The 72,089-nt window shown below is 39.0% G+C and overlaps 1 long non-coding RNA gene, 1 other non-coding gene and 1 pseudogene across 2 annotated transcripts; 1 reads left to right on the top strand and 2 right to left on the bottom strand.

Annotated features, from left to right (window-relative positions):
• Positions 1 to 35,838: 35,838 nt before the first annotated feature.
• Positions 35,839 to 42,053, bottom strand: LOC132650856 (uncharacterized). The gene is made up of 3 exons (XR_009588944.1): positions 41,767 to 42,053; positions 36,114 to 36,240; positions 35,839 to 35,901 (listed from the first exon to the last, which is right to left on the bottom strand). It is a non-coding gene; the product is annotated as an uncharacterized LOC132650856 (long non-coding RNA).
• On the top strand, positions 37,771 to 37,907 carry LOC132650930 (U4 spliceosomal RNA). Its single transcript, XR_009588961.1, has one exon. It is a non-coding gene; the product is annotated as a U4 spliceosomal RNA (small nuclear RNA).
• A 19,260-nt stretch (positions 42,054 to 61,313) lies between the features above and the next one.
• Positions 61,314 to 62,033, bottom strand: LOC132650836 (zinc finger protein 120-like; annotated as a pseudogene).
• Between the last annotated feature and the right edge of the window lie 10,056 nt (positions 62,034 to 72,089).

The following is a 72,089-nucleotide window of genomic DNA, read 5'->3' as shown; positions in this document are numbered from 1 at the left end:
GAAAGTCTTTAATTTATTTCTTTATTTCAGTTTTGATCCATTTTTTTTATTCAGTAGAGAGTTGTTCAATTCCTATGAGTTTGTAAGTTTTCTATTGTTTTTGTTATTGGTGATGTGCTGCTTTAAACCTTAGTGGTCTGATAGGATGCAGGAGGTTATTGCAAGTTTCTTATATCTTTTGAGATTTCCACTGTTCAAGCATATCATCAATTTTTGAGAACAATATATGAGTTGCTGAGAAGAGGGAACAATCTTTTGTGCTTTGGTGGATGTTCTGTAAACATCATTTGGGTATATTTAGTTTTTTGATGTTAGTTAACTGGAGCATTTCTCTGTTCAGTTTGGTCAGGAGAATCTGTTCATTGGTGAGAGTGATATATTGAAGTCTTCACCTGTCAGTTTAAGAGGACTAGGCTGTGATGCAACCTACAGAAGAGTTTCTTTTATAACTTGGGTGCTCTTATGTTTGGGACATCGATGTTAAGTATTGAAATGTTATACTGCTGGATGTTTTTTTTTTTAATATGCCATGTCCTTTGCCATCTTTTGATTAGTTGTTTTTGAAGTTTGTTTTGTTAGATATTAAAATTGCTATACGAGCTTGATACTCTAATCCATTTATTTGGAATATCTTTTCCAACCCTTTACCTTGAGATAATGTCTATCTTGATGTGAAGCCATGTTTGATGTATTTAGAAGAAGGGTGGATTCTGTTTAATCATCCATTTTGTGAGCCTGTGTCTTTTCATTGGTGAATTTGAGTCAATGGTATTAAGAGATATCAATGAACAGTGATTGTTAATCTTGGTATTTTGGTGGTAGTGGTGGTGGTGGTTTTAGCACTTGTGTGGGGCTGTATTTATAGATACATATTGTTTAAATTCGACCTTAACATGCAACATCTTATTTTCTCCATTTGCTGATTGAAACTTTCTGGGCATAGTTAGTAATTTTTCTTGGCTTCTGTAGTTTTTTAGAGTTAGAAGCACTCTGTCTAAGCCCTTCAACTTGTAGAATTTTTACTGAGAATACAAGATTACTTCAAATAGATCTGCCTTTTTTGTTTCTTGGTTGGTTTTTGTTTGTTTTGCTTTGTCTGTTTGATTGGTTAGTGTGTTCTGTTTGATTTTTTTCTGTTATATCTTTTCATATTCTTTCTTTGTACTCTATATTTAGTGTTTTGATTATTCTCCGGTAAGAGGACTTTCTTTTCTGTTCCAGTGTCTTTGGTATTTTTGTATGCTTTTCTTGCCTTGATGGACATCTTATTCTTTAGGTTAAGAAATTTTTCTTGTATGATTTTGTTAAAAATATCTTCCAAAACCTTGATCTCATCCTCCTTTTGCTAATCTGATTATCAGCATGTTTTGTCTTTTCATAATGTCTCAGAGTTCCTGGATGTTTTGTGATAGGGAACTTTTGGATTTAACATTTTCTTTGACATGTGTATCTATTTCATCTTTTTTCTGTGTTGTTGTTGTTGTTGTTGTTTATTTTCAGACAGGATTGCTTTTTATAGGCTTTGCTGTCCTGGAATCACTTTGTAGACCAGGCTAGCCTCAAACTCACAACAGTCTAGCTGTTTGTGCCTCCCTGAGTTCTGGCATTAAAGGAGTGTGTAATCACACCTGTCTTCCATTTCTTCTATTTTTTATTCAGAGCATAAATTGATCTCCTTGATCTCTGTTTTCTGTGTGAACCTTGCCTCTGTATTTCCTTGCTGTAGTCTTTAAATTTTTCATTTCCAGGATTCCCTAAATTTCTGCATTTAAAAAATAAATTTCTTTTGTTTTTTTTGAGCCTGGGATTCTCTGTGTAGCATATGATATCCTTGCTTTGCTTTGTAGACCAGGCTAGCCTCAAAGTCACAGAGATCTCTCTGCCTCTACATACCAAAGTGCTGGGATCACAGGTGTGCACTACCATGACCAGCTTGTTTTTGCTTTCTTTATTGATCATATTTCCATATTTCCCGAATGTGTTTCATTCTGTCATTCTCAATTCAGCAGAGGCCTGGAGCTCAGCTTCCAGATGTAGAACAGTGGTTCCTTTACTCTCAGGGGTACCTAGAACCCTTTGGGGCAAAACCCATGTTCACTAGGTGGAGGTGTGGAAAGACTTCTCTATTGACCGCTACAGGTAGCTCGCTCTTTTAGAATGAAATCACCAATGGTAGTGGAAATTCTGGTATTCCAGAGCCTATGGCCATACCAAAGTGTTACCATTCTCAGTTACACTGCTGTGCCTTGCTCTGAAGTCTTTCACCTCGGAGGTTCAAGTAAAAGTCCATGCCTGGTTGGCTTGCAACCAAGACATAGGCCTAGTGAGACACAGACCCAGTGAGGCCTAGGCCGAGTGGGTCAAAGAGCATGCCCAGAGGGGGATAAATGATGAATATCAGGGGCAATGATGGAAGGCTGATGGTATCAGGTGGCATATAAACCTGCCATCATGCATGCACCCCCAGCATGTTTGTTTTAGGTCAGAATTAATAAACTTTGGCCAGAGGGACAGATTTCGAGTATGAATGTTTGGTTTTCTGGTGTCTAGGGATCAAGGATACTTGGCTTAAATATTGGGCTATGATGCCTCATTTTCCATGCAGTAGCATGGTCCTATCACAAGAAGGAGATCACAGTACTCAATTATCCTATATATGTAGAGGGAAAAATCTCTGAGTACAGTTGATAGTCACTGCTGAAGACTATGATCCTTAGCAGGGTGATCCATTTCTATGAATTCCCAGATGCTTATTGGAGCAGTTTTCTTCTCAGGAAAGGCTTTGGATAATAATCTTCCCTGAGGACTATGTGAGACCTTTTATAAAAATTGGAGTCATACAGATCAGAAGGCAGATTTTTAGGCCCTTCACTGAGAAAAGAGAGTTCACCATCTTAGCCCGAGTAGAAATAAATGGTTATCCAGAGATGTCAGACTTCATCCTAATCAAACAAAGCCTCACATCCCTCAAATGTTTGTTTGTTGTTTCATGGCTTTATTTGAGGAATTTAATGGTTACCTCCAATTGTTTGATTATGTTTTGCCTGGATTTCTTTATGGAATTTCTTCATACCACATATCATAGCAAATCCTGAATATATAAACATAGCTGAAAGCACAGGAAAAAGATCTTGACACAAATTACATGAAGATGATATTGGTCATTAAAGCATTTGTTACAAAAGGGGGTATGTACGTGTATAATACAAACACACTGTTTCTTTGAAAATCTGCTTTCTTCTACTTGGCTTTTAAAAGGTTACATATTCTCACACTGATGCAGACATATACCCAATCATCAGCCAAAGAAAACAATATGGTTTCCAAGTGATCCTAGCAGACATCATTTTCTTTATCATAAGAGTATGAGATAATTTTAGTAGTCAAAAATAGTTTTTCTAATGTTGAAACATTTGTATGCTTTAATGGAATCTCTTCAATTGGAACATCCCTCCACCTCCAATGTATTTATATTGTTGGTAAAGGAATAAACAATCAAACAATGCACAAGTTGAGTGATGGCCAGTGAGTTCTTTGATTTTGGTTTTGACTATAATCCTATTATATTTTCTTATAGGACTGTGTTATATTTATAGGCCTATCTTTGTGTTTCCTTTTGGCAGGGCTGCTATGTATATTGTGTGATTTGATTAGTTATAATCTAACTATATTGTTTCTTTTGAAAGTGAAACCTTCACATATTTTTGCCTTCTGAAAATTTATTATATTATGTTATAATTCTTTGAATTTTGTTGCTTTGGAGACCTGATTTAGAGAAACAGTTTTACTTTACTCTCACTGATCTTTTTTTTTATTTTATTATTTTTTTATCAGTTACATTTTATTAACTCTGTATCCTAGCCGTGTCCCAATCCCTCATTCCCTCGCAGTCCCTCCCTCCCTCCCTCATCTCCACTGTGCCCCTTTCCAAGTCCACTGATAGGGGTGACCTCCTCCCCATTCATCTGATCCTGTTTTATCAGGTATCTTCAGGACTGGCTGCAAAGCCCTCCTCTGTGGCCTAACAGGACTGCTCCTCCCTTTGGGGGTGGGGAGACCAAAGAGCCAGTCATTGAGTTCCTGTTAGAAATAATCCTTGTTCCCCTCACTTTGGGAAACCAATTGGTTACTGAGCTACCACAGGCTACATCTGAGTGGAGGTTCTAGGTTATATCCATACATGGTCCTTGGTTGAATGTCAGTCTCAGAAAAGACCCTGTGCCCAGATATATTTGGTCCCTGTGGAGCTCCTATCCTTTCCCCATCAGACTAACTCCCCTTCTTTCTTATGATTCCCTGTACTCTGCCAAAGGTTTGGTCATGAGTCTTTGCTTTGAAAACACTGCTAGTTAGAGTCTTTTAGATGCGCTCAGTAGACTCCTGTCATACGTTCAATGCATATCCCATCTGTCTTTCTAAACGAGGATTGATCATCTTACCCCATGTCCGCTCTATTGATTATCTTTTTTAGGTGTATAGATTTCATTATGTTTATCATATCTTATAGGTCTATATAAGTGAGTATATCCCATGTTTGTCTAAAGGATACCATCATCAAAACAAAACGACTGCCTACAGATTGGGAAAGAATCTTCACTAACCCTTTATCTGACAGAGGACTAATATCCAGTATATACAAAGACCTAAAGAAGCTGAAAAGCAGCAAACCAAGTAATCCAATTAAAAAATGGGGAACAGAGCTAAACAGAGAATTCTCGACAGAGGAATATCGAATGGCAGAAAAACACTTAAAGAAATGCTCATCCTCATTAGCCATCAGGGAGATGCAAATCAAAACGACCCTGAGATATCACTCTTATTGATCTTAAAGACTTGCCTCTCCTCATTTCTTGGTGTATCTGTGTTTTTCATGTTGTTGCAATCATCAATGTCTCAGTTTTTGCTACTTAAGTGACTGATAGAATTAACACATTGGTTTGGGGGTTTTAAAACTTTCTCATATATTGTTGTCTCTTTGTCCTTATTAACTTCAGTTGTCAACATTTCAAAGCCTACAGTCATTTGAGAGAGCCTCAGTTAAGGGAATGCACTCATCAGAGAAGCTGGTTGTTATATCTGTGAGAGATTGTGTTGATGGATGATTGATGTGGAAAGGCTCTTCCACTGAGAGCCTAAGCAAGTGGGCCTGGACCGTGTTAGACAACTACCTAAGTATGAGACAGTGACGAAGCAAGAGACCAACCCAGGAAATGTTTGCCCATGGCTTTTGCCCTAATTTTCTTCAAGCTTGACTTTCTATGCCAAGCTCCCAAAATAATGGACTGTGATCTGAAGGTACCAAAATCAATGAATAAACCCATTCATGACCTGAGATTCTTTTGGTTAGGGGGATGTAGTCACAGAACAAAGTAGCAAATTAGAACTAGAGTGATTTAGCTGCTGGACAGAACCTTGGAATGTTCTTTTCATAAGAAATGTGGAAAACACCAGGATTTAAGATGGCAAAAGCTTTAGAAAGCTGTATTTAGAGCTTCATCAGCTGTTCTGGTAGTACCTAGCAGAGTGTTGAGAGAACTGCAGACAGAGTAAGCCCAGGTCATAGGATTTCAGTGAAAAATAGACTCATGGAAAATTAAGCTAGAGGTCATTTGTGTGATATTTTAGCTGCAAATCATATTTATTCTGCCTATGCCTTGAGAAATTGAGTAATGCAAAATTAAAAAATAATGGGCTGGGTTTCTTAGGAAGAACATTGAATCTGTTGAATGGTTATTATTAATGAGATGTTCAGGACCACAGTGAAAGAAAGAGTCAAGTGGAGCAGAAATAAATGTAGTCTTTGGTTTGTTGAGAAAAGCATCAGTAGGTAACTTCAGATGGCAGTCACGTGCTAAAACAGAGACAGTAATTTTCAAGGAGATTATCACCATCAAAGAGAAGGTCCTAGCTCTGTATTTGAAGCTTAAAATGGTGTCCATACAGTAATACTCCCCACTGCTAATTCTTCTGTTAATGGAAGGAGTAGGCAAAGTGATTCCTAGTGCCAGGAAGGAACTTCATATAAAACCTGCTCCAAAAGTGGTCCAAGTGTGGCACTGTCCATCCCAATTAGTCCACCCCAATGTAGAATCCAACTTGACAGTCTCACCCATGTTGTGCTGGTTCTAGAAACAAGAAAGATGAAAATTTTAAGGTAATAGATTCTTTCTTTGTAGCTTCAGTTCAGCCCGATGCCAGCCATCAGTGTTTAGCAGAGTCAGATTACCAGTGAAGATACTGTAAAGTTTCATTGCATGAAGCAGTGAGGGTGAAGACTGAGTTGTATCTTGACACTACAAGATGTTTAGATACCTAAGTTAGGAGACACCTACCATATATTGTTGCCTATAGGGAGTGGAAGTAAGCAATCTTGGGATTGTATGAGATGTTTCAGGGATAGGAACATCTATGCCTTTTCAAACAGCATCAGGATTTATTGTTTTCCTTGTAGATCTTCTTTCCTTGGTCCAGTCTTCCCTAAATATGTACACATTCCTCTCTATAAGAATGGGAAAGGGGTATTCTGTGCATCTATGTTGTAATTATGTAACTTGCTTCTGATGTTACAAGATGTGGCACCCAAGAGATTATCTTGTGTGTCAGAAGAGACTGTGAACATTTGAACAGTGTATGAGCTATGGCAGAATTTTAGGATCATTGAAGTTAGACTACCTTTGTATCATGGGATGACAATGAGCCTACAGTGAATTTGGTCAGAACATGATTTAATCAAAAAAGCTACCAGAGAAGAACATGTTTCTGTTTTTGACACTGAAGAAACAGTTTCTTTGTAGCCTTGGCTGTCCTGAAATTTGGTATGTAGACCAAAAAGGTTTTGAACTTTCAGCTGTAACTCCAGTCTAGTGTTGGGGTTAAATTTAGTCCAACACGCCTGGCGTCAACATCACCATCATTGGCTGCTGAGCCTGGAATATAGGGTTTTATATATTTTATTTTATATTGTTTTGTTTTGTATATGTAAGCATAGGTTGTTGTGCTGACCTTCATCCACATCTTGCATTTGAAATTTGGCAGAGAGTATATTTCATTTCTTAGGATGGCATGTATTCATGACACCAACAGTGTGTGAGCTTTCTGGGTTATTGAATTGCAGGTGTGTGACATTCTTTCTACCTGTTGTATTTGTTTTTGTTTTTTTTTTTACTTTATTTATCTATTTATTTTATTCAAACTTTATTTGTTTTAATTTAAATTTGTTTTTCTATAATTTATTCTCTGACATAAACTCAGCTCTTTGAACAGCTCCTCCTAGGGGGTGCAGCCTTGTGGGGCCGCAGAAGAATATGGTGCAGCTATCCTTAATGAGACCTGATAAGCTAGGGTCAGATAGAAGAGGATGAGTTCCTCTACTATCAGGAGAATATGGAAAGGGCATAGAGGGAGAAGAAGGAGAGTGGGTGGGACTGGGAGGAGATGGTAGAGGGGGCTACAGTGGGTATACAAAGTGAATAAATTCTAATAAATAAATAAATAAAATTTAAAAATAATTTATCCACTTATCCCAATTTTAACCTTCTCCCTTGTCTCTTCCTGGTTTCACCCCTCTGTTCCTCTTTCATCCTTATCCCATTTCCAATTCTCAGATAAGGAGAGCCCTCCTCTCCTACCATTGGAATCCAGCCTATCAAGGCTCACTAGGACTACCTGCATTTTCTTCCTTGTGGTGTGGCAATGCCCCCTCTACCAGGGGGAAGTGATCAAAGAGCAGGCAACAGAGTCCATGTCAGAGCCAGCCCCTACTCTTCTTACTATGGATCCCCCATGAGACTGAGCTGCCTATCAGCTACATCTGAGCAGGGGTCTGGTTCCTCTTCATGAATGGCCTTTGGTGGGTGCATCAATCTCTGCAAGTCCCCATAGGCCCAGATTTGTTGTCCTTGTTGGTCTTCTTATGGAGGTCCTGCCAGGTCTGGGTCTTTCTACTTTCTATCCCCCTACTCTTTCCTATGATTCTTTGTGCTCTACACAAAGTTTGGCTGTGAGTCTTAGCATCTGCTTTGAACTCCTGCTGGGTAGAATCTTTTGGAGGAAAGATTAGGCTTTCATCCTGTTCCCTCTCCTCAGTCACTTCTGGTGTCGATTCTATTTTCCCTTTTGCATAAGAATTGACCATCCTCCATAGGGTCTTCCTTTTTATTTAGCCCATTTAGATCTGTGGATTGTAGGATGTTTATCCTATATTACGGCCCTTATCCACTTACAAATGAGTATATACCATGCATGTCTTTCTGGTTTTGGAATAACTCACTTAGGATGATTATTTCTAGTTCCATCTACTTGCCTGAAAATTTTATAGTTTCCTTTATTTTTTAAATACCCGAGGTGCATTCCATTGTGTAAATGTACTACAATTTCTGTAAAACAATGGTTTGGTTGAGAGACATGTAGTTTGTTTCCCTGTTATGGCTATTATGAATAGAGATGCTATGAACACAGTTGAGCAAATATCTTTGTTGAATGGTGGATCATCTTTTTGATATATGCCCAGGAATGGTAGACCTGTGTCTTGAAGTAACACTATTTCCAATTGTCTGAGAAAGCATCGGATTGATTTTTATAGTGGTTGTATAAGTTTGCACTCTCACTAGCAATGGAGGAGTGTTCCTCTTTCTCCACATTCTCACTAGCTTGCTGTCACTTCAGGTTTTGACCTTAATCATGATGGGTTTAAGATGGAATGTCATTTGCATTTCCATGATGACTACAGATATTGAGCATTTAATGTCCACCATTTTATATTTCTCTGTGGAGAAATCTCTGTATAGTTCTGTACCCCAGTTTTAAATTGGATTATTTGGATTATTGGAGTTTAATTTCTTCAGCTCTTTATATATATTGTTTATTAGCTCTTTCTGTTGTATGTAGGGTTGGTGAAGATCTTTTGCCAGGCTGTAGGCTGTCATTTTGTTCTGTTGACAGAGTTCTTTGCTTCATAGAAGCTTTTTGTTTCATGAGATCCTATTCCTTAATTCTTGATCTTAGAGCCAGTGTTCTTGGTGTTCTGTTGAGGAATTTATTATCTATGCCAATGAGATCAAGACTCTTTCCCACTTTTTCTTCTAACAGATTTAGTGTATCTGGTTTTATGTTGAGGTCTTTGAACAACTTGGACTGTAGTTTGATGTGGGGTGATAAATATGGATCTATTTTCATTTTTCTGCATGTGAACATCCAGTTAGACCAGCACCATTTGTTGAAGATGCTGTCCTTTTTCCATTGCATGGTTTTGGCTTCTTTGTGAAAAATCAAGTGTCAATAGGTGTGTGGGTTTATTTATGACTCTTCACTTCAATTCCATTCATCCACCATTCTGATTTTATTTCAGTACCGTGCATTTATTTATTACTATTGATTTATAGTAGAGCTTGAGATTAGGGATGGTGATACCTACTGAAGATCTGCTATAGTACAGGAGTGTTTTAGCTATTCTGGGTTTTTTATTTATCCATATGAAGCTGAGAATTGTTTTTTTCAAGTTCGTTAAGGAATTGTGTTGATATTTTGATGGGAATATTATTTAATCTATAGATTGTTTTTGGTATGATAGCAATTTTTACTATGTTGATCCTACTGACCCATGAGCATGAGAGATATTTCTCTCTTCTGGTATCTTTTTCAATTTCTTTCTTCAGAGGCTTAAAGTTGTTTTTTTTTTTTTTTTTTCATGCAGGTTTTTCACTTGCTTGTTGAGGATAACTCCAAGATACATTATGTTGTTTTGTTTTTTTCCTACCTATTGTGAAGGGTGTTGTTCTCCTAATTCTTTCTCAGTCCATTTGTCTTTTGCATACAGGAGTGCTACTGATTTTTTTTTAGTTAACTTTATATCCAACCACTTTGATAAAGTGTTATTCAACTGTAGGAGTTTCCTACAGTAGAATATTTGGGGTCACTTTTATATACTGTCATATATGTGAATAGCAATACTTTGACTTCTTCCTTATCAATTTGTATCCCCTTGATCACCTTTAGTTGTCTTATTGCCCTAGATAGGACTTTGAGTACTGTACTGAAGAGATTTGGAGAAAGTGTGTGGCCTTGTCTTGTCCCTGAGTTCAGTGGAATTGATTTAACTTTCTTTTCATTTAGTTTGATGTTAGCTATAGGACTACTGTATATTGTTTTTACTATTTTTAGATCTGTGCCTCTGTCCCCAGTCACTCCAAGACTTTAAACAAGAATAACTGTTGGATATTGTCAAATGTTTTTTCAGCATCTAAGGAAATGATCCTGTTTTTTTTTTTCAATTTGTTTATATGACGGATTAAGATTCCCTATATTGAAATATCCCTGCATGCCTGGGATGAAGCCTACTTGGTAATGGTGGATGATATCTTTGATATGTTGTTGGATTTGGTTTGCAATTATTTTATTCAGTATTTTTGCATCATTGTTCATAAAAGAGATTGGTCTGAAGTTCTCTTTCTTTTTGGGGGTCTTTGAGGATTTATCAAGGTAACTGTGGTCTTACAAAAGGAGTTTGGTCATGTTGCGTCCATTTTTATTTTGTGGAATAATTTGAAGAATATCGATATTGACACTTCATTGACGGTCTTGTAGAATTCTGCTCTGAAATCATCTCACTCTTGGCTTTTTTTGGTTGCAAGTATTTAGATGGCTGCTTCTATTCCCTTAGGCAGTAAAAGACTATTTAATATCTTTACCTGATTTTGATTCAACTTTGGTAAGTGGAATCTAACAAGAGAATTGTATATTTCATTTAGATTTTTAAATTATGTGGCATATAGGTTTTTGACATAAGATCTAATGGTTCTTTGGATTTTCTCAGTGTCTGTTATCTCTCTCTCTCTTCCTTTCAGACTGTTGATTTGGATAGTGTCTTTCTGCCATTTACTTAGTTTGACTAAGAGTTTGTCTATGTATTTGATTTTCTCAAAGAACTAGCTCTTGGTTTTGTTGATTCTTTGAATTATTCTCTTTGTTTCTAATTTATTGATTTCAGCCCTGATTTGACTACTAGGAGACTACTAGGAGTAGTCCTAGTAGTCTACTCCTGTTGAGTGTGTCTGCTTCTTTTTTCTAAGACTTTCAAGTGTGCCATTCAGTTGCTTGTATGGGATGTCTCTAATAGCCTAAGAATGCCTTTAGTGCTATTAAAACTCCTCTTAGGACTGCTTTCATTGCAGTTTGGGTATGAGGTACCTTCATTTTCATTAAATTTCAGGAAGTTCTGTCTTTATTTCTTCCCTGACCTAGATTTCATTGAGTAGGGAGTTGTTCAGTTCCCACGTGTGTGTAGGCATTTTGTTATTTCTGTTATTGTTGAGGTTCATCTTTAGTCCATCATGGTCTGATAGGATACAAGATATTATTTCAATCTTATTGTATCTGTTGAGACCTGGTTTGTGACCTACTGTATGTTCAGTTTTGGAGAAGGGTCGTGAGGTGCTGAAAGAAGATAGATTCTTTTCTGTTTGGGTTAAAAAATTCTCTAGATATCTGTTAGGTTCATTTGATTCATGACATCAATTTGTGGTGTCATTATCTCTTAGTTTAAGTCCTTTTCCATTGCTCTGTCCATTGATGATAGTAACATGTTGACCTCTCCCACTATTAATGTGCGGTGATTGATATGTTCTTTAAGTTTTATTAATGTTTCTTTTACAAATGTGGGTGTCCTTGCATTTGGGGCATTGTTGCTCAGAATACAGATGCCATGTTGGTGGAATTTTCCTTTGATGAGTATGAAGTATCCTTCCTCATTTTTATTTATTTATTTATTTATATTTATTTATTTAGGAGCAATAACTGATATCAGGCAATATTTTCATAGTTTGAAACTATGTGTAACAGCATAGTTTTTAAAAAATCTTTCAACATTTTATTGTGGTCTTTTTAAATTTTTATTAATAACAGTTTATTCACTTTGTATCCCCCTTATACCTCCCTCCTTCCTCCCCTTCCGATCCCACCTTCCATCTTTCCCACCCCTGTCCCTTTCCCAGTTCACTGATAAGGGAGGTCCTCCTCCCCTTCATTCTGATCCTAGTCTATCAGGTCTCATTAGGAGTGGCTGCATTGTCTTCTTCTGTGGCCTAGCAAGGCTGATCCCCCCTCAATGGGAGATGATCAAAGAGCAGGCCAATGAGTTCTTGTCAGAGACAGTCCCTGTCCCCATTACTATGAAGCCCATTTGAATACTGAACTGCCATAGGCTACCTTTTGTGCAGAGGTTTCAGGCCATCTCCATGAGTGGTCCTTGGCTGGCGTATCAGTTTCTAAAAAGACCCCTGTGCCCAGAATTTTTGGAACTGTTACTGTCCTTGTGGAGCTCCTGTCCTCTCCAGGTTTACTATCTCCCAGTTCTTCCATAAGATTCCCTGCACTCTGCCCAAAGTTTGGCTATGAGTCTCAGCATCTGCCTTGACACCCTGCAGGGTAGGGCCTTTCAAAGGCCCTCTGTGGTAGGCTCCTGTCCTGTCCCTGTATTCTCCCTCATCTGATGTCCATCCTCTTTGCCTTTCTGCATGGGGTTTGAGCATCTTAGCCAGCATACTCCTTCCTGATTAACTTCCTTAGGTGTACAGATTTTAGTATCTTTATCCTATATTTTATATACTATATCCACTTATGAGTGAGTATATACCCTGTGAGTCTTTCTGCTTCTGGGATACCTCACTCAGGATGATCTTTTCCACTTCCCACCATTTACCTGCAAATTTCACATTTTCCTTGTTTTTCATTGCTGAGTAATATTCCATCATATAGATATACCACAATTTCTGTATCCATTGCTCAACTGAGGGGCATCTGTGCTGTTTCCAGCTTCTGGCTATTACAAATAAAGCTATTACAAACATAGTTGAGCAGATGTCCTTGTTGTATACTTGAGCGCCTTTTGGATATATGCTTAGGAGTGGCATAGCTGGATCTTGAGGTGGTGCTATTCCTAATTGTCTGAGAAAGTGTCAGGTTGATTTGTAAAGTCGTTGTATAATTTTACATTCCCACCAGCAATGAAGGAGGGTTCCCCTTTCTCCAAATCCTATCCAGCATGAGTTGTCACTTGAGTTATTTGTCTCCGTCATTTTGATGGGTGTAAAGTGAAATCTCAGGGTGGTTTTGTTTTGCATTTCCCTGATGACTAAGAATGTTGAATATTTCTTTAAGTGTTTCTCTGCCATTCTATATTCCTCTATTGAGAATTCTCTGTGTAGCTCTGTACCCCATTTTTTAATTTGGGTTACTTGATTTGTTGGTGTTTAACTTCTTGAAATCTTTATAAATACTGGATATTAACCTTCTGTCAGATATAGGGTTGGTGAAGATCCTTTCCCAATCTGCAGGCAGTCATTTTGTTTTGATAATAATTTCCTTTGACTCATAGAAGTTTTTGAGTTTCATGAGGTCCCATTTATTGATTGTTGCTCTTAGAGCCTATACTGTTGAAGATATGTTCAGGAAGTTGTCTCCTGTTCCAATGAGTTCAAGGCACTTCCTCACTTTTTCTTCTAACAGGGTTAGTATGTCTGGTTTTATACTGAAGTCTTTGATCCACCTGAACTTTAGTTTTGTGCAGAGTGATAAATATGGATCTATTTGCATTTTCCTACATGTAGACATCCATTTAGACCAGCACCTTTTGGTGAAGATGCTATCTTTTTTCCATTGTATGGTTTTGGCATCTTTGTCAAAAATCAGGAGTCCATAGTATGTGAATGTATTTCTGGGACTTCTATCTGATCCCGTTGATCCACTAGTTGGTGTCTATGCAAGTACCATGCAGTTCTTATTACTGTTGCTCTATAGTACAGCTTGAGATCAGGGATGGAGATACTGCCAGAAGATCTTTTATTATGGAAGATTGTTTTAGCAATTCTGGGTTTCTTGTTATTCCATATGAAGTCAGGAATTTTTCTTTCAATGTCTGTAAAGAATTGTGTTCGTAATTTGATGGGAATTACATTAAATCTGTAGATTGCATTTGGAAGAGGACCATTTTTACTATGTTAATCCTGCCAAGCTGTGAGCATGAGAGATCTATCCATCTTCTGATATCTTTTTCTATTTCTTTCTTTAGAGACTTGAATTTTTTTCATACAAGTCTTTGACTTGCGTGGTTAGGGTCACACCAAGGTACTTTATGTTCTTTTTGACTATTGCAAAGGGTGTTGTTTCCCTAATTTCTTTCTCAGCCCTTTTGTCTTTTGTATACAGGAGGGCTACTTATTTTTTGAGTTGATTTTGTATCCAGCCACATTGCTGAAAGTGTTTGTCAGCTTTAGGGTCTCCCTGGTAGAATTTTTGGGGTCACTCAGCTATACTATCGTATCATCTGCAAATAGGGATACTTTGACTTCTTCCTTTCCCATTTGTATCCCCTTGATCTTCTTTAATTGTCTTATTACTCTAGCAAGGACATTGAGAATTATGTTGAAGAGATATGGAGAGAGGGAGCAGCCTTGCCTTGTCCCTGAATTCAGTGGGATTGCTTTATGTTTCTCTCCATTTAGCTTGATGTTGGCTATAGGATTGCTGTATATCACCTTTACTATGTTTAGGTATGTGCCCTGTATCTCTGATCTTTCCAATACTTTAAACATGAATGGATGATGAATTTTTTTCAAATGCTTTTTCAGCAACTAAGGAGATTATCATGTGTTTATTTGTCTTTCAATTTGTTAATATGGTGGATCATATCGATGGATTTTTGCATATTGAACCACCCTGTATACCTGGCCTGAAGCCTACTTGGTTGTAGTGGATGATATCTTTGATGTGTTTTTGTATTGGGTTTGCAAAGTATTTTGTTGAGTATTTTTACATCAATGTTCATAAGGGATATTGGCCTGAAATTGTCTTTATGCTGGGGTATCCAGGGCTGCTTGCTCCTGAATAACTGGGTTCTGGAGATGCCATATTGCTTTGTCTTTTGTTGGTTGAGCTTTTCCGCTGGCCTCTACCCATTGGGATATATTAGGTGTTGAGTGGTAGTTTCTGGTACTTCTTGGAATCCTGTGGTGGGTTGAATCGCCTTGGCAGGAAGATGATTTTTTCCCAAAGGAGCTTTCCTCGTTTTTTAGGTATGGTCACTGAATGGCAGGTGTTTTTCAGGAATTGCCACAGCTCATCTCAGGCATACAGACCTGAGTAGTAATTGTTGCCTTTGCTAGTAAAAGGGGCTATTCTCTCACCCAGAGAAGTTCTGGAGACAGCTGCCCTGCTGCTGGGTTTCTTGCTGTAAATTTAGTGAGCTGCTGCTGTAACCTGGGTGCCCTGTGGCTTGGTCACTTTAGTTAGAGATAACTGGTTGTCCCTTGGAGCAGTATCTGGGGGTTGATCTCAGGATACCCAGACTTCTGTAGGTCTCAGTTTGGAGCTCTGTGCCCCAGTACCCAAGTGGTAATCAGTAGCAGGTGAGCACCACTCTCATGTGTACAGCAGGAGGCTAGAGTAGGAGCCTGTGGATAACCAGAAACTTTTCTGAAGCTAGGTGTCCTGAGGTAGGGCTAGATATTTCCCCCACCTTTGGGTTTTCTTTCAATAGGAAGACTCAGTCTGTGGTGTTTGACATAGTATGTAGAATGCGTAGGCACTTGCCAATGATGGCTCCAAGCCAGTGACTGGGAAAGAATCTGAGAACTTTTCCATGAATGTTCCTGTGTATGGTAGATGTAGTGTGTGTGTGGGGAGTTGGCTGAATTCTCTAATCTGGGACCTGCTGTTTCCCTGCCTGTGGGGTTTTGTCCAGACAGGGAAACCCAGCCTCTAGTGTCCTGGGGCACACAGTTCTGTGATGGAGAGTAGGGCATGCAGGGCTAGCACCTGGCGGCGTACTCAGGCCTGACGGCTGTGCACCCACCGGTCTGCAGGACTTTTCCAGGGATAGACTGGGTGACCTGAGGTCAGTCCTGCTTTCTTCTTCCCTATTTCTTTTCTAGACTGGGGCTCCCAGTCTCTGGTGCCCTGGAGAACATAATTTAGTTTGGAAAGGTTATCAGGACACAAAGGTGTATCCTGCGACCCAGGATATCTTCCAAGTTCTCGCTGAGTGACCTGAGAGTGGACCTGACTGACTCCCACACTTTGGAGTTTCCTCTCACCTGGGAAAAAGGATCTTTGTTGTTTTAGGGCCCAGAGTTCAGTCTTTTAGTTGATGTACCAACATTGCTGTCTTACTCCTTAGACACAATGTCCTCCTGGCACCGCCATCTTGGATTCCCCCCTTCCTCATCCCTTTCAAATAATTTTGGTTGAAAGTCTATTTTATTAGATATTAGAATAGCTACTCCTGATTGCTTCTTGGGTCCATTTGCTTGAAAAAATTATTCCTGCTGCAACATCCCAGGAACTTTCCCAGAGATTAGCTGGGTGCTCTGAGGTTGGATCCAATTGTTTCCCTCATCATTGCTTTTCTTCTTACATTTGAAACACAGTCAGTTGGGACCCACAGATCCAACTATTGGACACCATGCAGTCTCTGCTACCCAGCTTATCAGACACAGTATGTAATCAGCCCAACCATCTGGGATCTATTTTTAATTTTTACTGAATATGTGTATTTTGATTGTATGCATGAATATGCACCTCTTGTGTGCCTAATCCTCACAGTAGTCTGAAGATGTCTTCAGAACTCATGAACTTTTAGCAATTGATAGTAGTGTGTCCCAGGTAATCACTGACAATTGAGCCCAATTATTTGAAAGAGCAGCAAGAACTCCTCACTGCTGAGCCATCTGTCCTGTTTTATGTTGCTTATTTATGATCAGCATTTACATTGTTAATATTTTCATCTTTCTATTTTTAGCTGTTTAAACATGCATTCCCTTTTAATAAGATATCATTGAAGTTACAGTTTAAGCTGGGGCAGTGCAGATTTCTGGAAAATAAATATACAACAGGAGTGAATGTATAATACCTTGTAGAAGCTTCAGTAAAGACCTCTCAGTTCTTTCAATATTTTGTGTTTGTTTGATTGACTTTTAGGGGAGGCTCTGTCTTACTATATAGGTCTGGCTGTCCTAGAACTCTTTGAATAGATAATGCTGACATCTAGTTCAATAACATACACCTGTGTCTGCCTCCTGAGTGATGGAATTGAAGGCATGACAGAATACACCCAGCTTGTCCACCCTTTTTTGTAGTTAGTAACTGTTAATAAATTTCTCTGATCTGTACTTATTATAGTTCATCTGTTAATTTCTCTCTCTGTGTGTCTCTGTCTCTCTGTCTCTGTCTCTCTATTTCACACTCTTCTCTCTGTTTGTCTTTGTCCACATTAATTGCCATGTCTATTCCAAAGCTATATCCTCTTCAAAATTTTCAGATATGATACAGTTAAAACTTGTTATTCCGTTTTCTTCTAAAATGACTTAGTGATAACATTAACACTTCTTTTTAATAGAAAAGTTTTAATCTTTATTTTTAATCTATAGACTACATTATTTCATAAGGAGGATATACAAAACAATGATCAAAGAATAATCATGTGTTCTATTCCTTTTCTTTTGTCTGGTCACTCAGAAATATGGTATTATTGGCTATGATTGTTGTTGCTTGCCACTCACATTATTTTTATCCATGTATTCACTGTAGTCCACTTTCCCTTCCACAAATATATGAGCCCTCCTCTTTACATACTGATATGCCACATCCATGAGCCTTGGTCAAAACATAATATTCAGTACCATGTTGTCTTTTGACTGATGTTACCCATCTGTTCAGTGTCCCCTGATCAACACATCTCATTTGTTGCTATATAAAATATCATCACTGTGTTTTGTCCTTCCACTTGTCTCATTAAAGGGTCCTGACCTACTCACCCAAGTAACTGAACATGATTCATAGATTACTCAAGAACCCAACTAATGGCTACTTTATATTCATGTCTTACAAACTGATGAAACACAGGTTTTTGAAGCACATCTTTGGTTTTATTTTTTTTTTCAATCTAACCTTTAGGCTTTTTCATCTCCCCTAGTTCACATCACGCACAGCACCCAACTGTATATCATTCACACTTCTGTGTCAGAAAATAAATTGAAGAAGCAGTAGAATTATATGATTATATTGACAATGACATATAAATTATATTGTTGCCACTATTTCTGCTGTACAAACGCATGGCATATTTTAGAATTCTGTGACCTTCAATGATGTGCATGTGAAATTCAGCCAAGAAGATCTGGCCTTGCTGGAACCTTCCCAGAAGCAACTCTACAAAGATGTGATGCTAGAGACCTGTAAACCTCACTGCTATAGGTAAGACTGCAATTTTTCTTTCACTTTTAAAATAAAGATACAACTTTTACTTTTTTATTGATCCTCTTCTGTAATTCTAATTGAGAATGAGGAGGAATGGGGTAAATAAATCAGTCATGGTTCTAAGGGTCACAGAAGATAGTGATTTAAGTTTTGCCTTAATAATAACATGATATTTCCAATAATATATATTTTCTGGTACTATATTTTAGGCTATAATTGGGATGACCATAATATTGAAGAACATTTTCAAAGTTCTACAAGTAATAAAAGGTAACTTTATGTGTATGTTGATACAGATATAAATCTTAAATTTTAATGTGTCCTGGAAGTCTGGTGTTTTTTGTTTGTTTGTTTGATTGTTTATTGGCTGCTTTTTATTTTCTGTTTTTGAAATAGATTTTTTTTCTGGGTATCTGTGACTTTCTTAGACTTGCTTGTTAGACCAGCCTGACCTCAAAATCACACAGATCTGCCTGCTCTGCCTCCACAAGTACTGGAATTGAAGGCATGTACCAGCACACATGGCTGTGTCCTGGAAGTTTTAAAGAAAAGCAACAGTGTACAAACCGCACTGCTTTAAGTGTACTGATGATCATTAAAATCTCATAATTCCATGTACTTCAATATCAGGTATCTGATTTGTGTTTACAAGGCACTCCCCTAAGATAGAAGAAAATAAAATAATATTATAACAAAAATACCATTTGAATCATATGGACATTACAGCTACTGACTTGAACTGCCAATCTGTTTAGTCCCATTCTATCTACTCAGATATTGTAAGAGGTATACACACTGAAATGGTGATCAGTATGTGTCCAAAACCTTCTAATAAGCAAAAATTACATAGTAGAACCAGTGTTACTCATTTTCGTGCAGTAACATTGTAAAATTTAGTGAAAGGAGCAGCTTATGAGAATCAAGAATATTGTTGTGGAGAAACCTTAATCCCTATATGACATGTCTATGATGAACAAAACAAACTGTTAATTCAATGTGGGAATCTTTATTATTTTTGTAAATTAAACTGGTATATCATATGTCAAAATGATTCTAAGACACATGAGCATAGGGTTATTGAATGAAGCAGTGTCCCTGTCTTTCTCCAAGAACAATTGATTTGGTAGTAGTCCCCACTGTGAGTAAATTTTCTGAATGTGATAAATGGTTACTGTTAATTGGTTTTGCAACTTCACTGAGAATTCATCAGCAAACTCATATTGTTGAAAATACCGATGAATACTAGGAATTTGGAACTTCTGCTTGTCTTGGCCCACTTTGTAAATGAAGTATCATTCATACAGTACAAAAATTTGTGAATGGGATTGCTGTGGTAAAACTCTGAATTCTTACAATACTCTTCATATATAGGAGAAAACCTCTTATAGAAAAATGATGCTATAAAAGTGATCCACATAACAAATGCTCTTACCATCACAGGGATCTTCAAAAATACCCATAATGAAGGGGAATACTGGAACGTGAATAAAGTGATAAAATTTTAAAATTTGATTCTTCTTTACCATTAGACCAAATTATGAAATTAATTCATATAGATAAATATATTTATTAGTGTAATGAAATGACTGTGGTAAATCTTTCACATGTGCCAATTTTCTTTGCAGGCATGAAAGCAGTCATACTGGAGCGAAACCCTTTAAATGCACTCTATGTGGTAAAGCCTTCCCCTATATCACTGTTCTCCTATGGCATAAAATAAAACACACTGGAGAGAAGCCTTACAAATGTAATCAATGTGGTAAAGCCTTTGCAAAAAGCAGTCAGCTCATAAGGCATAAAATAACACATACTGGAGAGAAACCTCATGGATGTAACCAATGTGGTAAAGCCTTTGCACAAAACAGTCATCTCATAAGCCATAAAAGAACACACACTGGAGAGAAACCTTATGAATGTAATGAGTGTGGCAAAGCCTTTGCAGAAAACAGTACTCTCTTAAGCCATAAAAAAACACACACTGGAGATAAACCTTATGAATGTAATGAGTGTGGTAAAGCCTTTGCACAAAACAGTCATCTCATAAGTCATAAAAGAACACACACTGGAGAGAAACCTTATGAATGTAATGAGTGTGGTAAAGCCTTTGCAGAAAACAATACTCTCTTAAGCCATAAAAGAACACACACTGGAGAGAAACCTTATGAATGTAACGAGTGTGGCAAAGTCTTTGCAGAAAAACAGTACTCTCTTAAGACATAAAAGAACACACACTGGAGAGAAACCTTATGAATGTAACCAGTGTGGTAAATCCTTTGCACAAAACAGTCATCTCATAAGACATAAAATAATTCACACTGGAGAGAAACCTTATGAATGTGACAAGTGTGGTAAAGCCTTTACACAAAACAGTACTCTCTTAAGCCATAAAAGAACACACACTGGAGAGAAACCTTGTGAATGTAACCAGTGTGGTAAAGCCTTTGCACGATACAGTCATCTCAGAAGACATAAAAGAACACATACTGGAAAGAAACCTTATGAATATACCCAACGTGATAAATCCTTTGCAAAGCAGAGTAGTCTCTGAAAACATGAAAAACGCACAGTGGAGAGAAGCCTGGTGAGGATAATTAGTGTGATTAAGCCTTTGCATGTAACAGTCATCTCCTAAGACAACAACACATTCTGGAGGGAAACCATATGAATTAACTGTGTGGCAAAGCCTTTGCATATAACATCTCCTAATACATAAAAGAACACATACTGGAAAGAAGCTGTCTGACTGCATCCAATGTGAATAAACTTTTGCACTTCAGAATCATCTTCACACTCATGAAAGAAATCCTAATGGACAGAAAGCCTACGAGTGCTTTTAACATGGTGAAACCATTTCATATTTGTATAATCTTCATCATCTTGAAAGGATTCATACCGGAGAGAACTTATGAATGTGTTAAACTGGTGAGGCCTTGCACATATCTAGAGTCATCATCATCATCATCATCATCATCATCATCATCATCATCATCATGAAAGTATCCTTACTGGAGAGGAATTCTGTGACTAAAAGCAATATGGAAAGGCCTCTGTGTTCTTTGGTCCAATGAGATCCAACAGAACTGAAAAACTAGCTCAATGGAAATGACCTCCCTTTTCTGAATGGGAAGAGGAAAGGGAATAGGGGCAAAAGGAATGGAGGGTATTAATGGGGGTAAAGGGAGGGGAGATTATGATTGGAATGTAAAGTAAATAATCTTATTTTTAGAAAGAATACAATGAATGGTCAATATCAATTACATTCAAAAGTATTATAAATTTTTTTTAGGAAAGACTTATTGATAAACCTGATTCTCAACATTTACTGTTTTCAATTGCCTCACTTTAGACAAGAAAAGTTTAGTTCAGTGGGTGAATATGTAGGGAATGGAGAATAACACCAGCCAAGAAGTTCTCTGAGAGTAACACAACAGTGGTAGCCTGTAGAAGTTTCTTTGTTTACACATACCTATTGTTCCAGTGGTACTACTGAAAAACATCACAACCCAGACTGAATTTTGAGGTATGAGGAAGGAGGCTTTCTTTTCCATGTATGACCCTGTTTCTGGATTAGATGTGTAACCATGTAAAGGGTGAGTTTTCTCTGCCTGACTTCATATGGACAGTATCTTTAGACATAGACACCACCAATCAAATTTGATAGATGGCCTTTGACACAGATCCCTCATAACTCTCCCCTCCCTTCAAATATAGGATAATTAGGTTCTGTGTTCTTGTTCATATGATAAGGATGTGCTGTTTAATGAAAATCAAACATCCTTGAAGTGCCTAGTTTTAAACAATTATTGACATCTATCCTTGGAGCATCCCAGTGACTACCCAAGGTGTAGATAGCCTTTGTTTTCTGGAATTAAAGTTGAACTTATTTTCTGAGGTGGTTCCCAGAGTGTGTGATCACTGTCATGCTTGCTGGTCTTCCAAGATTTACACCTCATCTTCTGCCCCTCCTGCCTTCCTGGGCTGGTTGGAAACAGCCCTCCAGGCAGGAGGAGAACCACTTTCTCTGAAACACTTGTGATCAAGTGTTTCGCATTCCAAAGCATTTCATATTTCACATGTTTCTAGATGTGAGGTGGCCATTCAACCAGTGCCTTGAGGGTGGGACTCTATAAAATGAGTTATACCTAGTGTTTATTTCACAGTAATGTTGCAGACAAGTTTCAGTGTATGGAATCTTCTGAGGTGAGCACAGTGGCCTATGGAGAAGAAATAAGAGCAGAAATTTTATTTCCTTGTTTTTAATAGCTGAGTAGTATTCCGATAAGATATGGGTGGATGGCAGAGGAGGGTAACTCCTCTTTTCAGTGGACTAGGAAAAAGGGATTGGGGGAAAGAGGGAAGGAGGGTGGGTGAGGGAGTAGCATTTAATAGAGATATATAATGAATAAATTGTGAAAAAATAACAATGATTAATAAAATAAAAATGAATTAGAAAAACATTTTTTTTTCTTCTCAATATAGTTTATTCAGGAACCTTGAACAATCTTCTGAGCCTGGGGAAAGCCAGCCCACAGCTTAAATAGCCTCTGGGTAGCCAACTCCAGCGTGCCATGTGGGCAATGCAGATTTTTCCACATACACGGAAGCAAGCCAGATCCTCAGCCTTAGCCAAATATGGAGTTGTTTGTGATAGAGAGCACTCACCATTGGGAAGGTGGAAGGCAGAAACCAGCTCCATCTTTAAGGCGCGGCATTATGCAGCTCTCTACAGTTCCCCCTTTTTGTTTTGGAGGCATCAGGCAAGAGTAGAGGTCTGATCTCTGATATTAGATATAAATTGGGACGTTGTACCGATGTTCATTTAGGTGTCATCCACCCAAAGAGCATCAGACCCGTCCGATACCTTTTTCTCAGAGGCGGGACCTGGGGCATCAAACTGCATGCAATCAGACATGCTCTTCTCTGGGTCCAAAGCGGCTGACCCTGAGTGCAGTGCTTAGCCTCGCATTCTGAGCGTAACATTTTGGCTTTTTATGGTATCCAACCATGCTTGGGGAGACAGTCCTGCTTCAATGGCTGTAAAGGCCTGAATGATCATGGCTGCATCACACTGTTGTGAGACTCTAATCTTGCATATATATCACAGGCAAACCAAGGAGACCAACACCAGAAGGCCTGCTAACGCTCCCATGCCCGCCCATTCCTTCAGATGATTCATGGCTGCAGCAATCCATGATGATAATCCTGTGGCTAGTCCTGCGTCCACTCTGGTAGAATTTACCATGACAATGGCCACTCTCAGCTGCTCCATCGTAGTATCGAATTCTCCAGTCCAATTACCTAAAATATAGCTCAACAATTGTTTAGACAGATTTGTAGCACAGGAAAAATTCTCATGTTATATGCTAGTGACTCAAAGTCCAGCATATTTTCATTGACAGCCAAGTTGAGCGATTTGCCATAAGGTATCAATTTGCTCCTGCACGAGGTCAATCCTCTGATTGAACACCATCAAGCTTCCTTTTAGTTGAGCATTAATTCTTTTATGTACAACTAAGGCATGAGCTACATTGGCTAAATGATTATTCAGGGTCTGAGCAGTCTGCCCAGTATGACTCATGGCTAATGCCCCGGTGGTAGCTCCAACAGCCGACAATGATATGGTAGTAACAATGGTGGCTGTAGTTCCAAGATCCCTTTTCTGTCTGAAGAGAGTCATAGCGTGAGGGGCATCAACGGGCACAGTCACCCAGTGAGGCATGCGAGTAACCAGGGCATACCTAAATTTACTAGCATTCCAGCATTGGGCAAAAAAGCAAGTATCATTACCACAATTACTTGGCTCTATCTGTCTAATAATGAATAAAAATGGGGGATATAGACAAACAGGTGTGGGCTTATAGGAAATATTATGAGAAGCCTTAACCCCTTGTTGTAACATCCTGCGTCAGTTCTAGAACTAGCAGTGGTGGTGTCTGAGGTCTGAGTAGGTTCAGGAGACCATTGCCCCCAGGGGCGAGACTTGCTCCATGCCAATTGACTAACTCCATGTTTTCCTCCAATTTTGAAAGTCATTTAAGGTTCTTAAATTATTTTTTTCCCTTTTTTCTTAAATTTTTCATCAATTACACTTTATTCATTCTGCATCCCCCCATAAGCCCCTCCCTCCCCTCCCAATCCCACCCTCCCTCCTCCCTCTGCTTGCATGCCACTCCCCAAGTCCACTAATAGGGGAGGTTCTCCTCTCCTTTCTGATCTTAGTCTGTCAGTTCACATCAAAAGTGGTTGTATTTTCCTCTACTGTGGCCTGGTAAGGCTGCTCCCCCCCCCAGAGGGAGGTGATCAAAGAGCAGGCCAATCAGATTATGTCAGAGGCAGTCCCTCTTCACATTACTATGTAACGCAATTGGACTCTGAACTGCCCTGGGTATATCTGTGCAGGGGTTCTAGGTTATCTCCATGAATAGTCCTTGGTTGGAGTATGAGTCTCTGGGAAGTTCCCTATGTTCAAATTTTCTTGTTCTGTTGCTCTCCTTGTGGAGAATAAAGTCCTTTTCAATTTACAATATAAGAATACTGTAAGTATCTTGTACCTGCTTAGAGGTTTTGCCCTAGATTTTTATATGTAGCTATGTATAGCATTTTTTTATATGTAGCTATGTGTCCTATCCCTTTTTTATATGCAAGCGGTAGTTATGCCTTTATAGCCAAACTTTATATAAACTCCCTCTTACCTTTAGCATTTAAGCATACCCTAGGCATCTTGTACCTGGGCTTTACATTGATCATGGCTATTTTTTGGCTTGCCCCTTTTTTATACAGAGTGGACAGTTAAGCCTTTAGAGCCATACTTTATATAAACTTTCTTAGCATTAAGCATATAAACTCTCTTACCCTTAGCATTTAAGTATATCCCAAGCATCTTGTACCTGGGTTTTGACATTGGTTTGGGCTATTCTTTGGCTTGCCCTTTTTTGATATGGGATGGACAGTTTTGTTTTTTCAACATATGAATATAATTTTTGAGTGTTTCTGACTAAACTAAGATGGCATGTATTTTGCCATGTTTAAGCCTCTTGTGTCTTTTTTACATAGGCATGGCCAGCATTTTCCCCTGTGAAAATGTTTCACATTTAAAAGGATAAGGCAGTTTCTAGAGCAGTGTGACATTATCTCTCTTTACATAAACCTAAAATATATGTGAATCCAACCTTTAGAGCAGTAAGGACATAACATCTATTATTTAGACAAAAAGAATTTACATGGCAACCTTAAAGAAAATTTTGTCATTTTGAATCTTAGAGTATCCCTGCAAGTGGCTAAACAGCTGGAGTTGCCATCTTGGCTTTTATTATGTAAATTAGCTTGATCCAGAACTCAGAGACTTGCCTTTTTCTTTTTACTTTGTGTTGGGAGGAAAGGCATGTGCCTTCACTAGCCTGTTAAAATACATATATATATATATATATGTATTTGAACATATCTATCTATCTATCTATCTATCTATCTATCTATCTATCTATATGTATAGATATATATGTTCCTTTGCTATCTTTTGCTCCTCGGCGGGTTGAAGAGTCTTTCTTAAAGAGACAGTAATTGACCTGGGAGTTTTCAGGTTTTAAGTTTGGGTTTCATCACTGGGAGCTCATTACCCCCACAAAGTTATGATAAAGTATGATTTAAAGAATTGGGATACTTAGATTAGTTGGGTGTCATTTCTTGTAAGTTGCTGTTAAAATTTACTATTAATTATCTTTTAGTAATGCTTGCTGTTAATCTTAAACATCTGTGCAACCAAATCACCACACAGACACAGGGATCTCTTGAGTTAACCTAGAGCAGAATGCTGGGCAATAGGTACTCCATCCTAAACCTCCAAGTCCTCACAGTTTCCTAACATTTAGATTTCCAAATTTTTCTTGCTTTCAGTGATATCTTTGGTCCAGTCCATCTCTCCACATAGTTCCAAGATCTCTCCCCAGCTCTCCTCTCACCCTTTCTCCTCCCACTCATTTCCTGTCCTCTAGCTCTTCCCCTCTTTCCTGCCCAATGGCTCCTCCCATTGCTCAACATTGTGTCTAATTGCTTTATTTTGGCCTGTTTACACAAAGTTGAGACAGGATTCTTAGAGTAAGTATCACAATGCAATATCTGAAGTGAAGCCACAGAGTGGGGAGGGGAGAAGAGAAATCAGCATTTGAATGAACAAGGGTAAGGTGTATACATTTCAAAGGAACATTAAAAAAGAGAACACACTAGCACTCCATGTGACTGGGTCTGTGTCCAGCCCTAGGATGATGTATGTGTTAAGGGTATGTAAGTGAACCCAGTCTGTGTGTATATACCACTAAGATGAATGGGGAGGGTTGGTCTATGGGGGATGGGATTCAGCGTCAAATTTGGGAAGTTTCTTCAGGAAGCTGGGATCTAGAAGGGTCAAGATCAGCAACAGTGTATGATCCCCTCAGAAGACTGTAAGTGATGTGTTTGGTGGTGCCCTTGACCAGAAGTCAAGGTGCCAAGGAGCAGGTTGATCTGATGTCTGTGGATTCAATTGGTAATTTTCACACTGACGAGGCAAGGCACTAGTTTCTGGAGAAGGAAAGAGTACAAGGCTCTGTCTTGGTGTCCTTGGAGAGAGTTGAAGGTACAGGGTAGACACAGAGGACAGGCGATTAAGTGAGGGGTTTAGGGGGAGAATTACAAGGGATTTTGTGCCAGACTTTGTGTCTCTGTTACTGAGACTCATTTGGGCTGGGCCATCCTGGATCCATGATCCAGGTGCTTCCACTGTTTGTGTGGTCTGGGTGACCAGTGAACTGTGGCTTCAGTGTTAGGAACTCATCCCCAGGAACCCCAATACTGCTTTCAGGGGACCAGGAGGGATCCAATATCTGGGTGCTGGAGAGGAAAGTGCCTGGACCTGGTGATCTCCATTCACTGGTATATCTGTCAAGTGCTGGGGGTCCAGGTTTCCTGACTGTCAGACCGGGGAAACACCAGTAGGGGTACCAGATCTATTGATACCCAAATGTCCCAAGAATCCTGAAGATGCCTGAAGGGGAGCAGGAGTTATCATATATGTGGCTCTAAGAATGGAGGTTCCCTAGGCCTGGGAGTCCACAGTCACTGGCATAAGCCTAAAGTTTAGGGCCCCCATGGTTTATTACTCTCAGACCTGGGAGACAGCCATGGAGGGGCCTGGATGCAATTGACCATAACTGTCCCAGGAATACTAAAGCTCCCTTGAGGGGAGCATGGACCATCTGATGTCTGGTTGCTGGAGTGGAGGTTCCTGGACCTGGGGCTACTCACTGGCTGGATGTGCAGAAAGTTCAGTCACTCCAATGTTTGTGCCTTTCAAACTAAGGAGATGGCCCTGGAGGCCTGGGTCCAATTTGCCTCAACCAAATGCTATGCCCCTCTAATACAGTGCAGATTGGTCACCACCATCTTGGAATCCCCCCCCCACAGACCACACTTAGAACAATTTCAGTAGAAATTGAAGACTGCAAGTCTAGCTCCAAAAGCAGGTAGAGATATACTGAGCAAAACTACCTTAAGTTCATCCTGTATGATATAAACGGTACATTAACAAGATTCATCAAAGCCACAATTCTCTCACATACCAAGGGGAGAGATCACAAACACAGAAATCAGTGTAATGACACCTATCACCACTGTTTGCAATTCTTAGATGGACAGCTATGCAGAGCTAGTCTAACCGCGGAATAAGGCTGCCTTTGACTTTAGGTAGATTGACTCAATAAAGGAAAAGGAGTTCATTGGAGCTACCCAAGTCTACTTTCTTTCTCAGAACTGTGACATCAATCTAGAGAATTCCATTTCCAAACTTTGTTTTTTATTTCATGTGCATTGATGTATTGTGAAAGTGATGGACCCTGGAGTTTTAGGCAGCTGTAAGATGCCATGTGGTTGTTGGGATAAAACTCAGGTCATCTGGAAGACCAGTTACTGCTTCAAACCACTGAGCACTCTGACCCTGAGAAACCACTTTTTAAAGCTTTAAATGTCTTTCAGATATACGGATGATTTGAGTTCATGTGTCTGTGCACCCTAATTGAAATGGGTAAAGTGGGCACCAGCTCCCATGGGAACACATTTACAGGGTACTTGCTGGCTAGCAAGTGATATCTGAAATGGAATTTGTCTTCTGTAACAACACCCAGTGCTGTTAACTTCCATGCTATCTCCAGCCACCATTTAGTTAAAACTTTTTCTACAGATGTTAATTAAAATATATTACACCATTTCCCCTTTCCTTCTGCTTTCTCCATGCCTTTCTGAATTCCCTCCTTCCAATGTCTTAAAAAATAATGTGTGAATATGTATGGACCTGTATATATATAAAACCTACTAAGTCTATTCCTATTGGTTGTGTGGATAAGGTTTCTGTGCTGAAACCTTTGTATAGGATATATAATTAAGGAGTGCATCCCTGCCTGAGGCAAATCCCCCTACTTGGAGGGTGTTCTAGTCTTCAATGCCCACAGGAGTCTAACCCTGAAGTGACCTAAGCTGTCTTGGACAGGAAACATTAGAAAGCACAGGATGACAAATTCCTTAGATAACACATGGTGCTGGAATGGCCCTGTTGTTCTGGAGCTGTGGGGAGGACTATGGACATTGGTCTTAGGCAGTCAGTCTCCCTTTGTTCTGTGGACCTCCCATTACATCATTGACCTTGGATATTTCCTTTGATTTCTTTGAAATCTTGTGAAGTTCCTGCCTCTTCTTTATGAACACCATGACTTTAGACCTGTGTTACCATGCCTGGCTTCATGATAACACAGGTGGTTTCATCCTCAGTGATTTAGGAGAATGTTGGGATGAGTGTAATGAGTACTTACACTTAACTATATTGAGAATCTCCTTATGTCTGTGAGGCTGCTTTTCGCTCTCTGTTGAATAATGGAAGAACTCCAACCTACTATGATGAGTGATAAAAAAATCATGTTAAAAATTAATTTTCTTAATAATTAAAGTTGAGGATTTTAAGCCAAACAACTGCAATTGAACAGTGCTTTTTTTCTATTAGTGTAGTTATGAGCCTGGACACAGAGCCTGTGTCCTGCCTACCATGACCATTTGCACTCAGTGACTTATTCTCAATAAGCACATTAAAAGAACTGAGTTATTGAGGTAGACCATGCCCAACTATATTGCAGGCATTAGGGAGGCAAGGTAAGCAGATATAGTATGTACACTAAGTTCAAGGTCAGCCTGAAATTCATACTAAGAATATTCTTTGGAAGAAAAAAGAAAACAATGGTTGAAAATGAAATTCATTTTAATTATTTATTACAATTTATTCATTTTGTACCTGGACTGTATCCACTTCCAAATCCACCCATCCCCTCCCACCATCCCCATCTCCCGCTGTGCTCCTTCCCTAGTCCACTGATAACGGGGTAGGGAAAAAAGAAAAAAGATAGTTAAAACACAAATTATTAGTAAAAACTGGAAACAAATTAACATATGTAGTCAGTGAATAATTTTGACCAGTGATTAATATATAAGGTTATACTTAATCTTTCTTCCCACAGGTGAAATTTGCTAAGTGAAGACATGATAAAGCATATAAATGCAGGCTTATTACAAATAGTTCTAAAACGGTTCCCAGCTCCTAAGGAATATGGCCATGGAGGCTCCCATGTAGGAGACATAAACATTGGTGAAGATAAGTATGTGAAGAGAGAGAAAGAGTGACAGAGAGAGAGAGAGAGATAAAAGAGGGATAGTAGAAAAATATAGACAAGAAAACAAAATATCTGGCTACATAGGGAAGAGCCTCTGGGAGAGGGCAAGCACATTCTACTAGACTGGAAAGTTAAGGGTATAGGTGGCGAATGCCAATCATGCCATTGAGAAGGTAGGGACTGAGGGATGCTGGGAGAATCCACTTCTGTCAAAAAGGTACCTCAGCAGCTTGTCTCAGGTGTGAAGCACAAAATATGATAAGTAAAACATCCATTAGGTTTAATAGCTTTAGACAGCAGAGAAGACATAAACAACTAAGTAATCTCACCAAGCTATATATTAAAAATTTCCTGCCTGTAAACTCCTTCCCCATTCTCAGCTATTTCTCTCCTGCAAAGTATTCAAAGAATGACATTATCTTATTGAGCAGAATATATCTCATTTAAGGGGATAGGTCTTTTCAACAATGTCATTCCAGACCAGATTAGAATTTCATGGAATCCATTGATTTACTAGATGATCACCTAAGGGAGATATAGGAATGTTTATTCAGAATATCCTTATTCCAGCCAAGCAGAGAGGTTACAGCGATAACAGAGTGGAAACTGAGGAGATTTAAAACCCAATTTGAGACCACGAAGTGGCGGCCTGCATGGCATTCTGACTAACACACGTATCTGCGAAGAGAAGGAAAGCATTGAAGAACTGGAGAATAGACACACTATAGCTGTGTAGATACAGAGAATACAGGAGGAGGCAGCTTGTCCTCAGGTACAGCCCAAAAATTAATTGCACTCTGGGACTTTCTTTAACATCCAAATCTCCTTCCTTTATAGTTCCTCTATGCTCCACAGGAATCTGTAAATGCCTGAATTCTCCAGCCTTCTATTGACAACTGTTTTAACCTCAGGCTTCCCTGACAACAACCTGCACAGCATCTGGAGTCTTCACCACTCAGGGCTCCTAACTCAATGTTTGCATGCATCAGGGGAACAGAATACAATCCACTTCAGAAAAGTTGGTCTTCATGCCTTCAAGTTCATTTTCTCTCTTTGCACTAGGCATAATTTCCAGAAAGAATATACCCGACATATGTCTTGGTGGGCTCCCATTGATACCTATTTACCACCTGTGAGATTAACTCAGTCTGGTGGGTTTGGTTCAGTGATCAGGCACTTTTAAAACACTTGTATTGTCAGTTGCTCTCCTGGCCATTTTTTGGATACTTCCATATTTTTGTGAAGATATTGGCTCAGAAACTTCTTTAAGCACCAAGCCTAAGTTACTTTCTTATGTTCTCAATCTTCTCATCCTTCTGGGTCATCAGGGCTGAGTTAAAGATGTAGTTAGGATCAACCATTCACATCTAAATGCTATTCATCACACTTTCATGGGGCTAAACATGTGGCTCAGCACCTATGAGAACTGCCTGCACATTTTCATTTTCAAAGAAATTTTATCATTGAAATTGCCATGAATTCATCAATTATTACATAACAATATGTTTATAATGTGAAAAAAGACAATGTTTTATCGATGTAATATCTCAACTAATCTTATTGGAGCATCAGGGAAACAGAGCTGTAGGAAAGAATTTTGGTGTCCAAAGCTGGAAACCAGACCTCAATGCTCATATTGAGATGACGAAATGATATGTGAAAAAGTTGTCTCCCACTCTTTACATATATGACATGGATTAAAACCACATAATCCTGTCACATGCACACACCAGAAGTGTTTCTTTTTAAGTAAAATCCTTGCTGTTACATTATCTAGAATATTTATACTATATATTTCGTATAGAATGCAATATTTCAAGATGAAATGAAAAATGGATGATTTGGAGGAACATACAGAATCAGAACGTCCAATCATATATACATGTTCATATCACATGAAGCTATGCAGTGAGTTGCAGTTGATTCCTGATTAAACCACTTCATTACACCTCTATGAAACATGAAAACAAAGCCTTGAGTTACCATATGAAACACATTCCTAGGGCTTCTCTTCAGTATCATTCATTCATAAACGTGAAGCCTATAGAAATGTACAAAGGATTCATTATACTAAAAACATTCACAAGGTTTTCTCTCCAATATGATTTCTTTCAAGGCTTTGAAAAAATGTGACAAGGGTTTGCTGGTTATATTCATAGGGTTTCACTCCAGTATGAAATCTTTCATCCATTTGGAGATCACAGCAATGTGCAAAGGCCTTACAACATTGAGTATGTTCATTGGGTTTCACTCCAGTATGGAATCTTTCATGCCTTTGGAGATCACTGCAATGTGTGAAGGCTTTACCACCATGATTAGGTTCTCCAGTATATGTTCTTTTATTAATTTGGAGTTTTCCGTATCGTGAAAAGGCTTTCCCCCACAGATTACATTTTTATGGATTTCCCTCCAGTATGTGTTCTTTTATGCACATTGAGACAACTGGGTTGTGAAAAGCATTTAACACAATGATTACATTCATAAGGTTTCTTTGCAATGTGAATTTTTTCATGTCTCTGAAAACCACTACTACACACAATGGCTTTACCGTTTTGATTACATTCATAGGATATCTCTCCATTATGTGTTCCTTTATGCCTTTGAAGACTATTGGTTTTGAAAAGGCTTTCCCCACATTGATTATATTCCTAAGGTTTGTCTCCAGTATGTGTCCTTTTGTGCACTTGGAAATTACTGGACTGTGCAAAGGCTTTACCACAGTGATTACATTCATAGGGTTTCTCTCCAGTATGTGTTCTTTTATGCACTTGGAGTGTAAAGAGGTGTGAAAAAGCTTTACCACATTGAGTACATTCATAAGGTTTCTCTCCAGTATGTGTCCTTTTATGCACTTGGAGAATAGTGGAGCTTGCAAAGGCTTTACCACAGTGATTACATTCGTAGGTTTTCTCCCCAGTATGTGTCCTTTTGTGCGCTTGGAGAGCATTGGACTGTGTAAAGGCTTTACCACACTGATTACATTCATAGGGTTTCTCTCCAGTATGAATTCTTTCATGTTTCTGGAGACCACTACAACAAGCAAAGGCTTTACCACACTGATTACATTTATAGGGTTTCTCTCCAGTATGTGTTTTTTTATGAATCTGGAGACTAATCAATTGTGAAAATGTTTTCCCACACTGATAACATTCATAGGGCTTCTCTCCAGTATGTGTTCTTTTATGCTTTTCGAGATTTCCGAGTAGTGAAAAGGCTTTCCCACACTGATTACATGTGTAGGGCTTCTCTCCAGTATGTGTTCTTTTATGCATTTCGAGATTTCCATGCTGTGAAAAGGCTTTCCCACACTGATTACATTCATAGGGTTTTTCTCCAGTATGTGTTCTTTTGTGCATTAGGATACCACTGGTTTGGGAAAAGGCTTTACCATACTGCTTACATTCATGCTTCTCAAAAATAGGTCTTCTTTCATTCCTGTAAAGATAATTGGGTATCTGTAAGATTTACCATAGTCATTACACTGATGAATCTATTTGTTGGTGTAAATTAAGTTTGCAATTTCATCTAATTGTAAAATGAAGTTGCATCTTAACGTTTTATCACTTTGTTTACATTCATAGCTACTCCCTTGACTGTGAGTGTTTTGTACTTTCCAAGATACCTTTGGTGGTAAGGAACTTTATTACATGGCTCACTTATAGGTTCATTTTTATGTAAGTGCGTATTCACATATTTAAAAAAGAACTAGGAGTCAGCTTTACCACAGTGACTGAATTCATAAACTTTCCTGTTGTTGGAGTCATACTACATTTGTAAATGAACCATCATAGACACAACAGTTTTCATAGGGCCAGAAATTATACAGATTTTCTGTAGTGAGAGGTTTTTTGGCTGTATTCCCAATGAGTTTAGAAAACTAATTAAGTATATTAGTATAATTTATTAAGAGTCCCCTGCTTTGCCTAGATTTTCTGAATGTGATACAAATTTATGATTTTTTTATTAATACTGAATGAATGAACACATGAGCAAATATAAACTTATAGTGTTGTCACCATCATGCTTTCTGTTGTATACATGTATAGGATAGTTTAGAATGCAATAGGATAGTTTAGAAGCACATGATGATGTGCTTCTGGAAAAAGCCTACTCAGGAAAAGCAGGTTTTGCTGGATCCTTCCCAAAAGTATCTCAACAAAGATGTAATGATGGAGATGTACAAGAACATCATAGCTATGGAGGACATGATGAATATCCTTTAACAATTAAATGATTATTTCATTATGAATAATTATTAATAAATTCAATGAAAACTTGCAGCACATTCAAAAAATCTACTCAAGTAAGGACTACAACGTCTTCTAATTGTTCTGGGAGAACAGGTATGTTTCTTCATTCCGCATCCTTACTCTCACATGGCTTGTATGAATTATGACAAAGCATACACCTATTAAAAGAGCAATAATAAATGAAAGATTCCAAATTCACAGAGTTTGACTCTTTGTTCTCCAAAGACATGTGCTATAGGGATTGTGGTACCTCCACAACAATATTCTTGACTCTCATACATTCTGTCTAACTTAGCTTAGCAACTTCAAGGATTTGAGTAACATCACCTTTGCTATGGAATATTTTCTCACAAGGAGGTTTTGCACATAAAATTATCACCTATTCAATGAATTTGCCTTTTGCAGTATGAACAGTAGGATACTCAACAGATAGGAATTTCTACAGAGTATCTAAAATGTGGATGTAAGTAATAATTTATCATTTATATAGAGGAATTTAAATTTAGAACATGGATGCTGTGGTAAAAAGATCCCATCCAAAGTCGTTCGATGTCTATGTGGTCTGGCTGGAATATAAATACACCTTTAATCCAGGAGACAGAGGCCAGCAGATCTGACTTCAATGCCAGCCTGGTATACACCAATGTCTAGTAAAGTAATGCTATGGTTCAGGCATGGTGGTACATGCCTGTAATCTCAAACAAAGGATGTAAAATATTGCTAGAATGAAGCACCCATATTTGAAAGGGATGTCTAGTTAAGTGGCACAAAAGGGGACAATATCTGAAAAATAACTGATAGAATAGAAAAGATGTATCTCTCATGAGAAGAGAGAGGAAAGGAAGCTCATTAAGGGGCACTGCATGAATAGAGTATGCAGGTTTACTGGCACAGTTATACAAAGACAGTTTGCAGGGAAAGAATTAAGGCTAACATCAAATGATCCAGAAAATTTGAAAGACTCTGATGATTAGAAAAAAATGCTTGAGTTATATGAAGCCAAACAATGCAATTCAGAGGGTGGGAGAAAAGCCAGATGTAATAACTTAGCTAGGAGAGTTGTTGGGCCAGAACTCAAAAGAACAAGATAGGGTGTGCATATGAAACAGTAATGCACACACGCTGAAAATGTTCTACACCTAAGATAGATCATATGGAACTTAGAAGCTGCCCTGCTCAGGCCGAGAATAGCAGACAAAGGAGCAGTAATCCTTAGAGACAGGAATTAAGAGAGGTGACTTATTATACAGTAATATCTGTTTCACAAGGGTTTCACCATCTTCTGTTGTTTCAAAATGCCTTGCGAACATAAATAATATACCTGACAGTGAGGAACATGGGATTGTGAGAATTTAATATTCCTTAATACTCTTAGAGTGGTGTTTGTTTTCACACTGTCGCTTTTCTTTAAAACCTCTGGGACACATTATTATTTTTTACAGTTGCTGGGGATATGACCTGGAGGTTAATAGCACTAGTGGTTCCTCCAGAGGTCCTGAGTTCAATTCCCAGCAACCACAAGGTGGCTCACAACCATCTAAAATGAGATCTTATGTCCTCTTCTGGTGTGCAGGTAGAATAACATATAAATAATGAATAAATAAATCATCTTTGAAAATTATTTTCACAAGAATATTTATATCAGCTTTCATGAAATAATTACCTTCCATATCTTCTAGAAGGTTGATAATGTTCTTCCATATTATGGTCTTCCCAATTGTAGCCTAAAATATGTACCAGAAAGGGTATAATATATTATTGAAAAATACCTAAATTTTCTGTTACTATGTTCAGTAAATCTCAGAAACATGCCTGATTTTTAACCTCAATCATCCCGATTCCAATTAAAATTATATAAGAGTATCAATAAAAACAAACAAAAGTAACAACAGATGTCCCCTTTATCTTAATAGTGAAAAAAAATTTACTGTCTTACCTATAGCTGTAAGGTGCTTGTAGGTCTCTATCATCACATCTTTGTAGAGACTCTTCTGGGAAGGATCCAACAGAGCCCACTCTTCCTGAGTGAAGTTTATATCCACATCAGCATAGGTAATTGAATTCTAAATGATCCCATACATGAGGATAGCAGAAAGGACAATGGTGACAACAGTGTAAATGCATACTTCATTGACAATATGTTCATACAATTCTGGTGCTTCCCTGACATCTCCTGACACAGAAGTTTCAATGTACTCAGCAAGTCATTTTAGAAGGAAACTAAATGAGGAGGTTCACCTCATTTCTGCAACCTTTGAATAGAATATAGCCTTCCAAGAGAAATGTCAATTAACAGACATAAAGTAAGCAAGTCAAGGATGCTGATGAACAGAACAGACCGCAGATCACAGAAATTGTATGCACAATTACTAACTACAAAAATTAGGAGCAAGCAGGATGTACTGGTTCAAAACTTTAATTCCCGCACTCAGGAGGGAGAGGTATGTGTATCTCATTGAGTCAGAGGCCAGCCCAGCCTCTGAAACTAGTTTCATGACATGCAGAGGTACATTTAAGACCTGAATCCACCACAATCATTCAAATAAGAAAGATATAATGAACTCCATGGTATTTCTGAAGTTCCTACAAAGAATTATATATTCACAACATTTCTGTATCTATCTTAGAGAAACATGAACTGTCCCAGTTTAAACTCTAATATGAATGAGAGTTTACTAAAATGGAATCCGTGTTCAAACAGGCACAAATGGACAGATGAAAACATTAGTACTGGAATAGCTGGTCATAAATGAGCAACATAAGACGATTGAAGTGGATCATCAATGAAAAGCTCTTGTTTGTCTGGATATAACTGGGCTCAATTGCCAGAGCTTACATTCAGGCTCACAACTACCCATTACCCCAAATTCTGAAGTTCTGAGGCCATTGGCTGACTATTGTGAGGACCAGGTACACAAGAGGTGCATGGTCACACATACAGGAAAAATACTACTCGTATTACCTCATTTAAAAACTCAAAACAAACACAAGAGGTAGGAAGAATGTTACAGACTTGCAATTCAATGACACAGAAGTCTCAGGAAGTATTAATGTCATGAGTACATGACATCCCGAGACAAAGAATATACTCTCTGGCAAATATTAAAATATAAGGGTGGATTTGGATCAGCACAATAGCATATGCTTGCATGGAGTCTAAGGTGGTATACTGGGGATCTTCCCCAATATCTTTGTTAATTGAAACCCAATTCTCAGGATCTTCCCTAGTGCTCTAACTAAACACATGTGGCTCCTTCCTCTCCATAACATCCAGCAAACAGAACACCATGAATACAGTAGTCAAGCAAGCCATTAAAATAGCAACACTCATCCCACACTTTCTGAAACTTCAGAGTGCTAACAGAACCCCAAGAACAAAACTCCCACACATCAAATCAGCACTTGGCCTATAATTGCCCCAAACCCAGATGCATAGACACCAGTTTAGGGATAGATTAAAGAACAGTCAGGTAATATGTCACCACCTGAGCTCAGCTATATTACCACAGCAGGGACTAACTATCTGAAATTTACAAAACTTTTTACAGAAACATAAAGAAATACATCTTCTCATCATTTCATGATATATCCATAGCTTTGCGTAGTGGCAGTATCATAGCCAATGAGGTTTATCCGAGGCACGATTATTGCTAATTGAAATATCCTCTATAATTGACCAAATACTCAAACAGAATATAAGTTTTTAGAGCACATTGAAATAACATCATGTATCCTATCAGACCACCCTGGCTTAAGGCTGGATATATATAGCATCAGAAAGAACACAAAGCTTACAAACTCATGGAAAGTGAATAACCTTCAAACAAGTGAAAAAAAATAGTTTCAAACAGAAATAAAACAGTTGAAAAGCATAAAATTCATAGAAAATAAATACATATCACATGCAAACTCATGGAAAATAATGAGGAATGAAAAGTGATACTAAGAGGAAACTTCATAGCACAAAGTGCCTACATAAAGATACTGGAGAACATTCATACTATCCATGTAACAGCAGACCTGAAATGTCTAGAAGAAAAATATATAAGCACACAAAAGGAGTAGAGATCAAGAAATTATCAAATTGAGAGCAGAAATTTAAAAAAATATATAAAGAGATGATAAAGAATCCAAAAAATAAAGGTTTGGGTTTGGGAGAAAATAAAACATATGGACACACTCTAATCAAAACTAACTAAAAGAGAGAGAAGATATTAAATTATAAAATCAGAAACTGTGTTAAGAATTTTTGTTTCTTTAAAATCCCACTCATGTTATGTGAATGTGTTTTTCTTTTAACCCCAGGTGTGGTGCGCAAGGCTGCTTCAGTTTGTTCACAGCTGTTAGTTTTGATTGTCTCGTGCTCTAGCAGGCCTGTGGTTTTGTCACCTGCACATAGTTATTTCTGAGTCTTCTGGAGAAAGTTCACATGACAGAGCCATGGAAGGGGCCCGGGTTTTTGAAGAAGGAAGAAGCTGCTGCTCTTCCTGATGCTGTTCACCCACCGTGCTACTCCATTTGTCACTGCTGGTTTGTTGGACTGCTGGATATCCTGGTGACTAACAGGTATTGCCCCAAAGAACCTGGCCACCCTAAACCTCACAGAGTAGCTTTAAGGGACTTATAACTCTTTCCCTTCTAGCTTTTGTTCTCTTTTACCTAGTCAGGGTGTTGGAAGGAATAAAGTTTTGAAGGGAGGTAGACATTAAGAAATGGACAAAGAAAAGAGATTCAAGAAAACAGTTCCATTTGCTGTTTGAGTGGACTTCTAGAATCCAGATGACATAGACTGGTAATGCCCTAAAGAAGTCAATTGCCGTAACTCATTTTGTGTTCTCTTTCAATAGCTTAAATTGTGGCATTCCGGCTCATTTCATTCCAAAGCAAAATGTTTGCTTCTTAAAAAACAAAAACAAAAACAAAAAATACTAAACAACCTGTGACCTGTCCCTTCAAGGCATCTGTTCCCATGTTTCATCCTTTAGGTCACCTGTGCCTGTGTCCTTACATCAAAGCACCCACTACTGTGTGGCTACATCTGAAAGCCAACACCCATTTGTGTTCTCCTGGACATATTTTTTCAGACAAAGATTACTTCAGCCTAGAATGATGAACTTCTGGTAGTATCTCCATACGTGTCTTCAAGATATACTAATAGCAATAGTAATAAAAACTACCTGGGGCTGGCATAGAAATAAGCTGAGTGATCAATGGAAACAAATAAAAGACACAGATAAATAAATAAATACAATGGAAAAGACAGTATCTTCAACAAATAGTGTTGCTCCAAATACATGTCCACATGTAGAAAAATGCAAACAGATCCATATTTCTCACCCTGCAGAAAACTCAAATCCAAGTAGATCAAAAACTTAAACATAAAGCCAGATTCCCAAAATGTGCAAGAGGAGAAAGTAGGTAACACTCTTGAACTCATTGGTCCAGGAGAGACAACTTCCTGAACAGAATATCTGCAATGCAGGCGATAAGATCTACAATTAATAAATGGAGCATCTTGAATCTCAAAAGCTTTGTAAAGCAATGGACACTATCAAGACGAGAAGATGGTTGTCTACAGATTGAGAAAAGGTCTTCACCACCCTACATCTGAAAAAGGGCTAATATCCAGAATTATGTTAAAGATATCAAGAAATTAAGCACCAACAGACCAAATAATACAATTAGTAATAGGACACAGGGATAGAGAATTCTCAACAGTGCATAAATACTTAAAAAAGTGCTCAACATCCTCACTCATCAGGGAAATGCAAATCAAAACTGTCTGTGAGACTCCATCTTACACTTGTCAGAATGTGTAACCATGAGACTATGGCCAAAACCTCAAGTAGCAACATATGCTGGCAAGAATGTGCAGAAAGGGGAACACTCCTCCATTGCTGGAGGGGGAGCAAATTTATATAACCACTTTGGAAATCAATCTGGCAATTTCTCAGAAAACTGGGAAAAGTCACACCTAAAGACCCAGCTATACCACTCCTGGGCACACACTTGAAAGTTGCTCCACCATCCAACAAGGACATTCCGTCAAAAATGCTCATAGCAGCATTATTTCTACTAACCAGAAACTGGAAACAATCTATATGCCTCTCAACGGAAGAATGGGTAAAGAAACTGATATTTACACAATAGAATACTACCCAGCAATTAAACACAAGGAAATCATGAAATTTGCAGGCAAATGGATGCAACTAGAAAAGATCTTCCTTGGTGACATACACAGACCTCAAAAGATAGTACTAAGCCTCAAGGACAAATATGAGAGGAGAATAATGAAAATCCCTTTTACACGACAGAGCTGTAGAATCTCCTCCTCCCCAGGGAATCCACACTCAGAAAGGCTGACAGGACAAGGGACTCTGTCCAGAGCACCACATACATACTGGCTCACAGTCCATCCCACTTCTAACACATCAGACTCTCCTAGCTCAGCAGACCAGCTTTTCTGGGACTGTCAACAATGAATCCCATGGTCTCCATGGCATAGCTAGCTTATTTTCCAGGATATTGATCACTATATAAGCACCAGAGAAGAATCTTGGAAAGACTCTGCAAGGTACTTTGTACTGTTCCTCCTTCCAGGATGTGAACTTTCCCCAGAATCCATCATAATATGCTTACTCCAAGCATTTGGTCCTCAGGACTCTGGCAGATCCTCTACTGGAGGATGAGAGATCAGGTGTCTCAGACAACACAAACTATCTCAGCTCTGCGCTTCCATTCTAGGGGCAGACAGAGCCTCAGCATAGTAAATTAGTAGTTTAATAAATGTTTCCACTCTCCCAGGGTACATGTTTATTTTACAAGTCACAGGGTGCTGCATGTACACATTTCATTACCCTCTCACTGTCCAATGCAGCCATCTCTACCTCACAGCTGAGAATTCCTGCATCATCCCTCAGTCAAATGCAAACAGTAACAAAAACTGAAGCCTAAGGGAGTTTTGCATTTGAAAGAAAGGAGTAGCAAATGGGAGGTGAATGAAAAAAATAAAAATTAAGTGACATGACTCTTCCTTGGTATTTTGGGGAGAAAGTTTATTATATATAGAAAGGCATCTGTGAGCCATGTGAGGAGAGGGAGGAGAGGAGAGGGAGGAGAGGAGAGGGGCACGCCAAACCATGAGACTACTGTAAATAATAGATGAAATAGAGCAGGTAAGCAAATTGGGTAGATAACAGAAAGAAGTGCAGCTGGGTTAAGGGCCCGAGCCCTGGGCTAGAGGGCAGTGTATGCCAGCTATAGCCTGTAAACAGGTAGGGACTCAGCGATGCTGGGCAAACCTGGTAGCTAATTCTGCTCTGAACTGTTAAATAGGCAACTCAGCCATTTGTCCCAGGATTTCATTCTTAACAGTGCCCAGGTCCCCACATGCAGTCTGCTCACAGTCCATCCCACTTCCAACACGTGGGACTCAGATAGCTCAGCATTCCTAAGGCCAGGACAAAGGACCTCACAAGCAGCTGATGACTGCCCTTTTCTGTCCAGCACAGGAAGGACAAACCACACCAGCTCCGGCTCTTCAGCCTCCTACTCCACCACCACGTTGGCGGCTGCAGCCGCACACTCACCATGTCGCCACTTTGAAGTCGCCTGAAATCCCCTCAGAGGACCCAGCAGCTGAGCTCAAATCACTGGATGCGAAACACTCCGGAAAGCTCAGCTTCCAAAGCGAACCTGCCACAAACCACCAGGAAAAACCCTCCCCTTCCTCTGATTACAAGCCTCCCCTGGAAGTCCTGATTGGTCAGTGAGCGACATGAGCACCTCCCCTAGGCTCACAGTGTACTGAAGAGACAAAGCATAGTGCTTCCTCGCCCAGGAGGAATGAATGCATGTTCGCTAATTACAAAAGCAATGAGGACCTGGCTTAGGGAAGAAGCTGACTCGGGAGAAGCCTATGCTCCGCGCAGACACCTTGGATCCATGACTTGAACTTTGGGTCCATATGTGGAGAATCAGGGCCACACCTTTTCCAGATCTGCGGAGATTTCTTTGTCAGTAGATTTGTGCCTGTTGTCTAATAGCCTACCCTTCTGTCTTCCAGCATTCAGGAATCACTTCCCCTTCTCCTCCTCCTGAAATCAAGGTGGATTGCTTGAACAACCCATTACTCATCTTTCAGTGGAGTGAACCATCTGTCCACAGGAGGAAGGCTGCCAAAACTGCTTGCAATTAAAGAGAGATTTTAGGAAAGCAAATGACATTGTTATCGTGTGCCTTTACAGTGGGGTCAGTGAAACTGCAGCTACTTTTTACCTGGTAGGTATCAGACAACCCTGGGAGAAACACAAAAACAAACAGACAGGCAAAAAACCAAAACAACAACAACAACAACAAAACCCCATGTGATATACAATTTAGGGCAGGCATGTCTTCCTCTTGAGAAGGTTAGTTCTTTATTCTGATTCTTGAATGCCTGTGCTCTAGAACACACAAATATCCAATCAGGACATTTATTGATCATCTATAATTGACTACCTCACTTCATATTCTTAATGCTAACTACTGTCAAAGCATGAAAGCTTCCTCCCTCTTCTTGCCCATCCTTTTCAGTGTTGTGACTACAAAAACTCCAATACTGATCAGTTATTTCACTTCTTACACAGTTTCTTCTTCATTTGTAAGTCTCCAATAAAGGCCAGAATGTTTGGAAGTCTCATTCACTGGCCTAATTTATTTTCTCATTGACCAGTAAGGCCCAGACTGGAAGGAGTTTCAGGACTGTCTTCTCAGCACTAGGAAGCAGACACAGGTCTTGGTGTTCAAGACAATTTGCAATTACATAGCACGAGACACGCCTGGGCTATAGGAGACAATATTCTATACAGAAGTAAATAATACTGAGCACTTGAGAAAATAAAAAAAAGTAACATTGTGAGTACTAAGAAACACTAGGGACTAAATAATAATAAGAGATTAGAGCTATGATGCATTTAAAGAAAATGCAATTTAAAGAAAGAAACCAAGAGTTGACTTTTTGAAAAGACGAATAAAGCTGAAAAATGCATAGCTATAGTGACCTTGAGAAAGTTCAGGCCATTCCCTGGTAGAAAGAATGTCGTTAATAAGACATCTCTAAGACATGTGTATGTGTATATATAGACATACATATAGTTTGTAAAAAGTTATGACACATGGGCCACCAATGCTCTCCACAGAGGACATAGACTACTATGTAATAAAAGCACCAGTGCCATGCATGGAAGACATTCTCTTTCACATGAAGAGTGTCCAACGCATGTGAAAAACCTTTAGGTTGATGCTGTGACCTTTGGTTCTATTCCAGAGTTTGAAGGCAAGCCCCCATTTCTGAAGCCAACATGCACTTCAGAAACAGGCCTCAGAGAATTCAAGTTGGGTTTGACCTGAAGCCTCCTGAATGAAGACTAGATTTCATAGCACTGGATGCTTTTATTTAGGTTGATAGTGTAGGCAAGCAACCAACAGTGTTACACAGCTGTACCTATAAACTACAGCAGTGATTACCATGGCAATATAACTCTATGGTTTCCATAGGGCACTCATATCTTGATGGTAACTAACACCTGTTCATTTGAACTGAGGGCCCAACAAAGAAAATGGAAAACATGTCTGTTATTAGAAACCTAGCCAAGTACTCCAGGAGAGTAAATCATGGATCTTACAAAAAGAACCTACAGCATTCAACTTAATAAACCACAACTATTGACCTAATTCTAATTTATACACTTCTATCTACTTCTCTGTATCCACTGTCTTCCTCATAGAAAAATCTTGACACATGAAAATTAGTTGAAATGCCATAACAACGTATGGCACAATAACCAGGCTCTCTCTCTAAATATGTACATATAAAGATGAGCATAAATATAGCATTATTTATAAATATTTCATATGTAACTATAAAACATAAAATTTTATACCATGGAAGATATAAAAATCAACTCTAATGTTAGGATCAAGAACCATGAATTTTATGACTATGTTTTAAAAAGATTGTCATTAAAGTAGAATTCAATGCAATATAATTGGTATAATGGTTAATATTAAGTGTATGTGTAAAAAGCAATCTGTAATACTAGGCAAAACTGTTTAAAAAGTATTCATCACTTGGTGAACAAACTAGCTGTTTAACAGTGTATGATCTGAGTAAAATTATAATTATTCCCTGCATTATATATGAAAATATAAAAATTGTTATGTGAAGCTCACAGGTTTCTTACCAATGTTTTCGGTAGGGATAAGGTTATTGTGTAATTAAAACGCCTATTTCACTATCCTCTTTTGTGGTTGGAAGCCTTGTTCTGAGAATATCCTGTCTTAATGTTGTATAAACTTTGCTCTCCAGTGATCCCCTGATACATCAATAAAGCAGCTACAACCAGTTGCTGAGCAGGACAGAGAATAGGGCTGGACTTCCTGACAGACAGAGGAGAAGGATTTAGAAGAAGAATTAGGGAATTAGGCTAGGAGATTCAGCCACAGGAGAAGACCAGGAAACAGACCAGTAGAGAAAGCTTAGCAGGAAAGCTACAAAGAGCAATTATCCTGGATGTATGCTGGGAGGAAAGAAGATTAGCTCAGAGGGTTAAGAGTCAAGTAATAACTACTCAGTTCTGTTGTTGTGAAGCTTATTATTAAACAAATATTATAGAGTCTCAGTTATTTGTATGTTAGCTGGGTTAAAAGAGAAACCAATAAATTAACACAGCTGTATAAGAATAAGCATAACAAATGGCGTACCACCATGGGGCAGAATTTACAGTATTCTAGCAATAGTTTATGTAGAAAACAGAAGCACAGTGCAATTTCTTAGTTCTATACAAAAAGAGAGGAACCCCAGTTTCTCAGGCAGCAGCTTACAGCTTTCTGTTCAGAAGAAGCAGCCAGACCTCCAGCCTGCTGCAGAAAGATAAACACTGTTATAAAACCCAGAGAGAGAAAACAGAGGGGGTCCCTTCAGGAACTTAGCACTTACAAATAAAAAGAAAGCGGCTGTTTAATACATGCAAAGTTCTCAAAGCCAGAACTTTCTAGCCAAAAAAATGATCAATCTCTTTGAGAAAGGTCTTCTGCAGACATGACAGAGGCAAGCTAAGGGGAGCAAACACTTGTGTATCCAGTAACTAACCAGAGTTGGTGAGGGGTGAGAATCCAGTGAAGAAGGTAGATAAAAGCCTCTCCTTGGAAGCAGGAGCCAAACACAAATGGAGAAGCTTCAAGCACCTGAACTGGTGAGGTCTAGAAGGGAAGCTGGGTCTAAGAAATAAGGTCCTTGGGAAGAGATTTTGAGATTAAAGAAAATTAATTTCTGTGTTGAAAATGGAGGAAGGCACAGTGACACAGTGACACAGTGCTTCTGGATTCCATTTGACTTTGTTTCTCTAAGCATACAAATAATTTATTCCACTGATGATTACAGTTTTGTATATCCTCTTTGAGAGAGATCAGGAATAGCCAAACTTGGAGAAGGAGAGACTGAGAAATTATATGCTAAATTAAAGACAAAAAACATAGGTTGGAGAAATGTTTGAAACAAAATAGGAAACCTTCATAGAAATCCAATCTGGAACTAAAAGTAACATCAAACGAGGTAGCTCCAGATGAGGTAAATCCACAAAGGCTTAAAGAAATTGCAGAGATGGGTTTCATTGACATGCTGGATAGAAAGGCTTCGGCAAGAGGCCAACTTGGTCAGACTGGGCATTGTATGTGTATTATCAAGGTTAAGAAAAATGATATGCTAAAGTTGAAATGCAGATCCTACTTGGCATTGCCTCAGAACGAGCTCATGCAGTGACTTGTGTGCTCCATTTTGCAGAGTTTGGGGAACTGAAACATATGTACCATGCCATAGGTTCATATACAGAATTCCAATGTCCTATTGCCTTAAATTCTGGAAAGCATCATTCTAAGGTTATGCAATTGTTAGAGATGGCAACTATCTTCGAGAAACCTTTGCACATTCAGGTTAATGGTGCTTCAGCATGTTTATCTTTTGGAATGCAATGATATTCTAGACATTATGACATGAAAGCCTTTTCCAAAATAAAAATATAATTCTGTAGGTCAAACAGTTATGAAAAGATTTAACCATTTTAAACGGGTGGTCATAAAACAGATAGGCAAAATAATATCTCCACAAAATAGATTAAAAATGATTTTTCACTTTAAAATTGTCTAAATGAGAAAAGTTGCACACACCAGCTAACATACATTGGAGTTTACAAAGGACTGCTTAATCAGATCAGCACATAAACGTCCCAATTCTAAAATGTATGTCAGGAAATATAATGTGTTGGGCTGGAGAATATGCTCTTGGTTCAACATGACACAAAACGCTATATATTCCGTCTAAACTGACAGAAATCAGATTTGATGGGGAAGACCTCCTAAAGATCCTGGCTGCAGACAGATAAAAGGGAAATCGAAAAGGCCAAACAGGCCAGGTAACCTAGTTTGCTGATCCTGCCCAGGGCAATATCTCTGAGACTGAACTGTGCTCAGTATACAGACCGTACATTTATCTTGAATATAAAACATATATGATGCCCTTGGAAGTTATTCTTTTGCAGATCAAGAGAACCAGACACCAAAACAGAGAAGACAACTAGCCCAGGTAATCCTGCCTCACAGATGGCCTTACTGACAACGCTTCTTCAAAAATCTGCTTCCAGGGCCACTTAAAAATGGCTAGCTAGATTGTCCAGCATTGCAAACTGTTCCAGTCAGGACCTCAGATAAGCCCTGAACTTGTGTTAGCATGCAGAGACTGGACAGCGAATGTTAACAACTAGCTTTCTTAAGACTGGACAGTATCCCACCCACTGGGTGAGAAAATCCCTTCCCATCTATTAGAGCCTCAATGCTGTCCAAACAGGACAAATGGCACACTGGAAATTCGACTGCCGATCTTTGCAAGGACAAGGTAGGCAAGTCTATTACTTGCTTCAATGAAAAATCTGTCAAATGTTCTGATCCAGAAGGCTAAATGTATTTCAGCAAACAATTTGGAAGGGTTCTGAGGAAGTGACTAGGCAGCCAAATATCTACATCATTTCTATTCTTTTATAGGCTACTTGCCTGCACTTGTACATATTGTGCAATATTTATTTCTTTTTAAGTAAGTCTCTGACAGGGTTGAAGAGCACATATTATAGTGTAACAGTTAAATTGAAATTGTTTAGGATGATAGGAATTGATAGTAAAATACTTTCTCCGAGGGTTCTGAAAACATACAAATGTCAATCTTACATGATAATTTTTATAATTATTATTATTAGATATAGTTTCCTATTGTAAGAAAAAGCCCTTCATTAGGCTAAAAGGGGGAATATGTAGGAACAAGGTTACTGTGTAATTCAAATGCTGATTTCTGTATCCCCACATCTGGTGGCAAGCCTTGTTCTGAGAATCTCCTGTCTTATTGTGTATAAACTCTGCTCCCCAGTGTTCCCCTAATAAGTCAACAAAGAGGCTGACAGCCAGATGCTGAGCAGGGGAGAGAGCAGAGCTAGACTTCCTGCCAGTCAGGAGAGGAGGAGTTAGAAGAGGAATTAGAAAATTCAGCCAGGGGAATCAGGCACAAGAGAGGTTCAGGAAAGAATAGGAGAGAGAATTCAGCAGGCAAGCTACAAAGCAATAGAATACTGGACTGTATTCTGGGAGTGTTAGTATTTAGGCAGCCTGCTTCTGGGTTGCCTAGCAACCTATGATATCATCATGCGTCACCTGCCAGTTAGTCCCACCTGGCTTGCATGGTTCAATGGCTCCATAAAGGGACCAACCTGCCACTTTGAGTCTCTCTTGCTCTCCACTCACTCTGTCGAGCGCCCCCTCCTCCTACCTTGTCTCTCCCTCCCTCTCTCTTTCTACCTCCATCTCCAGCTATTGACCTCATTGGATTTCAGAATGTTTCTATGCATGGTCCTTTTATCTAAATACTAACATTTAGTGTTGAAACCCAGGAGGCCTTTTCTGACAACGTTAAGACATGCTGGAATTTTATCCTCATGCCCACTCAGTACAGATCTTTCTCTCACACCCTCATCTCCTGTTTTTTTCTCGATGGCTTCACCTGTGTGCCTACTGCTGCTGCTACAGCCACATGCATCTGTCCTTCTTCTAGGGGCTGCTCGGAAACTTTTCTCACCAACCCCTCATCTCCTCAGGTCTTTTAGCTTGCTAGCTTGTGTTGGACTTCACTATTAGGTAAGCCAGGCCTCAGGACTCAACCACATAGTATGGATGGTTTTTAAACTGCCCTCCAATGGCTTTAAATATTGCTACTGCCTCAGGACTCAAGAATTAGGGTTTTAAATTTCCAGCCTCCCTTGTGGCTGCACTCGACTCATGGCTAGACACCATGTTGATTCTGGGATAAAGAGGGTGGAGCCACGGTTTCACTACCATCTCCACTAAGGGCATGGCTTCACTGCTCTGTTAATCCAGGGCAATCAAGGGCAGTGACATGATTGGCAGCCATCTTGGTTATAAAAAATGTGGTTTCCCTAGCAGCCACCTGTTCTTACTACTTTGTTTCTGTCACATTGTTTACACCGGTAAAAAACTACCATCTCTTATGGGTATTAAAGGGGTGTTGAACACCTTCCTATCCCCATTTAAAGCGGCCTATCTGCCCCTATCCTTTCCCACAGATGACATTCCCTCTAGGAGAACTCAGCCTTACTGCTGATAATGACCTGGTACTAGGCAAGGAGGTTCTTGGTCTTAGCTGGCCTAAGCCCCTGATCTGCAGTCCTATTTGGTTGACAAACCACTAGCCACATGGTCCAGTTCCATTTCCCTTTTCTCATGCACAGGAATGGCATCTTCATGTTCTCTTCTCTTTGGGAAACATCTAGTTTCTCCACTGATATTTGCCCTACTCAAATGTCTAATACCAAAGAACACTCAGAGTGATCAGAAAGAAAAAGCAATTCTCTGTATTTCTTTTCTCAAAGCCCTGTCTCTTTCTCTTTTCCTGCTATCCAACTAAATAAAAATACTCCCTGTTTGCTTTTCATACTCTCAAAAGAAATGTGAAGATTAAACTGTAAACCTTAAGGTGACCACATGGTATAAACACTTTTAATCTTAATTAATTCTCTGGTTATTTTATCTCCTTTTATATAAGGACAGGAACAACTCTCATTTTAAATTGGAATGAATTTTATAAAAATTCCCAGTTATATTTGATAACAAGCTATGCAATATACTTCAACCCTGGTTCAACATAATTTTTATAAGATGCTAAAATTTCAAGATTATAAAAGTCTATTCAAATCAAGCTATTTAAAATGCCTGTCTAACTGCCTGTGACTTTATCTATTCCTAAATTAATAAATAAATGCCGTTTTTCCTGCCATGAGCTGCCTGTGATACAGATTTACCACTAGGCTTTCTGGTAATGCATTTGGTACAATTAATTCAAATGTAATTTTAAGGTTGCTTTATAAAAAATATTGCTTTATACTGTTCTACTATATTGTTGTTTATTCTAAATCTCACAGCTTGAGGGTTAGTAAGTAAAAGTTTTGGCCTAAATACCTTAAACTAATATGATATAATTCCAAGAATACTATAAATTAAGATCTGTTAATTTTAGAGTCATTTGTTCATGTTAAAACTTGGTCATTATGCTATATCTTCACTATCAAGGTTAAAATATTCTTGGTCTTATTTTCTAAATATAAAAACATTATTGACCTACAATACAGCCTTAGACTTGTATAAGTTATAGACTATGTTTATGACTTTTAAGGCTCTACCTTGACAGGGACAAAACCTAAAGCCCTAATATTTGATGGTTAACAAATGAAAGTTGACAGTCAGTCATGTCACACACAATCAATTCTTCAAACATGTCCAAAATTATATTTATAGTCCTACAGATGCATTCATGGTCTCACTGTTATCTTAATTAAACATGTAAAGATGGTTCCTGAGTCACCATGTTGGATCTGGTAAAAAAGAATAAGAGAGGTGTCTTCCTGACAGGCTCATCTATCGCTTAAACTGTGCTCCAGACCTTGGCTGCTGCTCTGAGGCTGTTGGCATTCCCACACAGAAAACAAAAGGTCTTCAGTGCCCTCATCCAGTGGGGGTGTAGCCAAAAGTCAACTCTGCCAGGTGACTGCTTGAAATGTAGCCAAAGGGGTCACCGGTCCCATGGCTGCCTCAACAAGCCATGACTACCTGTTAGCAGACTGGCTTCTGGTAGTCAGAATGCTCCCATGCAGGTTTTTTCTCTATGCCCAGGCATGGAGGCTCAACCAGTACAAGAGCCACAGATGCTTTTAGCCTTCCTGCTCATTGGCCTGGCAGAGGACAAATGGCTCCTAGATTCAGCAACCTCCAACACCATCACCCATCCCAGGGTAACAGGTCTGTTTTGCAGATCTGTTTTGGCCTCAAACTTGGGTCCCTTGGTCATATTGTTAATTTCTGTGTTGGGAGGCTTCAGATGTCTTCTCAGTTCTCTTCATATGCAGGAGACCAGGCTTTAAGCCTCACTGGTGGAGTTGTAAGGTCTAGGTGGTCTAGTTTGCATCAGACTGAAAAAAAACAAGCCTCAGTTGTAACCTTTTGTCATCCCTTTGGCTAAAGAACAATAAATGTTCACAGCAGTCTCACATATGTCTCATGCTAAGTAACTAGATACAAAGGCCTATGGAGAAGAAGTTTAAATTATAAAGTTTCTACAAAATGTTTAATGGTCTAAGAAATTGTTTTAAGTTTGGAAAACACAAATTATAAGTGTTTAAGGGTCTAAGAAAGTGTTTAAGATTGATACATATAAACTTAAAAATTGGTTAAGTCTGTTTTCCATAATGTATAAGCTTGGTAAAAGTTAAGACCAAGTGAGCTTTTCTCCCTTCTACTTCATGAAAGGCTTCTGCCTTTCCACAGTTAACCTTCGAGAATGTTGGTGCTGTTAACAGAAAGGTGTATGTCTACTACATTTTCAAAAATGTGTATTTCAATGCATGTTACAATGGTGATGCTGCCATGTGTAAGGTTTTATCTCCTTTATAAAATTTAAAATCAACCCTTGTAAGCTGCAGAAAAGCCACCTGAACCCACCTCTCAGATCAGTTAGGCTCCAGATAACTACTGAACCTATTGTCTATCTCAAAAGGTGGGATTCTTTCCTGTCCCTTCCCTGGTTTTGGAACTCCTCTTTCTTGGCTACCCAGTTGCTATATCCATACACGCAACACCGATTGACTGATGCTTTCCTTTCAATGTTCCACATAAATGTTTCCCTTTGTCTGAGAGACTGATGGGTATCTTTCCATTTCTTTGGGAAAAGGAGGTATCCTCCCTTTTGGCTGACCCCCACACAGATGCCTTCGCTTGTTTGAATCATCTTTTTCTTTTTACCAACAAGGTTTCTTGGTTTTCCTTTCCTTTCCTGTGTAGGGTGTTTCCTCTGAAAATCTTAGTACTAAGTGAGCTGTGTCTCCCAAGAGTCTTCCCTGTGGCCCCATTCTTGTAAGCGGTGATTAATATTTACTATTGGTTTATCTTTTATTAAAGCTTGCTGTTAATCCTAAACAGCTGTATAAACAAATCACCACACAGAGACCTGGTTTATTTAGGTCACCTAGAACACAATGCTGGGCAATAGTTACGCTCTTCTATACCCCCAAACCCTCATAGTGTCCTAACATTTAGATTTTACCCATTATACTTGCTTTTTGTGAAATCTTAGGTCTGGTTCATTCTGTCCATGCTGTTCCAAAATCTCTCCCCCAGGTCTCTCTCATAGCTCTCCTCCAGCCTTGCTCTCCCAGCTCTCTTTCCATCTTCCTGTCCTCTGGCTTCTCCCTCTATTTGTGCTTCCTTTCCCTGCTCAACATTGTGCCTAGTTACTTTATTTTGGATGTTTGCACAAAGTTGAGACAGGTGATATTTAGAATAAGTATCACAATGCAATGTCTGGATTGAAACCATAGAGTGGGGGAGAGAAATCAGCATTTGAATGAACAAGGGTAAAGTGTATACATTTCAAAAGAACATTATACCAACGTTTCCCACTTTAAGTCCAATAACAGGCTCCTTTTCTTTCAATACAAGAATAATTTTGAAATTATGAAAACTGTTAGGTAAAATCTACATGTGCAATGTCCAGTGCATGTGTATTTAGCAACTTAGGAGAAAGTATCTGATCATCTTATCTATCTTGACATGGTTAAAGTCCTATACCTAAATTAACTTTTATCCCTATTGGTATTACCTATATCAAAGTATTTTTTTTAACTTCTAAACAACTTTAGCTTAATTGTGGCACTATAACTCTTTGGTCTTCAACCCCATCAGAGACTTGAGAAGGAATAAAATTAGGTGTTAGAGTAAATAGGAAGTGCATGTTAGCAACTTCCAAAAATAAAAAAAAATGACAGAGACAGTTTGCTACCTGAACAGTCACCCATAACTTTCTGTAAGGTTGGAGCATCATCTTCAGCCTTCTGGCTCAGAATATTTGACAGACATATAGGTGAAGCAGGAACTATTTAGGACTTGCTTCCCCTGTGTTGGCAGAGTTCAGCAGTCAACTTGTTCTGCATAAGCTTGCCCATTTTTGGCAGAATTTGTCTGTTGTGAAGCAAGGGTATTATATTTACCCCAGTGGCTTGTTTGCCACATTTGAAGCCATCTCCATATGGAGGTTCTTTGATGCTCATTATCTTCTTTCAGGTAGGTGGGGTACTGTCAGGAGATGACCTGTCTCATTGTCCAAAAATCTTTAAAATAATAAAGACATTTTAAAATGCCATATTCTGTAGGTCTCTGAAGTTTTTGAAGGCTACCTATCTTTATATCATCGATCTGTCTACAAAATCATATTTATCTGTTAAAACTCAGATGTATGCTCATTGGATAAATTAGACTAGTGTCTGACATGACTATGAGTTAAATAACTAGCAATTAACTTGCATTACCTAATATCCTAACCAGTTTTTAATAGCAGTTTAAAAGTATTGGAAGTAACTTTGAATTTGTATCAATATACTAAAGCTTATACCAATGTGTCAAAAATACTTACTTTTGTATCAGTATGAAAATTCCTATACCAGAGTTAAATTTACCTTACTTGAGAATAACAAATAAAACCCTAAGCTGAATATAGATTCAATAATCTAAATTTTGTCTTATTCCTATAAGTAGTCTCTGTATACTATTTTCTTTTTAACCCCTTTTCTCCTTATCTAAGAAAGAAAAAGGAAAAGAGAGAAATCCCTGAGTATAACCTTGTTTCACTCTGAATATGACCATTAATAATTATAAACAGCTCTCAATTACAATAAAATTTTGTAGCCATAGCAAACAACCAAAAACACACCCAACCCCCTTTAAGGAAAATCAGACGTTGTTCTCATGGATTTCTTCTAGCTGACATTTTGGACATGTAGAAATCCTGCAGTGAGTACAAGTAAAATTGGGAAAATGGTTAATTAAGCAAGCAATAACATTTGTGGTCCAGTCTTTGAATGTTGAGAAATGTTAGGCTTAATAAAAGTCCTCTTTGGAACAGTCTACAATGCTGGACCAATAATGATTAGTAGCTTTCTTCAAAGTTCTTTTGGGAGCAGACTTAGATGAGATACAGCAATTGAAGCAGTTGAGTCAGGAACAAGCAGAATGCTGGAACATGCAAGATGCTGGAACAGATGTGTCAATGTCTCGGCATGCTGAAGAATGATTCTGTTTATGTTTGATCCGGCATCTCTGGTGTCCAGTTCTTTTGTTTGGCAAACACATAATTTCTCACAAGCATTATAGAGGTCTAAAATTATAAATGTATGAGATGTGCAGGATGAAATTAAACTGTGAGCAAATTCTATCTATGCAAATTAAAAGATTAGCATAATATATTTTGAGGACATTATAGCCAAGGATTTATTGGCCGAGTATTGTTGAAGTTCTGCCTAGAGATATTTTTTTTTAAATCTCTCAGTGAGTTTTAGAGTTGTTCCCATGTAAAGGGATCAGTGCAATATAAATTACCATTATTATTGAACATACATTCATTATCCCATTGAAATCAAAACAATGTTGGATAAGTTAAAATAGCTTTTGGGGCTCCTGCGTGCCTGTTGTATTAGACCAAGTTGCTACGTATTTCCCTAGAAAAGCCTCCCATTAGAGAGACAAGCTGGTTGTCTTGATCAATAGAAAATGCATGTTTTAAGTAAACTTTACATAAACTCCTTTCTAATTTTGAATATAAGCATACTGTAAGTATCTTGTACATATTTAGAGGATTAGCCCTAGATTTTTATATATAGCTATGTAAAGCATTTTTTATATTTAGCTATGTGTCCTATCCCTTTTTTATATAGAATGGGTAGTTATGCCTTTATAGTCAAACTTTATATAAACTCCCTCTTACCTTTAGCATTTAAGCATACCCTAGGCATCTTGTACCTGGGCTTTACATTGATCATGGCTATTTTTTGGCTTGCCCCTTTTTTATACAGAGTGGACAGTTAAGCCTTTAGAGCCACACTTTATAAAAACTTTCTTAGCATTAAGCATATAAACTCTCTTACCCATAGCATTTAAGTATATCCCAAGCATCTTGTACCTGGGTTTTGACATTGGTTTGGGCTACTCTTTGGCTTGCCCTTTTTTGATATGTGATGGACAGTTTTGTTTTTTTAACATATGAATATAATTTTTGAGTGTTTCTGACTAAATTAAGATGGCATGTATTTTGCCATCTTTAAGCCTCTTGTGTCTTTTTTACATAGGCATGGCCAACATTTTCCCCTGTGAAAATGTTTCACATTTAAAAGGATAAGGCAGTTTCTAAAACAGTGTGACATTATCTCTCTTTACATAAACCTAAAATATATGTGAATCCAACCTTTAGAGCAGTAAGGACATAACATCTATTACTTAGACAAAAAGAATTTACATGGCAACCTTAAAGAAAATTTTGTCATTTTGAATCTTAGAGTATCTCTGAAAGTGGTTAAACAGCTGGAGTTGCCATCTTGGCTTTTATTATGTAAATTAGCTTGATCCAGAACTCAGAGACTTTTCTTTTTCTTTTTACTTTGTGTTGTGAGGAAAGGCATGTTCCTTCACTAGCTTGTTAAAATACATATATATATGTGTATTTGAACATCTATATCTATCTCTATCTCTATCTCTATCTCTATCTCTATCTCTATCTCTATCTCTATCTCTATCTCTATCTCTATCTCTATCTATATATTCCTTTGTTATCTTTTGCTCCTCGGCGGGTTTAAGAGTCTTTCTTAAAGAGACAGTAATTGACCTGGGAGTTTTTAGGTTTTAAGTTTGGGTTTTATCACTGGGAGCGTATTACCCCCACAAAGTTATGATAAAGTATGATTTAAAGAATTTGGATACTTAGATTAGTTGGGTGTCATTTCTTGTAAGTTGCTGTTAAAATTTACTATTAATTATCTTTTAGTAATGCTTGCTGTTAATCTTAAACAGCTGTACAACCAAATCACCACACAGACACAGTGATTTCTTTAGTTAACCTAGAACACAGTGCTGGGCAATAGTTACTCCATCCTAAACCTCCAAGCCCTCACAGTTTCCTAACATTTAGATTTCCCAATTATTCTTGCTTTCAGTGATATCTTTGGTCCAGTCCATCGCTCCACATAGTTCCAAGATCTCTCCCCCAGCTCTCTCCTCCCTTAGCTCTCCTCTCACCCTTTCTCCTCCCACTCATTTCCTGTCCTCTAGCTCATCCCCTCTTTTCTGCCCAATGGCTCCTCCCATTGCTCAACATTGTGTCTAGTTGCTTTATTTTGGCCTGTTTACACAAAGTTGAGACAGGATTCTTAGAGTAAGTATCACATTGCAATATCTGAATTGAAGCCACAGAGTGGGGAGGGGAGAAGAGAAATCAGCATTTGAATGAACAAGGGTAAGGTGTACACATTTCAAAGGAACATTAAAAAAGAGAACACACTAGCACTCCATGTGACTGGGTCTGTGTCCAGCCCTAGGATGATGTATGTGTTAAGGGTATGTAAGTGACCCCAGTCTGAGTGTATATACAACTAAGATGAATGGGGAGGGTTGGTCTATGGGGGACGGGATTCAGCGTCAACTTTTGGGAAGTCCTGAGTGTTCATTTCTTCAGGAAGCTGGGATCTGGAAGGGTCAAGATCAGCAACAGTGTATGATCCCCTCAGAAGACTGTAAGTGATGTGTTTGGTGGTGCCCTTGACCAGAAGTCAAGGTGTCAAGGAGCAGGTTGGGCTGATGTCTGTGGATTCAGTTGGTAATTTTCACACTGACGAGGCAAGGCACTAGTTTCTGGAGAAGGATAGAGTACAAGGCTCTGTCTTGGTAACCTTGGAGAGAGTTGAAGGTACAGGATAGACACAGAGGACAGGAGATTAAGTGAGGGGTTTAGGGGGATAATTACAAGGGATTTTGTGCCAGACTTTGTGTCTCTGTCATTCAGACTCGTTTGGGCTGGGCCATCCTGGAACCATGAACCAGGTGCTTCCACTGTGCATTGATGTATTGTGATAGTGATGGACCCTGGAGTTCTAGACAGCTGTAAGATGCCATGTGGTTGTTGGGATAAAACCCAGGTCATCTGGAAGACCAATCACTGCTTCAAACCACTGAGCACTCTGACCCTGAGAAAGCCACTTTGTTAAGCTTTAAATGTCTTTCAGATATACGGATGATTTGTGTTCATGTGTCTGTGTACCCTACTTGAAATGGCCAAAGTGGGCACCAGATCCATGGAAACGCATTTAGAGGATATTTGCTGGCTAGCAAGTGATATCTGAAATGGAACTTGTCTTCTGTAACAACACCCAGTGCTGTTAACTTCCATGCTATCTCCAGCCACCATTTATTTAAAACTTTTCCTACAGATGTTAATTAAAATATATTACACCATTTACCCTTCCTTCTCTTTTCTCCATGCCTTTCTGAATTCTAACCTTCCAATGTCTTAAAAAAGAATATGTGAATAAGTGTGGACCTGCATATATATATATATATATATATATATATATATATATATATTACTACATTAGTAGTGTATATATATATTACTAATTCTATATATATGTATTACTAATTCTATATATATATATTACTAATTCTATTCCTATTGGTTGTGAGGATAAGGTATAAGGTTTCTGTGCTGAACCCTTTGTGTAGGATATATAATTATGGAGTGTATCCCTGCTAATCCCACAACTTGGATGGAGTTCTAGTCTCCAATGCCCACAGGAGTCTAACCCTGAATTGAGGTAAGCTGTCTTGGACAGGAAACATTAGAAAGCACAGGGTGACAAATTCCTTAGATAACACATGGTGCTGGAATGGCACTGATGTCCTGGAGCTGTGTGGAGGACTATGGACTCTGATCTTAGCTAATCAGTCCCCTTTGTCTGTGGACCTCCCATTATACCATTGACCTGGGATATTTCCGTCGATTACTTTGTCATCTTGAACTTTCTGCATTCTCTTTCTGAACACCATAACTACAGGACTGTGTTACCATGCCTGGATTGGATGGTTTTAACCTCAGTGATTTGCTAGAATGTTGGGGCAAGTGTAATGAGCTGTTACACTTAACTATATTGAGAATCTCCTTATGTCTGTGATGCTACTTTTCACTATCTGTTGAATTAAGAACAGAACTCCAATCTACTTTGATGTGTCATAAAATCTCAATGTTAAAGAAAAAAACAATAATTTTCTTTATACTTAAAGGAGAGGATTTTAAGCCAAACAACTGCAACTGATCAATGCTTTTTTCCATTACTGGACTTAGGAACAAAGTCTGTGTCCTGCCTACCATGACCATTTGAATTCAGCAATTTACTCTCAATAAGCCCACAGAAAAAACTGAATTATTGAGGTAGACCATGCCCAACTATCCTGCAGGTACTAGGGAGGCAAGGTAAGCAGATCTATTATGTACACTAAGTTCAAGGTCAGCCTAGAATTTATAGTGAGACTATTATTTCAAATAAAAAAGAGAGAAAACAATGTTTGAAAATGAAAATACATTTAATTAAGCTATTTGTTTATTACAGTTTATTTTCTTTGTATCAGGACTGTATCCACTTACAATTCTGACCATTTCTAGCCACCCTCCCAATCTCCCCCTTGCACCTTCCCTAGTCCTCATATAGGGGACGAGGGAAAAATAAAAAACAATGGTTAAAACACAAATTATAAATAAAAACTGGAAACATATTCACATATTTATTCAGTGTGACAAATTTTGACCAGTGATGAATATATAATGTTATGCTGTTTCTTTCTTCCCACAGGTAATATTTGCTAATTGAAGACATGGTAAATATTTACTTGCAAGCTTATGCAAACAGTTCTCAGAGGGTTCCCAGTTCCCAAGGAATAAGGCCATGGAAGTTACCATGGAGGAATCCTAAATGTGGGCAAAGAGAAGGGTGGAGAGAGAGAGAGAGAGAGAGAGAGAGAGAGAGAGAGAGAGAGAGAACAAACAGAAAAAGAGAAAGAGAAGAAAAGCATATAGAAGAAAATAAAATATCTCGGTACTTCTGGGAGAGGATAGTCCCATTCCACTGGACTGAAAATTTAAGGGTGGAGGTGGGGAACGCCAATCTTACCCTTTAGAAGGTAGGGACTGAAGTATCCTGGGAGAACCTGGAAGCCAGAAAACCTTCTGTCAAAAAGGCACCTCAGCAGCTTGTCTTATGTGTGAAGTACAAAATATGGTTAAACGTTCATCCTTTAGATTTAATAGGTTTAGAGAGCAGAGATACACAAGTAAGTAATCTCTCCAAGCCATACATTAAAATCTTCCTGCCTATAAGTTGCTTTCTCATTCTCAGCTTATTTCTCTCCTACAAAATATTCAAAGAATGACATAATGCTATTGACAGAAAATATCTCATCTAGGGGAATACGTCTTTTCATCAATGACAGTCCAGACCAGATTAGAAATTCAAAGAGTCCATTGATTTATTACATGTCCTAAGGGAGATATAGGAATGTTCATTCAGAATATCCCTATTCCTGCCACACAGAGAGGTTGCAGTGATGACAGATGGGGGAGAGAGATTTAAAATCAAATTGAGACCACCAACTGGCAGCCTACGTGGTATTCTGACTGACATACATATACATGTATCTGAGAAGACAAGGAAAGAGTGAAAGAACTGGAGAGTTGACCTACCATAGCTGAGTAGATACAGAGACTACAGTAGGAGGCAGCTTGTGCTTAGGTAAAGACCTAGAATTAATCGCTCTCTGGGAATTTTATCCTTTCTTTAACATCCAAATCTACTTCCCTTTCTTTAACACTCAAATCTCCTTCTCCATGCCTCTTAGGTCTCTTTAAATGCCTGATTTCTCCAGCCTTCTATTGACATCTGTTTGAACCTCAGGCTCCCCTGACAACAACCTTCACAGCACCTGCAGTCTTCACCACTTAGGGCTCCTAACAGAATGTTTGTGTGCATCAGGGAAGCAGAATACAATCCACTTCAGAAAAGTTGGTCTTCATGCCTTCAAATTCTTCTTCACTTTTTACACTAGGTATCATCTCAAGCAGGTGTCCTTGTGGGCTCTCATTGCTGCCTATTTATGACGTGTGGGATAAACTCAGTCTGGTGGTTTTGGTCAAGTGGTCATGCACTTTTTAAACACTTGTAGTCTCAATTTCTGTCCTGATAATTTTGGATACTTCCATATTTTTGTGAAGATATTGGATTAGAAACTTCTTTCAGCACCAAGCCTAAGTTACTTTTTATGCTCTCAATATTCTCTTTCTTCTGGGTCATCAGGGATGAGTTAAAGATGAATTTAGGATTAACCTTTCACACCTCAAAAGGCTATTCATGACACATTTATGGGGCCAAATACATGGCTCAGCACCTAGGAGAACTGGCTGCACACTAGCATTTTCAAACAAATTTTATCCTTCAAATTGCCCTGAATCCCTCAATTATTACATGACAGTATTTTTACAATGTAAAAAGAAGACAATATTTTATTGATGTAATATCTCAACTAATCTAATTTGAGCATCAGGGAAACAGAACTTTAGGAAAGGCTTGTGGTGTTCAAAGCTGGAAATCAGTCCTCAATCATCATATTAAGAAGGCCAAAGGAGTTCCAACAAACTTGTCTCCCACTCTGTACATACCAGTCATTGTCTAAAAGCCCATAATGGCCTTACACACACACCAGAAATGTTTCTTTTTAAGTAAATATCCTTGCTGTTACTTTATCTATAACCTTGATATTACATATTTCCTATAGAATGCAGAACTTTAAGATGAAATGACATATGGATAATTCGGAGGAACATATGGATTCACAGAATCCAATCTTATGTATATATTCATATCACATCAAGCTATGTAGTGAGATGCAGTTGATGGATGATTAGACCACTTCATTACATCTCCAGGATAGTTCAAAACACAAAGCTTTGAGTTAACAAAATGGACACATTCTTACAGTTTCTCTTCAGTATGTTTCATTCATGAAAGTGAAGCCTATAGAAATTTACAAAGGCTTCACCACAGTGAATATATTCATAAGGATTTCTCTTGAGTATGATTTCTTTTATGGCTTTGAAAATTTGTGACATGCAAAGGCTTTACTAGTTATAGTCATATGGTTTATTTCTAGTATGAAAACTTTCATGTCTTTGGATATCATATCAATGTGCAGAGGCTTTACCACACTGATTACATTCTTAGAGGTTCTCTCCAGTATGTGTTCTTTTATGTACTTGAAGACTACTGAATTGTGAAAAGGCTTTACCACCTTGAATACATTGAAAATGTTTCTCTCCAGTATGAATCCTTTCATGCCTCTGGAGGTAGCAGCAAAATGGAAAGGCTTTACCTCATTGATTACCTTCATAGGTTTTCTCCTCAGTATGTGTTCTTTTATGCTTCTTGAGATATCCATGTTGTGAAAAGGCTTTCTCACACTGATTACATTCGTAGGGTTTTGCTCTAGTATGAATCCTTTCATGTCTGTAAAGGTTGCACCAATGTGCCAAGGCTTTACCACATAGATTACATTCATGGGGTTTCTCTCAAGGATGTATTCTTTTATGCCTTTGGAGATGTCCGTGTTGTGAAAAGTCTTTCCCACACTGATTACATTTGTAGGGTTTCACTCTAGTATGTATTATTTTATGCACTTGGAGATTTCCTTTTTGTGAAAAGGCTTTACCACACTGATTACATTCGTAGGATTTCTCTCCACTATGTGTTCTTTTATGTAGTTTGAGATTACTGTTATCTGAAAACGCTTTCCCACAGTGATTACATTCATAGGGTTTCTCTCCAGTATGTGTTCTTTTATGTACTTGGAGATGTCGGTGTTGTGAAAAGGCTTTACCACACTGATTACATTCATAGTGTTTCTCTCCAGTATGTATTCTTTCATGCTTTTGTAGACTACTGAGGTGTGAAAAAGCTTTCCCACACTGATTACATTCATAGGGTTTCTCTCCAGTATGTATTCTTTTATGTAGTTTGAGAGTACAGGTTTCTGAAAAGGCTTTACCACATTGATTGCATTTGTAGGGTTTCTCTCCAGTATGTGTTCTTTTATGTATTTGGAGATTTCTGTGTTGTGAAAAGGCTTTATCACACTGATGACATTCATAGGGTTTCTCTCCAGTATGTGTTCTTTTATGTAGTTTGAGAGTACCAGTTTCTGAAAAGGCTTTCCCACACTGATTACATTCATAGGGTTTCTCTCCAGTATGTGTTCTTTTATGCCTCTGGAGATGTCCGTGTCATGAAAAGGCTTTCCCACAATGATTACATTTGTAGGGTTTCTCTCCAGTATGTGTTCTTTTATGCAGTTGGAGACTACTGGGTTAGGAAAAGGCTTTACCACACTGTTTACATTCGTAGGGTTTCTCATAAATATGTATTCTTTTCTTTCTGCAAAGATAATTCAGATATGTGTAAGCTTTCCCATATTCATTACTCTGATGAATCTTTTTTTAAATGATTTATTTACTTATTAGTTATACTGTGTTTTTCCTGCATGTTAGATGAGGACACAGGATCTTATTATAGATGGTTATAAGCCATCATGTGGTTGCCTGTGAAATGAACTCAGGACCCTTGGAAGAACAGCCAGTGTTCTTAACCTCTGAGCTATCTCTCCAGCCACTGATGAATAATTATGTCAGTGAAAATTATGTTTGCAATTTGGTTTAATCTTAAAATGAAGTTACATCTTAACCTCTTATCACTTTCTTTACAGTCATAGTTTCCCCTTGATTGTGGGTTTCTCTACCTTACAAGATACCTTTGATGGTAAGAAACTTCATTACCTGGCTCACTGACAGCATCACTTTTTTCTATGTCTTTTTTCACATATTTAAAAAGACCTAGAAAGAGTCAGCTTTTCCACAGGGACTGCACTCATAAATTTTCCTATAGTTGTAATTACAGTGCATTCATAAAGGGAACCAAAATAAACACAACAATTTCCCCAGGGCCAGTAATCATAGGGATTTTCTGTAATGTGATTTCTTTGGCTATATTTCCATTGAGCTTGGAAATCTAATTAAGTATATTAGTTTAATTTTTAACAGTCCTCGTTTTGAGTAGACTTTCTGAAGGTGATAGGAGTTCATAATTCATTCGTTATTAATCATGAATGGATGAATGAACACATGAACAAATATAAATTTATAGTGTTGTCACTATCATGCTTTCTATTGTACACATGTACAGGATAGTTTAGAATGCAATAGTCTATGATGATATGCATCTGGAAAAACCCAACCAGGAAAAGTGGGCATTGCTGGATCCTTCCCAAAAGCATCTCTACACAGATGTAATGATGGAGATCTACAAGATCATTACTTCTATTAAGGAGACAATAAATATTCTTTAACAATTCTCTGCAGAGTGGAGGGAATTTCATGAAAGAAGTGGAAGATAGCAAGGGGAGGACAGAAGCTCCACAGGGAGAACAATTGAATCAACATATTTGGGCACAGTGGTCTTTTCTAAGACTAATACTCCAACCAAGGATAATTTACAAATATAACCTATAACCCCTGCTCAGATATAGCCCATGACAGCTCAGTGTCCAAGTGAAATTCCCTATTAATAGGAAGAAGAACTGTCTCTGATATGATCTCAGTAGCTAGCTCTTTGACTAACCCTTGCTGTGGGTGCAACAGCCTTGGCAGGCCACAAAGGAGGACTATATAGCCTGTCCTGAAGCATCCTGGGAAGCTAGGGTCAGACTGAAGGGGAGGAAGGACTCAAATATCAGTAAACTTGAGGAGGGGCTTGAGAAGATATGAGAAAGGGAGGGAGAATTGGGAGGTAATGGGGTGCAGCTGGGATACAATATGAATAAACTGTAATTAATATTAAAATATAAATAAAAAAGGAAGAACAACAAATGAAACATTTCCACATACACACAGTTTTAGTTTTTGTTCTTCAAAGACATGTGCCATGGGGATTATGGTTCATCCACAACAGTATTCTTGACCCTCATAATTTCCATCTGATTAAACTTCGAAACCTTACTTCAAGTATTTGAATAACATAACTATTGCTATGGAATATTTGCTCATGAGTGAGAACACATGCTAAAGAGGCTGTGGAGAAAGGAGAACTCTCTTACATAGCTGGTAGGAATGTAAACATGTACAACCTCTTTGGACATCATTCTGGCATTTTCCCAGAAAATTAGCAATGGTGCTACCTCAAGATCCAGCTTTCCTGGGTACATATTTGAAAGATGCTCAACCATATAACAAGGACATTTTGTTCAACTATATTCATTCCAGCTTTATTCATAACAGCAAGTTTCTTGAAATACCCTGGTCGTCCATCAGCAGAGGAATTGAAGAAGAAATTGTGGTACATTTGCACAATGGAATATTACTCAGCCATTAAAAATGAGAACATCGTGAAATTTTCAGGCAAATGGAGGGCACAAGAAAAGATGATCCTAAATGAGGTAACCCAGAAGCAGAAAGACACACATGGCATATACTTACTTATAAGTGGATATTAGACATATGATATAGGATAAACATACTAAAACACAGATTCCTAAAGAAGGTAAACAACAACAAGGACCCTAAGGAAGGGTCTTGATCCTCATTCAGAAGAGCAAACAGGACAGACATAGGAAATAGGAGAAGACAAGGAACAGAACAGGAGCTCTCCATAGGGGCCTCTGAAAGACTCTAGTCAGCAGGGTATCAAAGCAGATGCTGAGACTAATTGCCAAATTTTGGGCAGAGTGCAGGGAATCTTATGAAACAAGGCAGAGAGAGAAAGACCTAGAGGTGACAGGAGATCCACAAGGAGATCAACAGAGCCCAAAAATCACGGCCCAGGGGGCCTGCAGAGACTGATGAATCAACCAAGGACTCTACATGGAGAGGACCTAGGCCCCAGTTATTTTTTGTGGGTATTTAGTATTGCCTTTTCTGTTTCTGTGAGGAAACACAGTGTCTAAGGCAACTTTTTACAATAGTTTCCCTTGGCTCATGGTTCCAGAAGGATATGGGATCACTATGAAAGTGATGTGATAGCAAGTTTCAGATCTGGCAGCTGAAGAACTCACATCATCATCTTGAGGCATGAAGCAGAGAAGGAAACTGGAAATGCTGTGGGGATGTAAACTCTCAAAGCCCACCTCATATTACTTCAGCAGGACAGCATTTCTGAATTCTTCCCAAATGGCACTACCAACTGAGAAGGATTATTCTCTCTGACATCAAGCCTACATGCCTGCTTCCTGTTACATGAGCCAATTCATGATGAAGAAAAACTCTTTAAGTCAACCTTTAGAGGCATCAGAATCTGGGTTGCAGAAAGGAATGCATAGGCAGTTTCCTAGCAACTGAATCTCTAGTGGGGAGGAAAAGCATGTAGTGAAGCTCATTCCTTTCCCCAGGTCGCCGGACTTGTCTGCACCTGGCTGGCTTTCCTTTAGGCTGTGCTTTAACTTTAAACCAATGCCCAAAATTCTTTGGTCTCTCAAGGTCACATGTTTAGTAAAAATCAGGTGATACCCAGAGAGCTCATTGACAGCAGGAAGTTTATGGATGCCTCCATTTTCTTCTATGCAACAATAACCAAGAAGTCACATGGCATTTACCTTTTCATGAAATCGTTAGTAAAGAACATGGCAAATTCATGGTTGCCTCCATGGTGGTAAGGTTACTAGCCAAAAGATGATCAAACCACATGATTCCATTGTGCTCAAGGTCAATGGGGTGGTTTGAAAAAGAATGGCCCAGACATGTTCATGTATTTGAATGTTTGACAAATTGGCAGTGCCAAGGTTGAGTAGTGGGGCCTTGTTGCAGGGGGTATGGCCTTGTTGGAGGAAGTGTGTGACTGGGAAAGTGGGATTTGACTTCTCATATGCTCAAGCAGGCCTAGGGTGACTCTGCAGCTGGCTGATCAAGATCTAGAACTGTCACCTCCTTCTCCAGCCCCATCTCTGCCTGCCCACTGCCATGTTTCCCTCCATGGTAATCATGGACTAAACCTCTGCAAATGTCAGCCAGCTCCTATTCAATCTTTTTCCTTTCTATGTGAGTCCAAGGTCACCGCATGTTTTCATAGCAACAAAATCATAAGAAGAGTTAGCTCACCTTCAATGGATGGTGAGATCAACACTCATTAGGCACACGGCCCTGTGAGTACATGGTTTAGATGAGTCCAGTCAGACTCCCTTTTCTTTATAAAAGCATGTTAGTTTGGTGTGGATTCAGGAGGAGAAGATTTCTATGGCTGGGGTAATTAGGCAAGGAACAAAAGAAAGAATTCTGTTGTCTCAATCAGAAACTGTGGAGTCCATATATCTTAGCACAGGAACTGCAACTGTGGAAGCAAAGCCTTGTCATCCAGAGGTTGTACCTCCTCAGTCCCCAGGCACAAGAGGTTTCTGGACCCCACTGTATTGTGGTTGACTGTGATGGGGCTGAGTTCAGATGGATCTGGGACCTTTTATATGAGCTGGGATTTAATACTCTTTGAAACACACTTTCTGAAATAGGTTATCATCAGTAAAATATTGGCAGTTTGTGTGTGTGTGTGTGTGTGTGTGTGTCACTTTTGCTCAGAAAAGCATTGCCTTATGGCATTGAAGACAGTCAAAATTAACCACCCCAAGAGACTGCCATTAACTGCAGAGCTGACCTAAATGTTCCCATCTTTTTCTGTGGTTACTGGTAGGGAGGGAAACTACAGATAATGACACACAAACAGAGGATAGAGACTTGAACCAAAGTTTGAAGCCTGGATTGAAACCTAAGTTGGAATTCTTGCAGTGTTCAATCTCTCTCTAGTCAGGGTAGGGCAGGTGAGATGAAGGAAGCCTGTCACACAGCAAGAGAGGAGTTGGCTGCCCTGTGCTAACAGGAAATGATTTTTCTCTTCAGTTTATCTGTTTCTACTTTCTTTTTCTCTAGAGCTATCTCTACCTTGGTGGCTCACCCATGTTGGTTTACATTTTGCTCAATGTCTTTTTATGAGATTTCTTGCACCCAAATATCATATCAAACACATGTCTCAAACCTGAGATGACCCAATTACCAAAGCAGTACTTTTTGGTTATCTATAGCATTTCTTAATTTTGGTGTATGTACAGGTGGTTCCTGTTGCCCTGGTAATTTCCTTGGACCACAGTCACTGTAATATCTAGAGACCTGCACCCCAGGGTTTCTTTTACTCAGCTGGAGAATTGTCAAGGTACAAGGCCATTACAGAAGCTGGTGGGAGGCATTTATCTTTAAAGGATGATTCAGGTGGTTCCTTAACTGACTTACCTTCTGAGACTAAAATATGAATTGCTACAAATAATTGCCCAGACAAGACTACCTTTTCTCTTCATCAGGAGGATGTGCTTGTATAAAGGGAACTTTCCTAGTGAGAAGAACAGTTTCTCAATAGCAAATGCACTTAGTTTTATCCTAAAGAATGTGGTGACTGAATTTTTTTCTCCAAAATGTGTGGTCAGAGCTCAGAATATCCTTCACAATGTGAGTATGAAAGGATCTGGTGCATATAGAAAGGGGAGGAAGGGGAAGGAAGACATTGCTCCAGGGAAAGAAAGGTCACTGATCCTGGTCATCAAACACCTAGAAAACAGTCATGTTCCTGGGAAGGAAGTAGATTATGCTGAATGGAGGACATGTTGAGATTTGAATTCCATATGTTAAATACAAGTTTTACACTCTTTGAGAGAAAAGACTTAAGGTTGACATTTCTTTTTATATTTTTTTTAATTTTTATATTCATTTTAATTCCCAATCACAGTCCTCTGTTTCCTCTCCTTCCTGTGCCTCACTCTATTTGTCCCTCCCCTTGTCCTCAAAAAAGGGAGCCCTTTTCCACCTACGATACATCAATTCATATCAAGACTGAACTCCTCATCCTCAGGCCAGGCAAAGCAGCCTGGTAAAGATGAAGTAGTGAAAATCAGGTAATACAGTCTATGTCATAGATAGCACTTATTTCTTACAAGCATCTGTATGGCTGCATCTGTAGAAACCAGAGATTAACTGGAGAAGCATAGTAGGCTATTCTGATCTACCCCATGTCTGGAGAAAACTCTAGAGAGGGATGCCTCTCTATCTGGAAAAAAAGAATCTCAGTTCCTGGAAAGTTAGTAACCCATTTCTTGGCATATCTGTGTTTTTCAATTGTTGCTGTGTTAGCTTGTGGTTTTCCTACTGAGATGATTAAGATGGCTAATACATTGGTTTTAAATTGTTAAAAATTCTTATACCTTGTCTGTGTGTGCTTCTTAGCTTTAGCTATCAATGTTCTATAGCTTAGCATGATGTGAGGGAGTACTAACGGGGGTTCCTCAGATGACAATCTCTTGTGGCTATGTTTGTGGGTGAATACAGTTGTTGTGAATGCAATGGTAAACTCCAGGCACCGATGGTCTAAATTTATCTCAACACGTGGTGTGGGCTGGTTAAGAAAACATACAGAGAAGTAGACAGTGACCTTGTAAAAGAACATAGCAAGAAACAGTGTTTCATCATAATCCATGCCTTCATTTGATAGCCTGAGTTTCTTTTTTGAGCTCCCTCAATGTTTGGGGCCTGCTAGCATCAGCCAAAGAAGCCAACTTATCACCTGAGTTATTTCCATTTAGTGCAGTTAATGACAGCAACAGAGAAGAAAGGAAGAACAAAATTTGTACCCTCAAAATACGCTTGTCATTGTTAGAATATTCGAATATTATCGGTTTAACCAATACACGATATATAAGAAATCTAGATATCAAAAGCCACTTAATGCTTAACTTGGAGCTTAATGTTTTATTCCAGGAAGTACTGAGAGAAGATAGTGGCAAGAGAAATACAAGCTGTGGAGGTCAAGGTAAGGAGGATTCAGGGGAAAATAAACTGTGAATATTTAGCTAGAGGTTACATGATGGTTTGAATGATGATGGCCTAATATGCTTATGTAATTGAAGGCTTGGTGCTCAGCTAATGGAACTGACTGAGGAAATTTAAAGAGATAATGGAATAATTGGATGGGGTGTGTCACCCTGTGAGGTCTAAGTGTGGCCCCATTTCAAAAATTATACGGTCAGAGAGACAAACTTGTGAAAGAGGTGTCACCACACAATCTTCTATTTTCTGAGTTACGGGGCCAGTTGAGGACACTGTTCTGGTGGAGTTCATGGAGATGTGTGCATGTGTGAATGTGTTTTTGTGTGTGAGAGAGACAGAGAGAAAACAAGAGAACAAACACCCAAAGGGCCTGGGACTGTGTTGAGCCCCTAGGATGATGTATGTGTTACAGCTATGTAAGTGCCCCCAGTCTGTGTGTGAATCCCTCAGTCAGAAGAAATGGGAGGCTGTGTCCATGGAAGATACGATTCATCATTATCTTTTGTGAAGTCCTGAGTGAGTTTTCCTAAAAAACGAGCCATCTTCTTAGCCCTAAAAGAGCCACTTCTTAAAGTTTTGTATATCTTTCATTTATTTGGATGTTTTGTATGCATGTGTCCTTGTGTCATACTTGGAAAGGCCAAGGAAGACATCAGATTCTTTGGGATTCATTTACAGGGTATACGTAGCTAGCTTGTGATTCCTGCAATGGAACCTGTCTTCTATAACAACACCCAGTGCTAGTAACTCCCATGCCCTCTATAGACAATTTTTATTTAAAGTTATTTTTACAGGTGTCAATTAAAATATATTACAGCATTTCCCCCATTGTTGTCCTTTCTTTACCCTGTTCCAAATTCTTTCCTTCCAATGTCTTAAAAAAGAATGTGTGAGTAAGTATGGAACAATATACATAAAAAAAAAACCTTACTGAGTCCATTTATATGGTTTGTGTGGGTAAGGGTTTGTGTGCTTAACCCTTTATATAGGATATATAAATATGGAACTCATCAGTGCATGAGACCAATTCTCCCACTTCCAAGAGTGTTCTAATCTTCAATGCCCAAAATGAATCTGACTCTGAAGGGACCCGACCTGTCTTGGACAGGAAACATTAGCAAGCAAGGGGTGACAAATTCTTTACGTTACACATGATGCTGGCATAGCCTTGAAGTTCTGGAGCTGTAGGGAGGACTATGCACATTGATCTTAGCCAATCACTCTCCCTTTGTTCTGTGGAAGACCCATTATATCATTGATTTAGGATGTTTCCTTGGATGATATGCTGATGGCATGGCCTGGGTGTTCTGGAGCTGTAGGGAGGACTATGGACATTGATCTTAGCCAATCAGTCTCCCTTTCTTTTGTGGACCATTGGCCTAGGATGTTTCCTTGGATTACTTTGACATCTTGAAACTCCTGCCTCCTCTTTCTGAACACCATGACTAAAGGCCTGTGTTACCATGCCTGGCCTAGGTGGTTTTAACCTCCGTGATTCAATAGAATGTTGGGATGAGTCTAACACATAGTTACACTTAAGTATATTGAGAACTTACTTATATCTATGAAGCTGGTTTTTACTATCTGTTGCATAATGATAGAACTCTAATCTACTATGATGAGCATTAAAAACACAATTGTAAAGAAAAACAATTTTCTTTAAAATTAAAAAAGAAGATTTCAAGACAATCAACTCTAAATGAAGAACACTTTCTTTCTATTACTGTAGTTAGGACTAGAGCCTGTTTCCTACCTACCATGACTATTTGGACTCAGTGACTCATTCTCAAAAATCCCATTGAAAGAACTATATTATTGAGGTAGACAATGCCCAAATATCCTGTAGACACTAGGGAGTCAAGGTACGCAGATCTAGTATGTACACTAAGTTCCAGGAGAGCCTGAGAATCATACTGAGACTATTCGTTCAACTAAAAAAAAAGAGCGAGAACAATGTTTGAAAAAAATTATTTTTAAGTATTTATTTATCACAATTTATTCATTTTGTATCCTGGCTGTATCCCTTTCCATCTCCACCCATTCCCACCCACCCTCCCCATTTCTACATGTGCACCTTCCCTAGTCCTCTGATAGGGGGCTAAAGAAAATAGAGAACATAATGGTTAAAACACAAATTATTAGTGAAAACTGGAAACATATTAACATATTTATTCAGTGTTAATAATTTTGACCATTGGGAGGAGGGGCAAGATGGCGGAGCCGGGAGGACTCTCATTCTGAGCAGCAGCACAGCAGGATCAGCACAGTGACCAGCAATCAGAACTCTCAGCCATAAAACACAGTCATTGTGTTTCCCACGTGAGAGGATACCCCACGGTGGGGGATTCAATCAGCTTTTAACTCACCCGGCTAAACCGCGGAAGAGATCCAGGTTCCGCCAGACGCTTGGCTGCCGGCCGCCAGCCCCAGCCCAGAGCCACAAGCCAGTGTCTCTGGTCACGGTCCCAGACTGAACCGTGGGCACCACACTATCAGAGACTGGAATTTTCAGTCGAGAGATAACCCCAGGGTACAGGAAACAATTGGGACCGGCCTTAGGTCACCCAGACATCCCCTGGAAAAGACTCGGGCGGGTTCCACGGGCACCCCAGGAGCCAGCCCGGAGCCAGAGCTGGGGACCCAGGTTCCGGCACAGAGCCCTGCCTGCCTGCGCGCCTGATTCGCCGCCGGAGATAGAAACGGCGGGTCTGATCTCAGAGCACTCATCTCACCCTCAACCTGAAAAGGTCCCCGGAAAATTACCCAGCTTAGGGAGCCACTCAGGCTCCCAAAAGCCGCAAAGGCAGACACAGGCAGTTTCTGCGCACCAGACAGCTGGCAGAGACTGAGCCGCCATCACACAGCTGTGCTCCAGACACAGGCAGTTTCTGCGGCCAGCCAGCTGGCGGACACTGAGCAGTGTGCACCAGGGCAAAAAAAGAAACTAGGAGTCCGTGTCTCCAGAGAATCCACAGGGAAGGAAGGAAACTGTACTGATCTAAATCACCCAATCCTTCCCTAGAAAAAGTCTAGAGTCTAGTGGGGCCGAGGCGCCAGCACTCAGCTGTGCTCCAGACACAAGCACAAACAGTTGCTGCACGCCTGATATCCAACTGGGTCACAGCAGCTGATCATTAAATTTGCAACAAGAAACCCAGAAACAGGGCAGCTGCCCTCAGGACTTCCCTGGGTGAGAGGAGAACCCTCTCGACTAACAAAGACCACAGTTACTACTCAGGTCTATATCCCTGAGGTGAGCAACTCCTGAAAAAACACCAGCCATCCAGGGACTATACCCAAAAAGCTGAGAAGACATCCTTCAGGAAAAACCAGCTTTCTGCAAAGGGGATTCTTTCCACCACAGGATCCCCAGGAACCACCAGAAAATAACCCCAAACACCTAAGATAACACAATGGGTAGAGGCCAGCGTAAAAGCTCAAGCAACAAAAGACAGAGCAATATGGCATCTCCAGAACCCAGTTACCCAGGGGCAAGTAGCCCTGGACACCCCA

The sequence above is a fragment of the Meriones unguiculatus genome, assembly GCF_030254825.1.
Source record: "Meriones unguiculatus strain TT.TT164.6M chromosome 13 unlocalized genomic scaffold, Bangor_MerUng_6.1 Chr13_unordered_Scaffold_34, whole genome shotgun sequence".
Classification (NCBI taxonomy): domain Eukaryota; kingdom Metazoa; phylum Chordata; class Mammalia; order Rodentia; family Muridae; genus Meriones; species Meriones unguiculatus.
Note: the sequence above shows the minus strand (reverse complement) of the source record. Positions and strands in the feature narration are given on the sequence as shown.